This window comes from Pteropus medius, unplaced genomic scaffold (genome assembly GCF_902729225.1).
Source record: "Pteropus medius unplaced genomic scaffold, Ma_sr-lr_union100, whole genome shotgun sequence".
In the NCBI taxonomy this organism is placed as follows: Eukaryota; Metazoa; Chordata; class Mammalia; order Chiroptera; family Pteropodidae; genus Pteropus; species Pteropus medius.
The window spans coordinates 10,087,505-10,159,593 of record NW_024340701.1 but is presented as its reverse complement, the minus strand read 5'-3'; the positions used below and the strand labels follow the sequence as shown (position 1 = coordinate 10,159,593).

The window sequence follows — 72,089 nt, the reverse complement described above, 5'->3', positions numbered from 1 at the left end:
AAAAATAAATATGTAAAAATATTTTCTGTATTGCTGTAAGTAATCATTTAGAACACATAATAGAAAAATAAATTCCATTAATAATAGCAACAAAAATAAAATACCCAAGAATAAATACTGAAGATGTAAAATCTAGATTTAAAAAATATAAAATCTGTCAAAGGGCATAACATAACTGAACAAATTGAGGGAAGAAGGCTCAACATTATAAAAATGTCTGTTCTCCCTAATTAATTTATAACAATGCAATTCCATTTATAATCTCAATTCTCCATCTAAACCACATATTCATATTCAATCATGTTCTAAAGCATGCCTGAAAGAGAAAAACATGAATATAGTCAAGGAAAAAAATGTCATAAAAGTAAACTTGTACTATCAGATCTCAACACATAAAACCGAAGCAATTTAAAATAATTGGTACAGGACAGAAAAATAAAAAGAATGATCAGTGAACATAAGCTACAGAAATAAGCTCCCAAAATGTATAATTAGTTAATATATAATTTTAAGTATTCAGATCAGTGGGGTAAAGACTATTTAATAAATAGAACTGTGATAATAAAGACTATGATGAAAAGATTCCTACTTCACATCATATAGTTAATTAAACTCCACACAAATTAAATGTCAAATGTATCATATGTAGACATGAGAGTATATAGGAAAAAATAATGAATATCTATTTAGTTGTAGAAAAGGCCCTCAACTATAACACCAAATGTAGAAAATATATATATTTATAAAAATATGGATAAACTTAACTTCATGAATATCTAGGTAAAATGCCATAAACAACATTAGAAAGCCATGGAAAATTAGAAAGATGTTTGCAGCTTATGTTATAAGCAAAGCTTTGGCATCTTGAATATAAAAATATCTCCTAAAAACTTATAGAAGTTTATAGAAAAATTGATAAAGAATATGAACAAATAATTCTCAAAGGAGAAATACAAAGGGCCCATAAATAATAACTAGAGCTAGAAAACAACTAAATATTTCAGTAGAGAGCACCTTAACTAAATTACAGTCCTACACGGCATTTTTTTTTTAAATGAAATGAATCTAAATAAGCTTATATGAAACATATAAGAGAGCGGGTTGGGTAAGTTTCCATTTCTATTAATAATATAAATACACACACACATATGCTTATGTATCCTTAGAAAAATTCTATTATAGTATTCAGGAAACTGCTCATTCATTTGATAAATATCTATTGAGTGCCTGCTGTGTGCCAGGCATTGTTCTATATGCCGGGGAAGCAAAGTCTTCACCCTCATGGAGCAATGTTAGGCACACGCTAACCTAGAGTGAATAACCCCTATCCGAAGGGGACGAAAATGAACATCTTATCTAAATTAATTGTACTTTTTGAAATTTTGTTACTATATACTTTCTGTTTCCACTATTGTTAAATGGCCAAAAAATATTTGATTAAATGCACAAATTTTTATAATCAAAGAAATTCAAATTAAGGTAATTTTTGCCTGTCAGATTAGCAATGATTAAAAAGGTGTTTGTTTATTCCTATGAAAGTGAGGATATGAGAAATTAGGCACCCTCAAACACTTTGAGTGTTTGATTTAAAGACATTTTTAATTCAAAAATCTTTTAAAAGTTACATAATCTTTAACATGGTAATTCCATGTCTAAAACTGAAATTTAAAAGATGGAAATAAACAAAATAGGTTTTAAGATATTCTTCACTTATTATGAATAATAGAGAAATATCAAATGTATGATATGTAGACATGAAAGTATATGGGAAATCTAAATTTCTAATACTTATGAGACTGTCTAAATGTTATATCTGTAGAATGAGTTGGTATGCCTACATAATCAATGATAACCTTGAAGACAAGAGGCCACGTCTCTCACATTTATCTTCAGCATCAATAAGTATGTTTATGAATGTAGACTATGCAGTCATTAAAATAATGTCATAGAACCTCTATTTTATTTCAGGGTTTCCCATCCTACTTTTTTATTAGTAAAGTTATACATACATTATGATCCTAATTTGGTTGTATAAATATATGCATTCACATACATTCATAGAAAAAAAACGCAAAAATCTAGGTAGTAGGATTACATATGACTTCCATTTTATTCTTTGTGGTGAATTGTTTTGTTTTTCAGTTTCTCTATAATGAATATCTGTTACCTTTTTAAGCAGAAAAAGATATTTTAAGAAAGAAAGAACCATGAGACAAAATTGTAAAATGCTATACAGTCTTCATAATAGGTAACATTTACTAAGTTTTTAATGTGTGCTAGATACCATGTAAAATGCTTTACCTAGATCATCTCGGTTCGTCATCATCACCATAGCTCTGTGAGGTTTAAACGATTACTGTACCCATTTTACAAATAACGGCACTGAAGTCGAGAAAGAAAGTACCCAGGTCACAGAAGTAGCTGTTGAAGGGCTAAGATCCATACCCAGTCTAACATCAGAACTTGGGTTCTTAATTATACCAGGTTGACTCTTCAATTAGCATCAGGATGAAAAGTACCCATTGAATTGTTGTTAGAGGTGATTCGGTGATCTTGAGCAATACACATTGAAGAAAAAGAAGAGGATTTGGAATCCACAAAACTGACTCAAACACGTAAGCAATTTCATACTCCTTAAGCTTCAAACCACCCTAATGAAGTAGTTGGTGGAGATCTATGCATCCCCTTCTCAAAGAAAGTTGATCTTTGGACAAGATTTAAATGATTCACTTTCATCCTCTAAACAGGTTCAAAGAGACCATAAGAAAGACCAAGCATCCTGTACTGCATGATGCTTCGAAAGAGGTGAGAACAGTTTAGGTGGCTGGACCATTGTGTCCATTGCAGGCATGAAATTCCAATCTGAAAATCAAAGACATTTCAGAGATGGTGGTAATCAGTGAGGTGGACGAGAACGTGGGCCCAGAAATTCCCATCGCCAAGCACCTACAGTTTGCCTTTCCTCTCATCACTGTCAGAGCATCTTCATCACCAGCCTCCCCTCACCTATGAAAGTCACACCATGATCAGAGGCTAAAGGTCTAAGTTGATCTATGAACCACATTGTTATTTACAACTTACAACAACAATGTTCTCTTTATTTAGCATGCACCCTTTGTTTATTTTAGTAAATATAAAAATGTAGTAAATGTAAGATATATAAATATAAAGCTTTCATAAGTTTGTTCCTAATCCTGCTCTCTCTGCCAACCCTTTTTTCCATTAGTTTGTTTAAATGTATTTTTAATTTCATAGAAGTCATAAGTATATTCTTAATATAACAATAATTTAATATTACAGAGAAAACTAAGTCTTGACCATGCTCTTTCATCCTAGTTCCTTTCTCAGAGAAAACCAATTATCCAGTCAACTCTTCTAGATTCTTCTAGGTATTTACATTCACAGATGTTTACTTCAAAAATAGTTTTATTTTGTAGATGTTTGCTTTTTTAACATATAAATAATATACTATGTGTACAATTTGCTTTTTACTGAACCATGGATTCATGAATATCACCTTTCGTGTACACGTAGATCAATATAGATGAATGTATGTGTACATGAAACTAGGTCCAGTCTTCCTACAGATCCTCAGTGTACAATTCAAATTCCAGCTGCCCAGCTCTGTCACTTAGTAGCTCCAAGACATTGGGTGAGTTAACCTCTCTGAGCTACCACGTCCTCATCTATAAAATACAGATGAGAATATCATTATAATGAAGAATAAATGAGCTGGCATTTGTAAAGTACGTAGCACATAAAGTGTAAACTTTACATTTGTGTCTATAAAATAGTAATAAAGTGTCTGAGGTCCACAGCTGGGGAGGAGCAGAAGTAGATTTCCTCTGGCCAGCCCGTATGTCTGGAAGTGTTCCTTGCACTCCATTATACTCCCCTCTTTGAAGCAGGGGTGATCACTGACCCCACCCTTCCTATGGAGAAGCAGAAGGTCAGTAGATAAGAGGCTTGAAATTCAGCTGCAGAATGTGCTGCTGAGACCCTCTCCTTCCAACTCACATGGCTGGATTCTAGCTTCCCCTTTTTTACAATCCCAAACTCTCTGGGCTTCTTCACTTCAAGGGAGAGTGGAGTAGATGAAGTCTCCCAGCCTTTCTCCTGTGGAAACAGGGTGCCGTCAGGGGACGAGGGAAGAAGTATTGCTCGATCCACCATCCAAACCTCCTTCTCCAGCCTTCATTGGAGAATTCTGGCAGTTTTCCTTTCTTCACACATGTCTGTCTATCCTCTCTTCTCTATCCCATTATTATGGCAGGACGAGCCTCCTAAGTGGTCACCTTGTCTTTCCTCTGAAACATTATCTAATAAATATTCTGAGACACAGCTTAGCCCACATATTCTGTTCTTTCAAGACCTTCCATGGCTCTATGTTATCTGTAGAATTAAGTCTGGGTCTAATATTTCCACCTAGGTTTTCAAACAGACAAGAAGAATTAAAATTACAATGAGTGGCAAGGTTTCTAAAATTCTCCATAAAGTTATAACCTTAGAAGTTGCTGACTCTCCTTAAATGTTCCAGAAGCTTCCATGAGCTATATTCTTGTCCAAATGAGGAATTAGAAGGAGATTTGGGGATACTTGTAGGCTTCTTTTTTATCTCCGGCCTTGTGTCTAGCCACCATCAGCACCTCTCTACTCAGTGCTGAGCTAGCTCTGACCATGGAGGTAGTTTATTAGCAGTCCCATCCTCACCAGCAGGTAGAGTTTGGAGCTGGCTTTGATGTCCAAATCAGAATAAGTCTCGTGGAGCCAAATCCTTGCTTTTGGATTCTGGCCATGAGCACCCAGTCCAGTAGTCAGGTCTCAGTTCTAGTATTCAAAGTCTGCTCCGGTGCTGCAAGAAGACAAGTGTCCTGTCCTGAGTGCCAGCAGGTCTGCCTGGGGTTCTGACACACTTTCTTGAGCCAAGTTCATCCTTTTCCCTGAGAGACTGGATTATTTCTCTGGGAACAAGACTTCCTGTCTTGTCAGGTGGGAATGCTACTTCAAGTCAGCCCTCAGTCTCCCAGAAATCCCACTCTGACTTATTGCTGAGCTGGGCCAGACCTAGTTGTCTGCTCCCCTTAGACACAGTTATTTGGCCTGCGACCACCAGCCTCTTCTACCTCCTCACCCAATGGCTAGATCAGGAGTCTTCCCCTTAGCCAGCTCATTAGTTATCTTTTCCACTCAAAATTGCTCCTTTGTACTAGGCTCCTTCCGTCCCACTTCCTCCTTACTATCAGGTCCTCTTTATAGAGAATGGTATTTGGGATGAGAGTTAATATACCTACACTCTTGTTTTTCATCTCACACTGGCCCTATGAGGTGGGTATTCTCACTTGCCTTTTATAAAGGAAGAAACTGACATTCAGGGGCAGGAAACAGCCTCTCCAGGTAAATGGTAAATTTAGCCAGAAGCGGGACCCTGATTGACAGATTTCAAATCTCTTGCTTTTTCACTATTCCATGTTTCCTGGGGAAAGTGAGAGTGAGGTGACTGTCCTCCTGCTTCTACTTGGTATCAAGCTAGTATTCATGAAGTTCCTGGGCCATGGCCTGTTATGATACCTTTCCCCAGCTCTTTCCATACTCACATGAACAGAAGGATGGAAAGAGCTGAGCTAATATCTGTTAGGTTAATGCATGAGGTGCACCACTAATAATGTCATGTTATCTGAGTGGAAACATCTGGTTTATGAATCATGAGAAAGAGGTTTTATCAAACTCCACATGAGCTCATTCAAAAAATAATAATCTGCAAAGCCATCTGTGCTTTGTGCTGATAGCATTTTAGGGAGAACAAGGATTGTATCTTGCAAACACGTTATAATTTGCAAACCTAGTGCTGCACTGGAAACCATTTTCTCAAGAAAGATGTGCTTTAACAGATTTGTTCTCTACTAGAAGAAAACTGACATGCCAGGATCACAAAGAAAGTCGGCCAATGGAAGTATCTCTGTAACTGTACCAGAAGTAAGTTGATTTCATTCGGTTGGAGGGACTAGGCCGAGGGATAGTGAGCAGGGCGGCAGTGGCATTTTGTGGGGGGTGGACACTAGAGCAGGGAATCTTTTTCAAGAAAGCAAGAGACACATTGAGAAGAACCTCAAGGTCACGAAAGAGAGCCTGGGCCCAAAATGCCAAGAGGAAGAATCAGACAAACTTTAAAATGGGTGAGCGGGGAAGAGAATGTGGACAGAAGCCACTGTCAAAATCAGAGTACCTGGTGAGGGTTCAGAATCTGTGCTCAAGTGAGCACAGAACAGTGTTCCTGAAGGAGCATTAGCTGCCATCTGTCAGGAGGTGGTCAGTACATTAGTGGGTCAGTGGGGCTTAAATCTTCCTGCGTGCTTTTAGATGATGTGGGTAAACACCTTTGCTTCCCTAGTAGACTGTAAACCCCTTGATAACAGGAACACGTCACATTAATTCCATTTCCATATACATAGCTCAGTGCCCTGCACATAGTAGGTGAGTGGCAAAGGTTTACTAAACCACAGAACTTGAGAGGAAGGCACAGGCTGAATTAGGGGACCTAGAGTCAACTTGCAATTCTGCTTCTGCATAGCTGAGTAGCTTTCAGTAATTTACTTTACCTCTCTGAACTCCAATGTCTAAGTTGAATGATGAGGTTGGATGATAAATGCAATGCCCTTTTTGATATTATAAAATATTCTGAATCTGTGGATAAATGAATCAGAGAATAACAAAAGCTCTTTTGACAGGGTTCTTAGCATTCTTACCAGCAAAGCAATACCATAAAAGAGAGATAACCCTACCAGTGCTCAGGATACCAAATGAAGGAGTGCATAGGTGGAGGAAGATGGAGGAACAGGTGGTTAAGGAATTACAATGAAGTGTCACAAATACCATCCTAGAGATAGTGCAATGGGGTCTTAAGAGAAAGTGGGTCCTTTTCTTGGGATAGTCAGGGAAGGCTTTGTAAAAGAGATGACAGTTGAGATAGATCTTGAAAAAAGGAACATGAGTTCACCAGATGGCGAATGGGGGTCCAAATGAAAAATCCATCCAGACAGAGGGAATGACATGTGCCAAGTAGCACAAGTCAGGAGATTTAGGATTTATCAATGGAGACCCAGAATTTGACCCAGAAGATAATGCATTTTCTCATAGAAAGGGAGGAAAGAGAAGAAGGGAGGGGAGCGGAGAGGAGAGAAAATGTCACTTGATGCTAGGGATATGTTTATTTTTATCTTACCTACATTGTTGAGTAATATTCAAAGCTAATAGAGAAAGCAGTAAAACAGACAGCAAGTCAATGGATTTCAATTCTGCTGTGCTAAAGCCATAGAATGTGAGTTCCAGAAGAAACTTTGACGTCATCCAAGCTCAAATTTCTTAATATGAATATTTCTTCTTCCTTTTACGCATCCCTCTCCTGCTGCCTCTTTCCTGACCCTCATGAAATGGGGGAGTAGAACTTAAACAGCTTTTTGGTTTCCAGGTAAATTTGGTCTGGGAAACCCAAATTACAGGTGAACTCTCTCACTTTAAAGAGGGCCTCAGAGCTAGTGAATGGTAGGTCTGGGAATAAAGCCCAGTCCATCTGCTTCCTTGGTTCAAGTCCACGATCCTTGTAACTTCTCCAAGCTATGGCAAGAACATCTGCACGCTCCATCAACTTTTCTTGAAGCAGGGCACAGATGTGGGTCAGAGGCCTCCAGGGTCCAGAAATGCACCCTCTGCACCAAGAGGTTCCAGACCACTGGCTGATATCGTGCTCCAGAGAGAAAGACTCAAAGGCATTGCTACCTATCAGATGATTCTTATTCCTCACCCCCTGCACCAATAGAAACTTCCAGGTGTTAAACCGAAGATCCTTTGGTTTATTGTCTTTTACGGTGGAGTTTTAAAAGTTAAGGAAAGAAGAGTAAGAGAGAGAAAGAGAGAGAAAGCAGGGTCTAATTTCTCTCCAGCAAAGGAGAACAGAGGTTTGACATAAATCCTTTGGCTCAAACCCTACCTTTAATTATTATTATTATTATTATTTTAATTATAATAGCTAACAGTTTTTGATCCTCTCTTTGGTGCCAAGTACTGTGCAGACGGTTTACCCACAGCATCCTTACTCCTTACAAAGCCCAGCAAAAAGCATTATCCTCATTTTATTGGTAAAGAAATGAACCATGGAAAATTTAAACCCTTTGTCCAAGGTTATACAATGACAACATGGCAGCCTCAGGATTTGAGTGCAAATCACCCTGACTCCAAATCTTATTTTTAAGAACTGCATGACCTTGAGCAATGCAGGTTCTTCATCTGTGACACAACAGATAATAATAAAAATCACGTTGTGGAAAGACTCACAGAATGAATAAATCGAAATTTTTTAAAAATCTCTTACCTATCAGGATTACCTTCAGTATTAAATGAGTTGATATAGGAAAGTGCTTTATAAACTGCCATACACCACACAAATTTTATCATTATTATTATTTCAAAAAATATGTCTTCTCCCATAAAATAAAACCATCTGTGGCATATATTTATGACAACATGCCTCAGAAACAATTTCCATTCTGATGGGTTGCCTCCCTATCATGTTATTAAAAGGTTAAGGAAAATGAACAATGGAGGGTTAAGATTAGATCTTTTACACATTGAAACCACAAAATCAATAGAGCCCTCATAATCCATCCAGTGATAGAAGAAATATTTTAAGGCACTTGAAACGATTATTCAGAGAAGTCAACAGGTATTGACAAGAAACCTGGCAAAGCAGCTGTGGCCCAGGCTTGGCCCCTGCCTCTCACTCCAGCACCCTCCTGGCAAACAGATTTCCATTCTCAGAATGCAGAGGGATGAGGGTGCCGAGAAGAGGGGACTTTCCTTCTCCCACGGTTCTACAGAACTTATGGTTTTGCAAACGGATCAGAGACACTAGGAAAAATGGTAGCCCAAGCAGCACCATGGGGAACAAGGGATTACACCTATTTGTAGTCAATATAAAGCCCGTTTTTAAAAAACCTGCGATGATTATCCTTATGCTATGATGGTCATTATTATTGTTGTTTTTATTCAGTATTTAGAGGATGCCACCTCTCTTCTGGAACACCTGTGAGATTGGGGGCCAAAGCTGAAAACTCAAAGCAGTGAGTTATCCTAGAAGGTTTGTCTTTCCTGCCGAGCTAGAAAGGAAAGCCTAGAGATCTGAGTTCTGGTGAATGTTCTGCTCGGGCTTTTCAGTTAAAAATCTGAGATTTGGCTAAATGTAGGATTTAAGTCTGGCCCTAGGATTCCCTAAGATAGAGTAAGTTTTTGCTAATCATCATAGTTGCATGATTCTACATCTCTGTGAGCTCTTTTCCCAGTCCTGGACATGGCCAGGACATTGTGGATAATAATACAATAATAGTTACAATAGGAGTAGCAGCTGCCATATTGACCACCTACCATGTGTCAAGCACTGCGGAGGCAACTTACATATATTGCCTCTAATCCTTATAACCCTCATACAAGCACTGTTCTATGTTATAGTGAAAAAACTGGGGATCAGAAAGGCAAAGAAACTTGCCCAAAGTCTCATAGATAATAAGTTACACATTGAGATTCAAACTCAGCCCATTGTTCCACATTCTTGGGCACTTCCTCTCAAAAGTGCAACTTCCCAAACCAGAAGCATGTCCTGTGACGGGCAGGGAACATAGGACAGAACTGTCCTCCCACCAAAGGGGCAGCCAGATAGATAAACTCAAGGGTGGTGAAAATAACAGGAGAAAGTACCAAAAAGAAGCGGAGTATCGGAGCAGACTGGAGAGGCCTGGGCTAATTCTAGACGGTTTGGAAAGAAGCCCCGCCAGCAAGGCCTCATGGGAACAATAGGGAAGATTTGGAGGCCATTTAGTGCCCCTCGGAACCTACTCATAGGCTGTCCTTCTCCCAGCCTCTGAGGACACAGGTTACAGATTTTGGGGGTATAAGAGGCACCAGGAACTCATTCTGCAAGTGTCTGAACACAGAGCAGCTGGCAGCCAGCCAGTTTCAGTATTCATGACTATTTTTAGTTCCCAGATTCCAGTTGTCATCTACTTTCTTGCCTTTTAGGGAACCCAGGTAGGTGACTGTGGCTTGACACTAGGCTGACCCTGCCTCAGCGAGTCAGCCTGGATCCGAAATGCCGGGTGCCCATCCACAAGGAGTGTCATAATTATGATGCACCTGAGAACCTGAGACTCGGAATGGAGAGGTGACTTTTCCAAGGACACACACAGGTGGTATACAAGTAGCAGGAATGGGTCCTAAATCCCATTCTTTAGTATGAACCCCAGGACTTTTCTTCTCACTCCATTCTGCCAAAGAACAATCTAAAAGCTGGGGCCAGGCTTTAGGCATCAGGTAGAACTGTACATCTGGAAAAGGCTACCTTTCTATCCCTTTTCACACTTGTTCAAGGAAGTGCATGGAGTTCAGAGTCAGAGTCCAGACAAAGGAGGCCTGAGAACTCGGATAAACTCCCATACTTGTAGAAGCTGAGTAATAATAATAACTAATGCTTACTAAGTATGCTTATCACGTGCCATGAATATTTTATGTGTTAACTCATTTAACCCTCACAAGAGCCCTATGAGGTGGGTATAGAATTAGCCACATTTTCCAGACAGGAAAACTGAAGTTAAGAAACATAATATTAAGTGTAGAAGTCTGCTGCGATAGTCTGAGTGCTTGTGTTCCCCTCAAATTCATATATTGAAACCTAATCACCATTGTGATGGTATTTGGAGGTGAGGGCTTTAGGAGGTAATTAGGTCATGAGAGCAGAGCCTTCATGAATGGTATTAGTGTCCCTATGTAAAAGGCCCAGAGAGCTCCCTGCCCGCTTCTACCATGTGAGGACACAGCTAGAATATGGCTCTCTATGAACCAGGAAACAGGCCCTCACCAGACACTGAATCTGCTGGCACCTTGTCCTTGGACTGCCAGCCTCCAGAACTGTGATCAGTACAGTTCTGGTGTTTATTAGGCACCCAGGCTGTGATATTTTGTCATAGTAGCCCGAGTAGACTAAGACACCCACTCTAGCACCAGGCAGCAGGGCTGCAGAGTCTGCGCATACCCACTGCCCTATGTCAGCCCTCTCAGGAAACAGAGATTTCCCCCATACTTGGCTCATATATGGAAACTCTGGTGTCAATTTCCAGGGTAAAGAGAACCTCTGAGGAAGAGCAATTGCACACCTTGACAAATGCAGTTATCAAAACGTGGGTCCAGATCAAGTTGACTAATGTATTCAGGATAAATAGAAATTTGCAAAGTTTTGAATATATTTTGAATAAAAATCAAAACGATGTTTATATTCACTTAAGGCTCCTCAAACAATCAAAAAAAAATTTCTTGGGTTGGTCAGTGAGTATAATTTAGGTGTCCAGATGATTCCGCCTCGACCTCAAACGCTGCTATTTATCAAACCTTTCCAGAAAGCCAAGTTCATAAGGCCAGGGTTCTCCTGTCTAGCATATGCTTCAAGACAGATACTAATATTCCTTTCTGAAAACAGGGCTATTATTCTGGTTTTGCCCACTCTGGGTACCAAAATTTTCACATCAATGGACAGATATAGGAGCTCATCCAAGTCAGATATCTAGCTGGAAGGAATGTGTAAGTTGGAAATTATGAAATTAATAACAAGAATGATATCAATAATGATACTAATAGTTAACATTTATTGAGATCCTGCTCTGTGTGGCACTGTGCTAAGCCCTTTCTCAATCCTGAATGGAAAAATTGTGTAACTCTACACAAGGCTACACACACAGCGAGTGAAAAAGGCAGGCTTTACAACCAGACATTCTAACTGTAGAGCTGTTCTTTTAACACGTGTGCAAGGCGAGCCTAGTGTCATATGTTTGATTTACTACACGGTTAAGCAGAAATACATAGAACAAACTCTAGGAATGCGAGACAAGGTTTCTGATGTCAAAGTTGACATCTTCCCCAGCCGAGCGTATAGCCTCAGTCCAGGTGGAACCAGGTCTCCTGCTTTGTTTTGCTTGTAAGATCAGCTGTTCCTCTTCTGTATGTCCCTGCTCTTCTCTCTCATGCTGTCTCTGGATGGCATCGTTTCACATTCAGGGGTCTCGAAACCCTTTGTAGGAGATCTTGGTCTTTATACCTGCCAAGTCTCAAAGTCTGTTATAGGTTGTGAGTCCTGATCAGAGAATTGCTGCTTCACTTGAGTGTCTGGAGATGACATTTCCCTGTGGGTTGCGGTACCCTGGCGCACCGCTACTCAAAAAGCTCCGCCTACCTCTGTGAGCCATATTCTATAGCAGCAGTTAAAGAAGGGTACGTTCAGGCTTTGGGGGCGGATAAAGAGGCTGTTTCTGTTTTAGACTTGTGTTAAAAAAAAAAAAGTAACCTCATTAAACAATGCCACTTCCTAAATGTAATAGCCGGTCTCTAAAGATGATTCCCAATGGAGCACACCTCCTGGTATTCGCACTTTGTGTAGCTCCCAACTCTATCCCACACGGAGTCTGGGCTGGCCGTGTGACTCACTGTAACTAGCAGAATGTATTGGAAGCAACGTCGTACCAGTTCCAGGCTAGAGCCTTAAGTAGGTCTGGCAGCTTCTGCTTTTATGTTCTTTTATGTTCTGTGGGAGTCCTGAGACACCGTGTAAGAAGTCCAGCTACTCTACTCTAGATATATAGGTGGAGCGGCCACCTGGAGAGGACCAAGGCCCCATTCAAGATGTCCCGTCCAGCTCTGAGCTGTCCGGCTTCCCAGCTGAGTCAACAAACATCTGTGTGGAGAAGCCATCTGAGATGTTCCAGCCCCGGCAGACATCACAGGAAACAGAGATGACCACTCCTGCTGTGCCCTGTTTGAATTCTTAACCTGTAGAACTGTGAGTAATAGTAAAATAATTGATGTTTTAAGCCACTAAGTTTTACGGTAGTTCTTTATGGCAACACCAGATAACAGACGCTGCATGACACTATGTGACATTAGTAATAGCATCAGTAATTCGAAAGTTGGACGATTCAACTTTCCTCTTTGGTTTCAGGCATCTAAGCATAGGGAATGTTTCCAGAGTTCCTTTCCTACCCTCAACCTCCCCTCAGTGATGTCAGCACAGTTTATGGTTTTACTACTTCCAGTTACTCAAGTCATCATTATAGATATGTGCAATTATTCCAGTTTATTTCCTCCATGAAAAAGGAAGCTCTGTGTGAGCAGGGAGCCAAGGGGAATATTCATTGCCGCCTCCTCCAATTTAGCACAGTTAACTGCAGAGTAGATATTAAATATATATACACACACACATATATATATATGTATACATATATAATATTTGAATTAATAAACTGGTCCAAAGTTCAGATTGGTATAAAGTTCAGAGTAGCTGAGGCATACAGATTGAGAAACCATTTATTTGCCAGGCTAAGGAGTTAGAACTTGATCCATTAGTGAGTGAAGGAACAGATGAACACAGTGGCTTAAATTTCGCTATTTGCCACAGTTAATCCACAAAATCAATGCAACTATATAATCCACCGAGTTGTTTCAAGTCCCCCAGGTAATTAGTTTCCTGGCTCATTGCCAGACAGAATCCCATTTTCCCTCCTTATACATATCTAGAATTCCTGGAAATATCTTAAATAGAAAATGAGCACTCGGTATTTTATTTTTTAAAAAATTACCCATACTTTAATATAAAGTCATTTACAAAAATGCGTTGCTCTGAGTTGACCTTGAAATTTTTCATTGCCTATGCCAGTGATGTTGATAAAAATCATGAGGTCAGTAAAATACCCTAAGACTTTGGGAACCAAAAAAGTGTTTAACAGGAAATATAATGTACCATGCTCCAGTATTAAGCATGTAATTATGTGTAGACACTGAGAACCACTGGATGACCTATGATTCATCAGCTTTTCCCACATGTGGGTCCTGGATATACCACTCTTTCATGATCAATGTCTAAAAGTTTTCCCCAGCTCGGGGACTTAATTAAAAGCATAATTCTCATTACCGTCATGGCCCACCCGTCTGCTAGTTTTAATTCTTTACTCATTCTCCTCACATATATTGTTAGGTCCTCTTCCATCGGCACTTAAGTCACTGACCAGGAGCCAAGCCCACTCTAAGCCCTAAATCTCTAGCACCAAATCAAATTGCACCTAAGGGTTCTTTTCTCAGGCTTCTCCATTGTGCTTGGCAAATATGTCCAAAGGATGAGGCAAAGCCTGCAAAGTCACCTCTCCTGTCAGCACTCTGTCCAACCCTCACCTTGGAGCATGACACTGGCCTCTTCTGTCTACCTGGTCTTTATAGTGTGGATCATCATCATCAGTGCTGATCAACTGTTCTTGGTACACTTCTGATGTTTCCCTGACCTGGATGGCTTATACTCAGTGTCCTATGTCTATCCCTCCCCATTTGCAGCCAGAGAGAAATGCATATCAATACTTTACAAACCATACATAATAGGAGAAACATAGCACTTGTGTGTGTCCATAGACACAAAGGGGAAACAGCACCTGGACTAGATAGTGAAGGCTCTGCTAAATAGACACTGCGTTTCTGCCACCACCAGAACTGTGTCATAGACTGTGGCTACTCAGATGGCCGTTTTGAACCCATGACCCTTTTCAGTGAACACTTGCCAATTCTATGAGGTAGGCAGTGGGAATCATGGAAAGGAGGTATATTAGTTTAAGGAATGGTAGCTACCATAACAGAAAAACACCGAAATTTCAGCAGCTCAACACAATAGACGTTTATTTCCTACTCACGCATAGTCTAATCAGCAGGAAGTGGGGAGGACTCTGCTCCATGAAGTCATGTAGGAACCCAGGCTTCCAGAGGTTCTGCCCTCTTCAGCAGTGGCCCCCGAGGTCACCCTGGGTATCCACATTCAGCTGGCAAGTGGTGGAGTCACAAGGCCAAGTAGAATTACAAGGGGCACCAGGAAATATAGTATAACTGGGGGCCTCAGAGGAAAAAGATGGAGATCCGTGATCATCTATTCTCCTTGTACAGAAAGATGAGACTCTTATTTTACTGGCTGGCTCTCTCTCTTCACCCCATCCCTCTTATTTTTTCTATTTGGGAATAGAGCCATTTCCTTTTCTTTATTGGGTTATTTCCTCCCAATTAGTCCTCCAAAGACATTCCTGCCCCACTCAGCCCACCCATACTTCTTTCTGGTTCAATTTTGAATCACATGGAGATAATACCCCTGCCATGGATAAGAAGTCCCAACATGCAGAACCTCTTCTGGTGATGCGGTTTATCACAGTGGTCTGCTAGGGGTTCTTCTGAGTCAGGTTCCCTAGGCCTCAATGAAGACCCGCAGTGAAACCGTTGGAGATCAGGGGACCCCAGACACTGATTAGGACTCTGGGTTAGTAAAGGCTTCCCTATAGGATCCAGGGAAGGTGAGCCTGGAAAACAAGGAACTCACCTTGAAGTGGAGCAGCCTGTGCACTTTAATCCCCAGGACTGTGGGTAAGAAGGAAGGAAGTGTGCGCTGTATGGAGCAGTGCTGCTCTGAACAGCTGCCAAGCTCAGCCCTAGGGACTTAATACACCTTCCTTACCAGGGAACCATAATCTCAGTCATAATAATCCCACCTTTGTGCAGAGCTGGATAGTTTACAAAGCCTTATACAAATAGCACATTATTTACTTCTCTCAGCAACAGCAGACAGATATTATGTTTATGCCCTCCTCTTCATCCCCGCTACCACTGCCCTAAGTTAGGCCTCCATTGTCTCTCAGTGGACTGTTATAACAGCCTCTAACTGGTCTCTCTGCTCCAGTTTTCCTCCCTCTAATCCATTCTTTACAAGGCAGCAAGAGTAATCTCCCTCACAAAGAAAGCTGCCCCCTCCCCTCACCTCTTAACATGCTCCAAGAGCTCCCCATTTCATTTAGAATGAAAGCCATATCATTAGCACTGCCCATGAGGTCCTACATGATATGGCTCTTGCTTGCCTCTCCAGTTTCATTTCTTTCTACTACTCTTATTGAACTCATGCTCCAGCAACACGGAATGGCTCACAGTTCCCTATAAATACTGTACTATTTCTCACCTTCGTGTCTTGATTTTGCTGGCTCCTCTCTTATAATGCCACATGCCCTCCCTTTGGTTCTTTGGTTTGCTAAATCCCCCTCACTTCTTAAGGGCCAGTTCAAACATTTCCGAGAAATCTTTTCCAATGACTACACACATGTACACATACATGCACACACACCTTCATGCACACGCACACACTGATGCATACACACATGCATGCACACACATTTGACTATACCTAAGCCATACTCTGCAGATCTCTATCACTGCACCCGTCATACCATGCTGCCCCGATATATCATTACTGTGTCTATCTCTCTCACCAGGTTATCAACTCTTATAGAGAAGGTCTATTACACATTCATCTTTATACTCAGGCACCTAGCATTGTGCCTGGCATCTAGTTGGCTCTCAATAAATAATTATTGGAGCATTATTTCGACAAGCCTGCTTTTTAAACTAGGGAAATCACTGCTCTAAGGGCTTAAGGAATTTGTCCAGGAAATAAACTAACTTGTCAAGGATATAAATAAGAGAAATGAAATGCCAATCTAGGTCTATCTGATGTCCCAAAAACTTCAGACTACTCCATACTACCTTCAAAGGGACCACAGATAATTTTCTGAGCTAAAAAAGTTATATCTCTTAAGGGAATTTTTTCTTTTTGCTTTATTATGTTTTTATTTCTTTTGAATTTCAGATTTTTGAGAATCTAAGGGAAGCTATGGACTTTTCCCCAGAAAAAAAAGTACATACACACCAAATTTTGTATGTAACACAAGAGTATATTAGGATAGAGTAGTTGTTGCTGCAGGAACATATAAACCACAAAATCTCAATGACATAGCATAACAAAAATTTAATTCTCACTCATTAAGTTCTTTGTGGGTCAGCAAGGCCTCTCCTACAGCTAGGGAGTCAGAAGTGTAGGCTCCCTCCACCATAAGACACTGTTATCTCAACACACGCTTCTTAATTACCAGGACATGAAAAGAAAGAAACGAAGAAAGCACGCTGGCTTTGAACTGCTTCAGCATGAAAGTGGCACATGTCTGTGGTAAACTGCAAAATGTCTGCAAATTCTTTCCAATTTTCTATGCACACCCCTTGCAAAATGACTCTACTTTTCCTCCTATCAGCAGGTATGATCTACATTTCTTGAATGTAAGTTCATTGCTTTGGCCAATGAGAAATATAATGGAAGCAGAGGCTTAAAAAGCATATGTTCATCGAGGCTTGTTCTTTCTTGCTGCTCTTTGGAACACCATGAAGAAATCTGAGTTAGTCTATTTGGAGACATGTGGCCCAATTACCCCATCACTTTTGCCAACAGCCGTCGCCTACTGACAGACAGCAAGAATTATCAAGCAGGGAAGGCCATCTTGCATCAACCAGCTCTCTGACCCACCAGCTGGCTGAGGTTGCATCAGTGAACCCAGGCAAGACCAGCACAACCACTCAGCTTAGCCCAGACCTACTTGATGACCCAATGGATTGTAAGCTAAAAAAAACGACTATTGTTTTAAACTACTAAATTTGGGGATTATTTGTTATGCATCAAAAGCTAACTAATACAAAAATAGGTATCAAGAGTGGAATGCTGCCATAACGAAAACCTAAAACAAGTGGTATTGATTTTGTGATTATGGAACTAGGTGAAGATTAGAAAATTAGTTATCAAAAGCTGTATAAACAACAAACCATTAGGCAATCCATAGAGCTAGAGCTACTAATTCCTACATACAACTTAAAGACCTAGAGATACATGATCATTTTTAAAAGCCCTTTTACAGTCAGAGAAGAAAGCTACAGCCTTCAGTGAGAACAACTAGGCCAGAGGATGGTGATGTTGTTCTAGGCCTAAATCAGTCCTAGAACTTCCTAACAGGAGCATAAAGTCTTGGAATTACAAAAAGAAGAGATTGCGAATCAAAAAAAAAAAAGAAAAGAAAAAACTTGTATCTGATTAAAGATTTGCTACTTAGCAGCTGTGGAACCAGTTGTGGAACCCCATCTCAGAGGCATGGTAGATTATGCTCAGTTTGTTGGGTTATGTCAAGATCAAACAAGATCTGTCCTTGAAAAATATGTGTATTATCAATGCAGCATAAGGCTGCCATCTTCCTGGAATGACCTCGGGTGAGTGGCAGCTGAAACCACCAGGGGGCGCTAGGAGGCTGGAATTCCAGGAGACCTATTGGACATCTGGAACCAAAGAATCCCAGGAGAGTCAGTTGGCAAGGCTTTCTTGAGAAATGTAAATAATGAATCATAGTTAGCCAAGTGGCACATATTCTGGGCAGGGGGAACAACATGCACAAAAAATCTGGAGGTAAGAGAGCACATGATTCATTCATATAACACTGTTATTTGTATAACCTCTAAAATTTGCAGGTTTTCCCATGAGTCCATCAGACTGAGGATGTGGAAGGGGAGCCCTAACTTATAAGGACATGACTTCTCTGAAATGTAAGCAGACATGAGAGAGGACGTGAATCTGTCTTGAAACACAATTTTCTGCTTGTTTACAAATGATTAACTACCACAATCAATTGTGTCATAGTTCAGGTCACTGCATGCTTTGGGACAGCAGTGAGATGGGACCTTATGCTGGAGCTGGCTAATGATAACTGGAATGCACACAGGATGGCCTGACAGCAGACCTTGTGTTCCAGATTCCAGCACAATTAATGTGAAGGGTCTACTGCCCTCTGTGGCTTTCCCTCCACCCCCTTGCTACTCTTCCTTATTTGTATTCCCAGCCCCAGCCCAATACTCTGGCAGACATGGCAAGATGGGAGGGCAGGCCAGCACTCAAGGTTACGCCATTCTGTGTCAGGTAATAGGGTAACAGCTTAATATTTTATATATTCAAACCTCAAAACAACCTTATAAAGTGCGTATTAATGAGTTATTATCCTCATTTTACAGATGAGAAAATAGAGTCTTCAAGAAATTAGATAGCCTGTTTAAGGACATCACATCTATCGTATGTTCTTTCTTCTAGCCCACCCACAAGTTGCCTGCTGCTTTCTCGTCAGAAGCCTCCCATCCATGCCTACAATATCAGCACCAACAAGATGGCCAGCCATCATGTTCTTTCGGTCCCTTATAGTCTGCAAACTGGTTTCATAAATGCCAGGTTAATGCAGTTTGGACTTTAATTTGTTGATTCTGAGAAGTCAGTAATGGTTTTCAGGGCGGTACATTTGAGAGCCTCAGCCATTAAGCATGTTGTCTTGAGTTTGCACCATGCTTGTTTCACACGAGACTCCTGTGCTTCTCGCACAGGCAGGATAGGTACCATCTCCACGTTGTGAGTCAGGGCTGACATCCTGTGTCCCTACTAGAACTAGAAGTGTGAAGACACCCATCCCACATCTGGTCACAGGTGATCTGGGAGTCATTTCTAGAAGTATTGAGGTGAACATTTGCTTGGAGTATGCCATTTCAAGAGAGCCCTAGTGTGATGTTTTCTTTTAATCCAGTTTAACAGTGAGGCCACACAGAATGACAAGATAATCAGTGAACTCTTCAGAATAGTGAAAAGATGAAGCACTCTTCTAGGCTCAAATAAAAGAAATTCAATTCACCACACATGAGCAGCACCTGCTGAATGAAGCCTTTGCTGTGTTCAGCCTGAGAGGACAGCGGGTTTCTCTGACCTTTAATGTGGAAGAGGTGACAGGTTAAGGGCAAAGGCGTTTATTGAACTCCTTTCAGGTGCCACTACACTTGTGGTTCTTAGGGTGACTGGCAAATAATGGAGACAAATGTTAATTCCATCTCATGCCAATTGTCTACTACACTTCACTTCCCAACAAGATCAGGGAAGCTATCTATTTCTCCCTATGTACAATGAAGTTCTACATAAATTATATAACAACCACAGATATTTGGTTAATTATTCTCTTATAGTTCTCATTTTTATAATGCCTATTGTGAAGCATTTCCACACTTACTATCTCATCTGACCCTTCCAACTCTGATGGGTAGGCATAGCTCTCACAATTTTATTATGAGGAAACAAAATCAGAGACAGTCACTTATAGAGAGAGCACAGAGTACATGTCAGGCACCGTTCAAAGTGCTTTAAATATTTAGATTTATCTAATCTTCACAACAACACCATGAGATGAGTACTATTGTTAGTCTTGTTTTATAGATGAAGAAATTTGGGGCCAGAAAAATGAATAATTTGCACCAGGTCACACAGTTAGTGAAACATACAGAGAGAATTTGAATTCATGTAGATGGGCTCTAGAGCTCGACAGCCTCTTGCTGACTTGCTAAAAATTACATAGCTGAGAAAAGGCAAAACGAGAATTCAAAACGTGGCCTGACTCTAAACCCTACTTTCCACCTAGTAATAGCTCACATGTCTGAGTGCTCAACACTGGCCTGTTCTAAGCACTTTACTTACGTTCACTTACTTACTCCTCATTTTCCAAGTGAGGAAACTGAGGCATAAAGGGAAAGTAACTTGCTCAAGGTTGTAAAACTAGTAAGTGACAAAGAAAGAATTTGAACCCAGGCAGCCTGGATTTAGAGCCCACAATTCTTATTGCTCCACTAACAGCCTGTCCTCTCAGCTGCTTACCTAAAAATCCTAAACATATGAATAAAAACGAAGCAGCTGCAGAGTTTTCTCTCATTTTCATTGCTTTCCAGAGTCACAGGTAAACTTTCTGTCTGTGCAAAGTCTAAGGAATTTCCAATCACTAGTTCTGTTTACTTTGCTGAAATGTTTGCACTATGGGGACCGAAAGTAACAGTAGCACTCCCTTGCAGGCTTTTCATGGATCTAGGTGCCTCAACTGGATCTCTTCTCACCTAGAGAAAATGAAGACATCTAGGATGTGGGTTTGGAGAATACAAGCAGAGCTCTTTCTTCTCTGTACTGCCCTGTGTTGTCTCAGTTTGCCTGGCTCCAGGTAAGTGACAGTTACAAATGATTCCCTGATCATTAATATAAAGCCATATGATGCTGACCATCTCTTTGTTGCTTGCCTATTGAATAAGGAACATCTCTTGAAGCAATTTGCATGCATCTGATAAAAGAGTATCAACAACTCTCTCCAAATTATTGTGGAACCAAGCAGCTGACTTAAACAAAAGTTCTCAGAAGAAACTGACATGTTTAACTGTATTTTGTCATGCTAAAAAGAATAGGATCCTTGTTATGTATTCGGAACAAAGCCTCAGTGTGATTCTTTATGCAAAAGATTTATTCTATGCAGGGCGGGGCGGGGGAGAGCCAATTCATATCAATGATTTTACTGTATGAGAGTGACCTACGCTTTACCTGCTCATCAACCCAATTTGGGGTGGGGGGGTTTCGGTCTCTTTCTCACACACACACTCCAGATGTTCCAAGCAGTTAAATGCTAGATGATTTATTTCATTTTTTTGTGTGTATGTGTTCCTTAGTAAGATGCAAATAGGCTAAGGAAAATTTCTGAGTCAAAGCTCAAACTTAATCTGAGTGAAAGCTCAAACTTGGGCTCCCGTGAAAGAAGTGCCAGTGACTTAGCAATTCAGGGATCCTCCTGGTACATAAGAAACCCCACCATGAGGTGCCGAAGCTCTCAGGCACCCCAGGCCTCCTTGTGAGTATTCCTGGTTAAAAGGACTGTTAATGCCATTTATTCATTTCATAAAGCTATCTGAGCGCAACCTCTCACTTAATGTGAGGAACACCTAGTACCCACTGGATACATCCTTGGTCTCAGCTCTGTTAAGCACTTAGGCCCCATCGGGTACCACCCGGAGACTAGCATGGTGAGTATTCATTACCCATAGGGCTCTCAATAAATAATAGCTATTACAATTATCAAGAATTTCAACTTAGCTCTCGAAAGAATCGAACTGCCAAGGCCTTCCTAGTGTGTACTATGTGTACACAGAGAAGCATTCAGGATCCAAAGAAATGTGTCTGGAATGGAGGGTTTCAAGGGATCATAGCAACCCTACCCAAGTACTGACTCCTGTGCAAGACCTCTTATCAGGCTCTGAGGATGCAGAGAAGTATAGGACACAAAGAGCTTCATATTTCTTGTGAAGAAAGCCAACACATGAGCGTATGCTCTGTGTACTGTTGCAAGAGATAGTATGTGGGCAGGTGGCAAACAAGAGAGGGAGCGATCAGCTCTACTGAGCATGGGGTCTGGAAAGACTGCTGGAAGACATGATGCTGGAGCTGAGTCTTTACATATGAACACGTGTTTGCTAAATGGCCAAGGGGGCTGAAGGGTGTTCCAGGCCAAGAAAGACTCCTAGACAAAGGTATGGAAGCAAGAGATGGCCTGGCTTGTTCCTAAAGCTGCAAGTCTACTTCAATAGCCCTGAGCACACGCCAGGTGAGGAGCTACCAAAAATGAGATGGTGTAGGAGTCAGATCATGGATAGAGTTGAGGAAGCACTAGAGTGCCAGTTAAAGAGCTTGCACCTTACCCTCTAGGCAGTGGGGAACCACTGAAGGGTTTTAAGCCAAGGAGCTACAGGGTCGTATTTATATTTTAGGATGTTTACTCTGAGGTAGAAAGTGGAAATGGGAGTGGGTCGATAGAGTGTAGATTGGGAAGCCTTGTTTAATCCTCTAGCGATTCATGAGTTGGGTATCATCGCTTACTCGCACTGTGTAGGACAGCAAACTGATCCTGGGAGAGAGGAGAAGAGATTCACTCATGTTTCATGAGTCTCAAACCCTTACCTGAATCCAGGTTTAGTGCTCCAACCTCTTCCCTTGATCCTCACGGGACAGTACCGAACACGAAATGTATTTGATTTCCATAGACGAAATGGAAGAATAACCTTCAGCTCTGGAACAGAAAATGCTGAGACCTCCTTCATATTAGCTAAGAAAGGTTTTCATTTCTATTTACTCATGTAATCAAGTCAGATGAAATAATCATCACGTTTACCTAAGATCTATTGTTTATTTATTGCCATTCTGTGCCAGGCACTAGATACGTTAGCTCTAATCCTCAAAGATGTTTGAGGTAAGTGCTATTGTTTACAGTTTACAGAGAGGGAGAGTGAAATTTGGAGAGAGAATGTGCCAGTCACAGGGTTCTTCACTTAATATGTAACAGAATTTAGAATCAAATCCAGTTTTTTTTTCTGGTTCCAGACCTCATGTGTATCCCTACATCTTTCTGCTTCTCACTCATGCATTATCCCCTCTCCACCTGCACTGCATATCTGACTTGCTGGGCTCCCACGCCATTTCTCTGGGCTGCACATTTGTTACCTTGAGATGCTGCTTTAAATTTCATGTCTACAACAGCAAACGACAGAGAGAAGAGAAATTGAAAATCTGCCACCCAGAAGCTGCCCCTTCTAGCAAAGAGGAAGGATGCTATTTGCAAAGGGGATGCAGCTGCCTAACAAATTGCACGTGACAAGAAAGTTGTTGTGTCAGGGCATTTCTAAAGAAATCCAAAACATATTGACGCACCCCATCTATACAAGCTGATGGCTCACAATTTACTGCTGACCTAATCCTGCTGTATGTGATGGATCCACCTTTATTTTTGATCAGAGACTCCTGTTAGAAAGAGAGTAGGAGACAGGGACCGAGTGAAATATGTCCTAATGCTGGCAACAGCGTTCCATGCACCTCAAAGAAAGGCACATCCTTGCTAGTCCTTATGTAGTCGGGGATATGTTCCAAGGACTTGAAGAAGGGTGTTTACTGTAGCATTATTTGCAGTTGCAAAACATTGGGAAAATGTAAATGTCCTTCAAAAAGAAAAAGAATAAATTGAATGCAATATATGTCCTATGATGGAACAGCTAAACAAAACAAAGGAGCTGGATCTCTCTATAAATCAACGTGGATAGGTCTCAGAAAATGCAATGTTGACTGACAAAAGCAAGTTGCCGAATAATGTGTACAGTATGAGTGAAGCACACAAAAGCAATACTATGTATTATGTATATATGTAAAATTATTTAAAAAGACTGGAAAGATACACACCAAATTCATGACAATAGTTCTGTCTGAAGAGGAAAAGAGGAAAATGGAACTGGGGCTGATATAAAACTCAGATGTCAAATTTATAAGGTTATTTTTTTTTTTATTAAAAAAAGAGAAAGGCTGAAGAAAGCATACCAAAATGTTAACAATTGCCAGACCTGGGTTGTGAGTACGTGAGTGTTTATTATTTTGTTTTCTGTACTTTGGGTATGTTTAATTTTTCAGCATTAAAAAGATACAGAGGATGGATTCTGAATGATAGGAGTCAAGCTCATTGGTCTAAATTTCCATCTGGTTTGTTTCTGTAGAAATGCATAGGCATGAACAGCACATGTTGTAACCAAACACGGAGGCCCTGACTGGCCCTGCCCTTTATTGGCTCCATGATATTTCCAGGAATTAAAGATGCAATTTAATACTAGCCTTTCTTTCAGATTTGTATTTTGTAGTACTCATAAACCACACACATCTTATCCAATGTAATTTGCAAACATACTACTTATTCAGTTGATTACTTCTTATACTGCCACCTCCATAATGAAAATTGGGTGCAAAAATGAGAGATCTGCTGGTTATAACTACTTTTTACCAAGTTCCTTCCATAAGTGATCATTTGCTTATTAACAGGCTTTCAAATCTCAGAGAAAGAAATAATTGTGCCTCTTAATAGTGTGTGTGCACATTACTAATCCACTCAGTCTCAACTATGTCCCGGAATTGGGTTGATGGTTGCTAAAAACACAATATAACTGTTTCTTAGTTGAAACAGGAAGATACCCTGCAGTGCTGTAAAATACATACTTAGGAGAAGCCAAATCACAGACAATATTGTTTTGTCAAACCTGGGCAAATTAGTAGAAAGAGCACATCCTGAAGCGACCCCCCTTCCCGCTCTGTGTGCAGCATTCTGCCTCAAGTAACCATTTTAAAGTATCCACCTGTGGTTTCTAGTAGAGTCTTTGACCTTTTGTTAAAGATCCAACTTTACTAGGCAATTGATTTTTGCTTGTCTCTGGGGTGGTCATGGAGATAGATTTTGCTGTAGTTAATATTATCTTCTTTTTAGGACTTTTGCCAAGTGAGAATGTATTGTTAATGACCTTGTCTGGAGTGATATACTATGTATTTGAGATGGTAGAAACTATGTGATTCTGTCCATAATGACTCAGTCTTGGACACGGAGGAAAAGAACCTCGCATGGATACCGAGGAGACTGGAGGAGTGGATGCTGGCCTGGTTCCCTTCCAGGCAGTAAGGGACAATGGACATAGCACAGACTCTAGAGTCAAACAGACCTCAGCTCATTCCCCAAGACCACTGCATATCAGCTGCAGGACTGCAGGACTCTAGGCCATTTCCTTCATCTGTCCAGGTAGCAGCGCTCCATAGCTGCCTGCTAACATTGCTGTCAGGATCCAATGAGATAACATGGGTAAAATACCTCATACAGAGCTTGACACGTCCTGGGTGCTCAGCAAATCTTAGGGCTCTTTCTCTTATCATCACCATTTTTCGTCTGGGAAAGGAACATAAATTACAAAGAATCTTACAGTGTTATATACTCTTTCAGATGGAAGAAAAATAAAAATCATAATATACAAATCATATCACATGGGGAAATTGAAGGCCTAGACAGATTAAATTCCATGCTCATTCATTCACTCTTTTACTGAATATCTCACTGAATGTCAGAAACTCATCAAAAGTGTGGCCTTATCTTCTAGGCATATTGCAGGCCTCATGTGGCTTGACTGCTCTGTAGATGTGATGTCATCTGCCTCTCCCCCGGCCCTCACTGGCCTCACCCCATCCCTAGGCTGGCAGGGCACAGTCTCTCCTGATCTGCCGGTGGTACTGATGCTCCCCAAGGGCTTATACTTGACCTGCTTCAAGAACAGTTGTATCATCTCCCATAGTTTTTCATGATCAGATCTGTGTCTCTAGCACAAATCTCTCTTCTGAGTTCCAAAACTGTGTAGGAACCATTTATCATATGACTCTAGATAGGTGTTCCATGGGCACCTGGACTCAGCATGCCCCAACCACATCTCCCCCAATAAACTCCTTTGCTTCTGTGTTCCCCACCCACCCACACACTCAGACTAGAAACCAGCATCAACCTACTTCTAACCCACAGTCCATCCAATTACCCATCACTGTGTATCCATTCCACCTGAGAAATGTCTCATTCGTCTGTCCTCCCCATTCTCTCTCCCCTGACACTACCATAGTTCAGGCTCACATCACTCACTGGGACAACTACACAAGCTGTGTACCTGCTTTTTCCTGCCTCCAGGCTCTCCCCACCCCTGTGCGGCCTCCACACTGCAGTCACAGTGATGTCCTAAAGCACAGCTTAGGCCATAGAGCCTGTATGCTTAAAGACCTTGCCTATTGGATAAATTCCAGAGGAGCTAAGACCTGAGACATGTTTCTCTTTTCCTATTCTAAGAAAAACTCTGAGTTCCAGAGGGCAGAACCTGTGTGTTATATTTCTCTGTATCTCCAGAAGCACAGTACCCTGAAAATGTTTTTTTCTCAGCAAATGTTTCATAGGCTCTTAATGTGAGAGGCACCTTCAAGACCATCTAGTCCAAACCACTCGTTGTCCAGGGGATAAAACAGAGGCTTAGAGATGGGGAGAATCATTTAAGATCATACATCCAGCTGTAGTGATATTCCTTGCATACCTATAGTACTTCAGAGTTTATAAGTGTTCTCACATACATTTTCTTATTTAATCCCAGAAGTAGCTTTGTGAGGTGAAGCTCACGCAGGTTGCAAAACCAGACCAAGATGACCAGCTGCTGATGGACTGTCTTCTGATCCGAGTTCAATACTCTTTGACCATAGCTAGTCATAATGTCAGCCATTTAACTGACTGTTCAATAATATTTGTTGGATGAATTAACCTATATTTGAATGATAAACTAATAGCTTTGTGAATATGTATTCATGGAATACATGGATAGGTGATTGTATGTATACTTAATTCTCTTCTGATATCTGACTCTCTTCTTTCATGATAACCTTTTAGAGGTGAAAGGCCACCCTCTCTTGAGTCAAATGCAATCAACGAGAGCCTTGCCAAGAGTAGGCAGACACGGAATGTGGCTGTCACGTTGATGCCTATTGATTGTGAACTGTCCAGCTGGTCCTCCTGGACCATGTGTGATCCCTGTCAGAAGAAAAGGGTAAGTACACAGGCCTTGGGAGAGCTCTAGGCTTCCGGGAACCCTAATTCTCAGCAAGTCTGGCTAAGCACCACTGACAGTGCCTGGCACATAGTAGGACCTCGGTGAATGTTGGCCGATTAAATTAATGAATTCTATTTCTCTGTTCTTCCAAATAGCAATTAGATTCTTTCTTTGATTCTTCAGTTGTTCCACTCCCCCACCCCCTACCCCCCACCCGCAAAACACATCTGTCCTTACTCATATTCACAACTTTCTAATTAGGCTTCCTGCCTCCAAAGTTGCCCTTTTAATGTCTTTCCTGGTGCAACCTGAGGGATGAATCAAAATGCAAGCCTGGCATGTCTTTCCCCAGCTTCAAAGTCTACCATGGCCTTTAGGATTAAGTCCAAATTCATGATATTCAAGGCTCCCCATAACCTAGACCTGGCCTACATCCCCTTAAAATGTCCCTCACTCCAGCACACTGACCATTTGTATTTGTCTGACCAGTTCACACTTCCTCCATGCCTTTATTCATGCTGCTTTCTCAGGCAGGAATGACCTTTCCCATTTCTTCCTTGGCTAACACCTACTCAGAAGTTGAAACTCTCCTCAAAGGCCACCTCCTTTGAGAAGGCTTCCCTGATTATTCAGTCCCACTTACAGTTAGATGGACATCCTTTTATGAGTTATAATAGCTCCCTATTCCTCCTGTATTCTATCATTTATCATTTACTTTTCATTTATTATTTAACTTTCCATTAAACTGTGAGCTCTTAAAGGCTTATTCAATTCTATATCTTCAATGTATAGGTCAATTTCTGGCATATAATAGGTGCTTCATAAATATGTGTTTTTTGATCTTATTATATTTTCTGATATTTCTGTAAGGAATGAAGAATAGTTATTACATTTTCTCTCAGGCAGATAGGTAAACAGAGACTCAGAGCAGGTAAGTGAGTTCTTGGGTTCACCTAACAGCAAATATAGGCCTTGAACTCAGGCCATTCACTTCTTGTCTTGTGTTCTACCAGTCAAAACACGTAGTCTCTGCAGTACTTGTCCTTCAGGTTCCATTGTCATAGGAGGGCTGACCCAGGATTCCAGCTCTGGTAATAGCAGATGTGGCAGAGAATGGTCATTGTTTCCTCAGCTCCTTGGAAAACCAAACCAGCCATGCATGGGCTAGGACCTTAAAGAGGCTGTGGAAGTAGGCCCAGGACAATTACACACTTAATTGGATCAATGTGGAGAGCCAAGCAGTATCATTCAGTTCCCAAAGTAGGCTTTATTGCTGAAGTTATCAACATCGATCCAATTATCTGGATAACTGCTTCATCTGCACCATAAACCACAAAGACTCAGCATGAGTCACCCATTCACCCAGCCATCCAGAGCTCTTCACTCAGAGTTTGCTACACAGTTCCCTTAGCCGGGCATCACCGCTGTCTGCAGGGTCATGGGCTCGGGGTTCATCAAAACATTTCTACTGGAATTAGGAGATGTCTTTCCTCCATCATTTCCACACTCCTCGAATCCATTTTCTCTTTGGTGCCTAGGGCTAGTCTTCTACTAATCTTTGCAGACCTTATCCCTGTCCTGCCAGCCACTGCTTTCCAGGAAGAAAGACCCTCCAGGAATGCAAAGCAGCAGGAGGGAACAGTTGTCTATATTTCTTTTTTGGATATCCAGATCCCATGTGCATAATAACTATAACTGGTTAATACAGCATTCTTCAAAGTGGCTGCTGTCCTGCTTTGCCCCCTTTTGTTGCACCAAAATCTTGACTACAACTAGCATTTGGAAGTCACCCAAATCTGACCATTCCCTTCCCTTGTAGTATTTTCCCATTGCTCCATAGTAAAATATTAAATCCAACCTTACTGAGGCCTGGAAGGCTTTGCATTACCTGCTCCTGCCTATGTCTTCCTTCATCTCTTGACACTCTTGCTCTTGAGCTCTTCAGTCCAGCCGTGATGAATTTCTTTTTGTTTCCAGGAATAAGGCACATTCTCCCTAGTCTCTCGGCTTTGGCGCAGCAATTTTCTCCGCCTGGATTGCTCTTCTCTCCCCAACTCATGCCAGCTCTCCATGTTTGCGTGACTTTTCTACTCATCCTTTGGGCTTAGATGTCACTTCCCCATCTCCCAAGTTTGCACTGGGGACTCCCTATGAGTTTACAGAGCACTCTGTGCTTCCTCTGCTGTGGCAACCATTGCACTGTGTTGTCATTGTGTGGTGCCTACCATCGTCACCGCCACCATCAGCACCGCCACCATCGGCACCGCCACCATCTGTGACATACCTGAGGGCAGGCCAGAGGACATGATTATGATTAAAAACCAACAAAATAATGCATAAATAACATCTACCTTTTTTTTTTTTACCACTAGGTGGCTCAATTAATACTTGGGAAATTCAATCAATATTCCTGGAATAAACAAATTAGAAGGTAGAGGTACAGAAAGATTGACTGCTAAAATTTATTAATAATGAAAAAGAAAAATAAGTACAAGAAATTGTCTACTATGTACCAGACAAGATGAGATTTCATATATATAACTGAAACTTCATAATTATACATTTAGGTAATATTATCTCCATTTTAAAGATCAATGAATTGAGATCATAGAGGTTAAGTAACTTGCCCAGCATCACATAACTAGAAATTATCAGAGTCAGTTGTGGCTCCCAAGTGCATGCTTTTGCATTTATAAGATACTGAGTAAATTAGAATACTTGAGTCAGCCCATTGGAGTAATCAAGCTGAGAGATTGTGGTTTTGTGTTATTGAACTGGCCACATCAATCTACTTACTACTGTTTGACTCCAAGGCTCATGCTTTTCTCACATTCAGGAAATCTTTACTGATCACCGTGGATGCAGAGATCAGACAAGACCCCTGCCCTCGGAAAGCTTAAGGTCTAATTGAAATAGTCAGGCAAACGGCCAATCGCAACATAGATCCTTAAGTATATCCCTCAGCTCCCAAGGGTCCTGAGGCTCTGCCCTTGGCTCACCTCGTTCCTCTCTTCTCCAGTACAGACATGCCACCTTGCTCCGGCCCTCTCAGTTCCATGGGGACCCATGCAACTTCTCTGACAAGGAAGTCGAAGACTGTGAGACCAAAGCACCATGCAGAAGTCAAGTGCGATGTGAAGGCTTTGTGTGTGCACAGACAGGTATAAAGGGGCCCAGAAGTGGGACTGAAAAGCTAGCGAATTAGGTGATGGCACGTGATGGTGGTGGCTCCAGCCATTGCCTAGTGCTCAGGATAAGGCTCATGTGTCAGGTCAGGAAACTTCCTTGTTTTCAAATCTCTGACCTCCTTTTACACGTATTACTTCATAAAAACAATCCTTTAAAATTGATGTTATTCTTGTCTCCATTTTATAAACTAAGAATTTGAGACTTGTAGAAGTTACTTGTCCGAGGTCATATAGCAGGTAAGTGAAAGAGCTGCAATTAGAAATTTAAGAATTCAAATCACATTTGCTGACATTAAAAACATAGGAGAATTCACTTAACATTTCTGCATGTTTGTTCTCTCAATATAAAATCAAAATGCCTTGCAAATTTGTTATAAGCATCAGGTGACACAACGGATGTGAAAACTCTTTGCAGACTGTGAGCTCTGCTGGCTCGCTCAGAAGCTCGGGGCTAAAGAAAATGTGGCGAAGGCTGAAATAGTTAAATAAGGGTGGTTAGTGTCATTTATCTCTGAAAAATCTTAGGAGAGGTAGTCCCTATCTTTTGCATTTCTGCATCACCAAGTCCAGCATGAGATAGTCAGAAAATTTTTGACTAAAGGAAAGAAAGTAAAAAAGAACATATGGATGGATGGACAGAGGAAGGAAGGGGCACACAAATGGATAACTATCAGCTGCAGAATTAAGTAAACAGTTGCCTTTTCTACTCATTCATCTGGCTAACTCAGGCAAACACATGCCTCTCTATTTCCCCAAGTGTCTGGCAAAAATAAGAGTATTTTGACCTAAATTATGCAGGTGGGAGTTGTAATGCTCTACATTTACCATATCCATGTGGACTGTGTTTTGGAATCTTTCAAGAAAAGATTCTTTGAACAATTTCTAGGGCTTATTGTAAATGCAAAATTCACTCAATAAATCTGAAGGGCTTTTTTACAGTGTGTCCATGGACTCATTATGGCCAGTGTTCCGTGATTCTGACCAAAGTCAGAATGGTTATTCAGGCAGGCTTTAATTTAAGTGCCTTGTAAGAACGTTCGAAGACCAGACTGTTATTTTTCTGCCTTTAACACCCCAAGAACATTAGTTAAATGTGACCAGACACATCTAAGGAAACAGGGCCACCTGTACTATGGGCTTTATCCCTGAAGAATATACAAATAAGAAGGGAAAAAGTGGGGGAAAAAGTTTAGAAGAAGCAAAAGTGTTGCAAATGATTTAAAACTGTTAGTCCAATAATTTTTATAGTCCAAATGGGTATGGTGTTGAAGGCAGTGTGGTTTTGTGGGGGAAAAAATGTGATTAGACAGTTATGGGTGCTAATTCTGCTGCAGATATTTACTGGCAATGTGCACTTGGCCCACAAAAAACACTAATTATAGTAATAACATTTATCGGGCATGTATTATGAGTCAGTAGTGTTCTATTTACTCATTTAAATTCCCCTCAACCCTAGGGGGTAGGTATTATGACTTTCCTATTTTACAGATGGGTAAATTGAGGCAGGGAGTTAGGTAATATATAGAAGGTCACACAGCTAGTATTACCTGCAGGACCCACCAAACCCGCCTCTCTCCCGAGCCTGAGAGAGAGAACCCCAGACTTCCTTCCTATCTGGCCACTCAACCCCTGCCTATCAGGTGCTTTCCTTTTAATTATTTAATTCCCTACCTTTAATAATCTCCCCTCAAAGTGCTTTCAGAAATATAGCACTGGCCTCTTTGGGGAAGTAAACTGTAAATGCCATTTCCAACCCACTCTGATACTTAAGGACTATTCAAAACCGAGCATTAAAGGCCCAGAAAGTGTCTGATGTATCGCCTGTTGCTCATACCATGTTAGTTCCCCTCTTGATAGCCACGTGGCCATGCATAACATCCTTTTTCCATCTCAGGGAGGTGTGTAAACCGCAGACTTCTTTGCAATGGGGACAACGACTGTGGAGACCAGTCAGATGAGGGAAACTGTAAAAAGATTTATAAAAAGTGTCAGCAAGAAATGGACCGATACTGGGCAATTGACAGACTAGCCAGTGGGTAAGTTACTGTGTTTCTATTGTGTGGATGAGAAGGCACACGATTAAATGTAATTCCTCATCTGAGAAGAGAAAGGAAGGGAGCTGATGTGAACAGAGTTGCTCCTTTTTTCCTTTCTGACAAAAGACTGTAGTGTAAGTGGATGCTCATGGCTCTTCTCTGAGGACAGTTCTGGGGAACTCCAGGAGCATGTCTCATGGACAGACACGGGCCACAAGGTGGGCTGAGTTAGGGACAGAGCTGTGATTGGAAACCTCAAAGGCATCATGTGAGAGCTGGGGATAAATGTTTAACTCCTGCTATGTGACTGTGTTAGGAGCTTTGTAAGCCTTCCCTTTGAATCCTATTGACAAGTTGTGGAAAAGGTTTTATCTGTTTCTGTAACCCAAGAGAGTCTTCTAAGTAGTCAGTGAAGAAATGGATTTCCAGGATGGCTCTGCAATCAATCTGTGTTTCAAGCTTCTGGGGATCTCTGAGTTAATCCAATCCTCTGGCAAGGTCAGAGGAGCAAGGTCAGAAGGAACCAAACCAGCCTGGTGTTTGCCCTACTTGCCTGCTATATTCTACAGCTTCTCAGCCTCCAAGAGGAAGACTAAGACCCTCTCCTCACACGAATTAAAAACCACTGTATGTGATGCAATGTAGGGAGGACGACATTGACCCTGAATGGAATTCACCGCCTTCCTAAACAAAAAACAAATCTCGATCCTCAAAGTTTGTCTTCAGAGAGAGAGACTCCTCACGTGGAGAGAGCTCCTCTTGGGACCCCCTTATAAGATAGTTATTATAATTAAGTCCCACTTCCTCAGTAAGGAAACGAAGGCCTGGAAAAGTTTAGACAGCTCACAGGGGTCATACGGCTGCCCCAGGAGACAGAGTGGACATTCAGAGCTGTAGGAGGTGGTAGTGGGTCAGCTCACCGACCACAGGACCTCAGATGAGGCCCTTACTGTGTGGGGCTCTGGTTTTGTTATCTATAGAGAAAAGTGAATAATACCCTTCTCTCAAGTTCTGTGAGGATTGAATAAGCTAATGTGATTGGAATAAGCTGAGAGGCCGTTTGTGTGGTGGGAAGAGTGTGGACTCTGTTCTTGAACTAGACCCTCAGATTCCGAATCCTGCCCCGCCCTCCGGCCCCTCCCCACAGTGGCTGCTGGCAGTGAGACCTTGGGCAGATCAGTTTCCCTCTCTGTGCCTCCCTTCCTCATCTGTAAAATGGGTATAACAATAATAGCTATCTCATAAGGATATAGCCTCGTAAGGATTAAATGGGTCAATATGTGTAAATCGATTATTACAATGCCTCCACAAAGGAAGCACCAGCATTATATTTGTTAAATAAAAGCAATAAATATACATACTATGGTATATGAACTCTGTCATGGGAAAGATAGCCTAAGTAATTCTGTTAGGAACAGAACAGAGGCCAATGGGCAGAAGCTGAGAAAAGACAGAATTCTTTTCAACAACAACAAAAAAGAACTTTTGGGACTAGTCAGAACTGGTTCACATGGAGGCCTGCCTTAGGAGACAGTGAGCAATAATGTCTGATTAGAGATAGGATTTTCATTCTTTCTTGCCAGAGCTTCGGGGACACTAAATAAGGTGTTACATTGAGTCACCCCCTACTATGTCTGTTTCCAGTTAGACCCTCGGTAAATGGTAATTATTTTTGTGCCTTGTGATATGGGTTATACAGAAATTCAGAAGAAAACCGCCATCTTCAAGGAGCACGCAATCTAGTACAGGCAACAGACACATAAATAATAACAAGCAGTGTTCTAAGCAACTAACAAGTATGACACATGTACTCCTCATGACCCCACGAAGTAGGTATTCTTGTTCCCATTTTACAGGTAAAGAGACTGACACACAGAGAGGTTAACTGATGTGCCCAAGGTCATGTAACTCATAAATGGCAGAACAGGGATTTGAAACCCAGACAGCTGGCTCCAGAGTCCATGTCTTACCTATTATGCTAGACCATCCTTTAAGGCAACCATAATAGCACAGAACAATAAATGCATGAATGGGGCAAGCACAGGGTCTTACGAGGGTCTCTTACCCAGCTTTGTACAGCAAGTGTCAGTGAAGGCTTCCCACAACAGACAATGGCAGAGTTCAATCTTGAAAAACAAGTAAGAGAGAAAACATTGAATGGCTGGTAGGGCATTCTAAGCATAGGGAACAGCCTTTACACATAAGAGAAGGAGCAAAGCAGATTGGAGGAAGAGCAGGCCTATCCAAGTGGCTGGGGACTAGGGTATATGGTAATGGTTGGGAGTGACCAGAGATGAAGCTGGAAAGCTGGTTTCAACCAGATATCAAGGGCCTTGAGTGTTGTTATGCCAAGGAATTCTGTAGGCCCCACTACCATTCAGTTAGGTCTACTAGTTGAAATTACACAACCCGCTGCTTACCCATACCTCTGCTTCCTCCCCATGCCTTCTCTGTAGGATTAATTTGTTCACAAACAGTTTGGAAGGCCCGGTTCTCGATCACAGGTATTACGGCGGTGGATGCTCTCCCCATTTCATACTGAACACGAGGTTTAGGAAGCCATACAATGTGGAGAGCTACACCCCACAGGTAGGTGACAGCCAGGGAGCCGCTTCAGGGCAATGGAAGAAGTACTCACTGAGGAGCCAGCTGGCAGGGATTTGAGGCCTGGCCTGCAGCCGTTAGCTGGGCGAGCTTGGGGGCATCACTTTTCTCTTTGAGCTTCAAATTTTCATGTGTAAAATGGGTGATTCCTTCCTCAAGACATAATGATGAGGCTGACATGGTATATGTAGCAACAGCAGTAGTTGTAGTAGCAGAAATTATACTAACAATAATATTAAAAGCTACCAGAAGTGTAGCTTAGAATTTGGAGGCTCACAGACACGGTGGCTCTTGTAACTTACCATCTGTGTAATCCTAAATGCTCTGAGCATCCATTTTCCTGTCATTAAATTGGGAGTTATAAAGGTTCTAGCCTTCAGGGAGAGAACTAGTGAGATAATGTGTATAAATGTTTACTACACCCAGTACCTGGTTGAATGGTGTGTCCTGGGGAAGGGTTAACCCTCGTTGTTAACAAGTCCTTGCCTATAAGAATTGGGCATTGTTCTAAGCATTTGAAGTTCTAAAATGGTCTACCAATGTAAGCCCGTTATGGTTAATGTACAACTTTAAAAGAGATCTCACAGAGAGCAGGATTCAGAATAAATCATGTTACTGCAGGACACACACATTTAAGATCTGAGGGAAGACGCTGGAGATTCATGGCCTGGCTCTACCACAGGTCCCAGTTTTACTTTAGGCTAAGCTCCTTTTCCATGCTGGGCCTTGGTTTCTTGTCTATAAAATGAGGGGGCCAGACTAGATAACCTTGATGGTAGTTTCCACTTCTAAAATTGTGCAATCTGAGAGGTTAGGCTACTACCCCCTCCTCCTTCCTTCTTACTTCCCTCTTCCCACACGTACTCATTGCATCCCTGCTCCCCTCCCCCGCTAAAAAAAAGAAAGAAAAGAAAAAAGAAAATGAGCCTAAGGAAAAACATACTCTCCCCCACAGTGTCAGGGCCATCCCCACAGCCTCTACTTACAAGGGAGGATCTTAGAACAGCCATTTATCATCAAGGTTAAAAATAGCTCCTAACCCAGGCAGGATATAGCTCTTAATGGGTCTTCTCTTCATAGCCAGCATTTTATTGTGTGTTGGGCCAGGCACTGTACAGTGTTTTACCTGTATAAACTCAACCCTCGGAACAAGCCCAATGGAAGTAACAATTATCATCTCCATTTTACACATGAAGAAACTGAGGCATAGAGAGGTTAAGTGAAACGTCCAAGGTTACCCAACTAGAAAATGGCAGTGATGCATCCCCGTCAGGCGGCCTTCCTCCAGGCCATACTCGGGGCACATCTGCTTTCCTTTCCTGGCAGCTAAGGTGTTATGGGAACTATAAGCCTCCAGAAGCTGATGGGATGGGGATGGAGACAGTTCGAGACTGGTCACTCCAGGGCCACCAAGGCAGGACCCTTGGCAGTTCCACTGTGCACAGGACGATAAACACTGATTTTCAAGTAAATAGCTCTTCTGAGTCTTCTCAAAGACACTTTCCTGCCCCTGTCACTTCATCCCCGCCATACTGCCTTTGGACCAGATCCTTATCACCTGTCACCTGCACTTCTCTTATAGCCTTTTCATTAGCCTGTTTCTCTGACCCCAAATTCGTCTCCACCAATCCAACCACTACGTTGCCCTGTAATGAGCTTCTTGAAGTTCAGCTATTTTTTCTGTTGACTCATCTTTGGATTAAGTCTAATTTCAGAACAAGTAGTTGATTCCTGCACATTCTCTCACAACACCTCTCTCTTCCCCTCACTCTTGCATCTTCTGATACAACCACACTAGAACCTCTTGCAGTTTCTGAGTCTATCCTGTGCTTTCCCACCTCCATGTCTTTGCCTAAGCCAAGTCCACCGCCCAAAATGTTCTTCTACCTTTCTGCCAGTTGAAATCCAAATCAAGCACTCACTTCTGAATATCACCCCACAGTACTGAACACATCTGTCTTTCCTACTAGATCAAGAGTTCTGGGAATGGGGACACAGTTGGCTGCGAGTTTTCTGTATCCAGAGCAACTAGTCCAGTGCCTGACACATAGTAAGAGTACTATGGATATTTGTTGATATTTATATTGAGCTGTACTGAACTAAGAAACATTTTCTTTTTTCTTCCTTTAGACCCAAAGCAAATATGAATTTGCACTGACAGAATATGAATCATACTCAGATTTTGAATATAATGTCACAAAGGCAGAAAGGAGCAAGTTTAGTTTCAGCTTTGGTTTTAAAATACCTGGAATATTTGAAGTTGGCATTAACACGGCAAGTGATAATGGCAAACGTTTTGTTAGCAGAACCAAACGATTCTCTCATACTGTAAGTACCCTTTTGTTTCTCTTCAATTTCTATGTATTTATTTGAATTTTTATGTTCACTGATGTGTCTGTATTTCACATAACTACTAGCCCTAGAAACCAATTATATTTCTATTATCTTGAAAATCTTTTCACACTCATACAAAATAGCATGGTCTTACTTTTAAGAAAGGCCAAGCAGTGGTGGCCTTCTCTAATTATTTACTCTCATTTTCTAATTAGCTTTTTCCATTAGTTTTCATTAATTTAAGAATATATCTTTGCTAAACCAAATCATCCCTGGAGATTTAGTATACCTAGCAAGTTGACTACCATCTTAAACATTCAGCTGACATTCTCCTCTGGAATGTCATCCAAGACCTCGTCTCTGACTTCTTGAGGGCATTTGGTGGAACGGACCTCACCATCACACACTTTTTCCCGCTTTCTTCTTGCTTCTTACAGTTAGTTCTACTTCTTGGGTTCTGATATCTAGACCTGTTCTTTATTTGTTCATGGCATCTTCTCTTCTTACTCTACAGGCAGCCTGGGTGATCTCTTCTACTCCCTTCTCTCCTCTAAGAGAACAAGCCATGAGCCTTCATCACTGCTTCTAACTTTCCTGTTAAGCTCTGATCCACACCACCCAGTCTTCTGGGCATCATGACCTGGTTGCCTTGCTGTCATTCCAAAGCAAGTTCTTCCTCCTAAATTTTCTGTGTGAAATAGCATTCTTTTTCTTCTACTTTTTCAGGCTAAGAATTTCAGAATCACATTTGGCTCTTTTCACTTCCACATTTGTTGGCCACCAAGTCCTCTTCAGTATTTTTAAATCTAACTTTGATTATACCCTAACTAGCCCAGGCCCTTTCATCTCTTACTCTGCCCTCCTAAGGAGTCTCCTGTCTTCCAAAGTGTCCCTTCAAATTGATATACTGCCAGGAAACTGTTTCTCTGATGCTAATCTAATTATATCATCTGCTCCCTATTGCCCACAAGGTGAAGGTCCAACCTGTAACTTATTGGAAGTGGAGTAGTTAGAGTGGGGAGTAACGGGATGTGATGTTGGAGAACAGGTAACAGGCACATTTGAGGAACCTTGAATTCCAGAGTGAGGAAGGTGCCTTTTCTTCTCTGAGAGTTTTCTACATGAGCGTGACATGATAGAAAATTAATCTAAGAAGTACATGGAGGAGTCCAAGACTAAAAGTTGACAGAGATTTATATGAGAAAAAAAGAAATGGTAAGCAGCTCAGAAAGGTCTGTGCCGCTAAAATACCAACCAGCGGAAAATGAGTAGTAAACATTAATTAGGCTGTAATAGCCTTTGCTTATTTTTCTTCTTCTAGGCTGTGAGATCTTCAGTGGTAGAAACTTTTTTTTTGTTTTTGTTTTTGATTTTTTAGGTTCAGAATGGCACTTTGCATGCACTCAAGACCAAAATACCATGATGAATGGTTAGGACTGATTAACAGGAACTTACCTTGTTAGGAGAGAAAACGAAGATACCATCCATTTACTCCTTCCCTTTCTTCTTCTATTTCTCTCCTTCTCTCTTTCTCTCCCTTCCTCCCTCCCTCCCCACTTCTCTGATTCAAATAGCCACTTGTCGAGTGCTTATTTTGTGCTAGGCACTAGAGACTTGGGACCTAAAGACAAATATAACATAATTCTTGCCTTTAATTCTTAGCAGGAGAGGTAAACATGGATGCAGATAACTTATTATTAATTTTTTAATATCAGTTATGATATGGCATGATATATGCTATAAAGGAAACATAAGCAATATGCAATGCAATCCTGGAAGATAGAGTATGTGTCTAGGAAATTCAGAGGTGGTATCAAATAGGTGGCAACAGCTAAATAGGACTTAAATATAAGTAGGTGTGTGTCTGGCAAAAAGGGAGGGAAGGGCATTTCAGGCAGAAGGAACATGTACAAATTGTACTATGAAAGAGAATGGAGGATTTGGAGAACAGCGAGAAGTTGGATGATGCCTGATGTATGGTGTAGGTGGTGGAAAATAGTAAGGTATGGGGAGAAATACTTGCAGGTTGTATAAGTTGAAGCCAGACAGGCTATTGGGGGACAGATTGTGAAGCTCTTATACTCAAAGCAAGGGAGTTGATTTTATTCAGGAGGCAATAAAGAGCCAATATAGGGTTTTGTTTTAAGTCCAGAGGGGCATTATACTAATACTATCAGAATTTAAGGATGTCAGTTTTGATTGGAGCATGGAAGACAGGCTAGAACAAGAGAGATCAGTGGGGAATATAATAACCCAAGCAAGAGATGAAGCCTAAAATATTTAGAAAAATCATGAACAGAGCACCTAGTGACTGCTTAGGTTGTAAGGGTCAGAAAGAAGGAAGAAAGTCATGAGTCACTGCGGCAAGACTAAGATGGGGTGAGACAAAGGCGGGGCCCAGCAAGGGAGTCTGGGTGGTTGGCGCTACCGGAGGCGGCATGACTGACGACCTCATAGGTCAAACTGGCTGAAAGTTTTAGGATTGGGACAGACTATATCTCATGGATATTTTCAACCTTTTCACCTTTTCTTCTGCCTCCACAGCAGTATAGGAACCTCTCACCTCACCTTACATTACTTCCTGGATGTTTATACATCATCTGTCATCATCTTTCAGTCGATCCCATACACCAGGAGACAAACTTTTTCTGTAACAAGCCAGATAGTAAATATTTTAGACTTTGTGGGGCCAAATGGGCCCTGTTGCTACTACTCAACTCTGCCATTGTAGTGTGACAGCTGTTATGGACATAAACAAATGGGCCTGTGTTCCAATAAAACATTATAAAACCAGGCCCCGATTTGGTGTGCAGGCTGTAGTGTATAGTCTCTCACCATATACTACAATGTCTAGCCTTCCTAAAGCTCTGCTTTTACTCTTTCTTGAGTGGCTTTTCTTCAAAAAACATAAAATTGCCTTTGCAGGTCATCGAACCCTGATTCCCATCAGAGTGGCCTCACGTGCCCATGCTGCTCCGTGCCATGTCTATTTTCTGGTTACTTCCGCTTCTTACTCCTTATTTGCTATGGTAAGGAAGTGAGCAAAGAACTAGTTCTTCCAAACTGAAAAGGACATCAGAATATTTATGAGAATTGAGAGCTTGTCAGAGAGGCCCTCTTCCCTCAAGTATCCTAAAGGAATCCTAAGAGTGATGACCCCAGGCCAAGAATATAGGATGGTATTTGTAAAGTTCATCTTCCCGTTCCAGATTCCTAACTTTAAAGGTCTGGTTTTCCCATGTTGGTATTTCATGTAGAGAAGCAAATTTCTGCACGCGCGCTCTGACCTTGAAGTAGCACATTACAAGCTGAAACCGCGAAGCCTCATGCTCCATTACGAATTCCTGCAGCGAGTCAAGCAACTGCCCCTGGAGTATGGCTACGGGGAGTACAGAGATCTCTTCCGTGATTTCGGGACCCACTACATCACAGAGGCCGTGCTTGGGGGCATTTATGAATACACACTCATTATAAACCAAGAGGCCATGGAGAAAGGAGGTACACGGCCCAAGGGGCCATGGCTTTCCTGACTGGGCGCGGCTTGAGCTATGTGTGTTGATGGGGAGAGGCTTCCATTAGTTGCTGGGAGAAGACTTATAAGATGTGCTCCTAGTTTTCCTTTTCCCTCCCTGACTGTACTCTCACAGTTTCATTTGCAGATTCCTCCTCCCTTTTATTTTTTTTTAAACTTGTTAATGTTGGTCCTCCACCCAGCCCTCTGTCTGCTCAGTCCTCTTTTCTACAACCACTCTCTCTAGACAAAAGCATCTAATCTCATGGCTTTAAATAAGGGGTCCCCAACCCCTGGGCCGTGGACCTGTACTGGTCTGTGGCCTGTTAGGAACCGGGCTGCACAGCAGGAGGTGAACAGTGGGCAAGCAAGTGAAACGTCATCTGTATTTGCAGCACTCCCCAGCACTAGCATCACCACCTCAACTCCACCTCTGATCATCAGGCATTAGATTTTCATAGGAGCACCAATCCCTGGTTCCAAAAAGGTTGGGGACCACTGCTTTAAATGCCTTCAATATTCAGATAACTCCCTATTTATAAATCCATCCCGGATCTTTTCTCTGCAGCCAAGAGCTTATGTCAAAATGCCTCCTTGATGTCTCCATTTGAATGTCTAATGCAACCCTAACATGCCCACAAAGAGAACTTTTGCTTTTCTTTCCCTAATGAGTTTCTTTCATAGTCATCCACATCTCAGAGTGGTTCCATCATCTGACCGGTGGCTCGAGCTAAAAACCTAGGAGTCGACCTTGATTATTTTACTTTCCTTTCAACCTGTTAACAAGTCTCATCATCTCTACCCCGAAATTATATTTTCTCTCTGTCTTTACTATTACCATCTTACCCTTGCCCCGAGACCAATACTTCTTAAAATGTGAATGTGAATTATCTGAGAATCTTACAAGAGACGGATTCTGATTCAATAAGTTTCAGGTGAGACTCAAGTTTCTGCAGCTCTAGCAAGCTTTGATGCTGCTGATCTATAGACCATACTTTAAGTATCAAGGCTGTAGATTATTTCCATAGCCTCCAAACTAACATTAAATTCTCATTCCTCCTCTACAATTTGTTCCTCATACAGATATTACAGATCTTTCCAGTTATAGCCAACTATAAATCTAAGGTGTGCTTCCCGCTTCCCAGTCCAGTATTCTTTCAAACAACATGGCACTTGTCAGGTTAAGTGAGCTGCCCTAGGTCACACAGTTTACAGTGGCAGAGCAAGGGCTTGACTACAAGTCCAGTGTTCTTGCTAGAAGACACATGGTACATAATGTAAATTTATGTTATGGTGGCCTCGGTCTTGCCAAGATCGAAGAGGATACTTTTCCCCATACCAGTGGTTTCAGAAGTGCTCTTCATACTCCCTCAAATGGGCTCTGTGATAAGTTGGGGAAACATAAGAGACCCCATTTTTAGAGTTTCACAAGCATAGTGCCATAAAATGACCTCTCCACCTCTTCTGATACAACTTTGATCATATTTACCACAGAAGCGCTTTTTCTTATAAAACTTGTTAGCACAGGAATTAGAAGAGATTTTATCATAGGATTTACGTTTCAAGGAATGTGCCTTGGAGAAAACTGTTCTACACTAACGTTACTAACTCAACAGCCACAGTAGTCAAAATCACGTTCCTGTCCTCACACTGGCTTCAAAGTGCTACAGAAAGGTACTTGGAAGCCACACCTGAGATTTCAGCAAGCCCAGGGGAGGAGGATGCCTTTGGGAGAATTAGGGAGGGACAAGTGAGAAATGATCCAAAAATAAAGAAGAAATAAAGGGGATGGGCCCCTTCTCTTTGCTAGGTACGGTACCAGACACTTTATTGCATTACCTCCATTAATCAACTAACAAGCTCTTTCTACTACATCAAAGATTAGAAAAGGTGTGTCAGGGGAAGGCAGACAGACTGCAGCAGCCTCTACTCGCTGGATCAGTCCCTAGACACTTGATAAGGAACCACATTTTTAGAGAGGGACTGAGCACTTCCCCTCTTTGGTGGGCAGCAAAAGCCCTCAGAGTCTTTGAGGAGGCTAGAAGGGGAAGCTGCTACTGATCTTCTGATGAGGTGTCTTCCCTGGTGCAGTAGCTGCTTCATTCTGTCATCAGGCTGGCCACCCATTTATTTGAATCTGAGTCCCCGTATGGCCCCATGACATCCAGGAAGGGCTAGGCCTCTGGAATTGATCACAAGGAAAGGAACAGGATGAATTACCTTTAGATCATGAGCCTGTTTTCTTGCTTCTTTCAGATTATTCTCTTAAGGATATTCATAGCTGTGCCCAAAATGGTTTTAAAATTGGTGCTGCCGTGAAAGCGGTCTACGTCAAGCTGGGTGTGTCGCTGGAGAAATGCGAGGGTATTCTGAAAGAAATAAAAGGTGAGTGGCAGGGCATGTGACTTCCATGCTTATCATCTTTCCCTTTAGCACTCCTAGGACCTTGTCTTTCTTTAGGCTAAATACTGGATATTCCAAGGCATTCTAAACGAAATAATAATAATTCATTAAAAATTTACCTAGCCCCTACTATGTGCTGGGCATACAAAAAATGAATACAAGGTGTGTTTCTATCCTCATGAAGTCGGCAAACAAAGAACCAATGACAAGACAGTGATAAGCACCCAACCCAGGGCAGGCTTCCTGAGGGAGTGGTCATTTGAATTGCCACTGGAGGAGTAAAGTATCAAAGCTGTGTTTCAGGCAGGAAGAAAAATAATCTAGCAGTGGAAATTTAGTCCGGGGGCTGGGAATTGGCCTGGCTAGAGGTAGATTGCTAGGATCCAGAGCAGGTGGAGGAGGTGGAGGAGGCAGGTGAGGAGGCTAATCCTTACCTGAGAGAATAGGCGATACAAAGACTAGAAGAGCAGGCAAAGCCACAGATTATGTAGCAGAGCTCACATGGCCGAGAGACCAGATCAGAGGTACGTATTGAAGCCAGGTGTCTTAGGAGCAGGGAACTTGAAGGCCATACAAAGGAGTCGGGAATCAATACGGCAAATGGAATAGGAAAGGGGCTGATCAGCAGGCCTCCAATCCCCAATCCTTCCTGCACCTCAAGTAGCTCTCCTTCATCTGCTCTACTCACTAAGTTTATACAAAGAAAGAGTTTCACAGTGAAACAAAACAACAACAAAAATTAACTGCTGGTCTAGAACAAACTCTTGTATTTGTGGCTGATGTGTAGTTGTTATTGTTTATTTGTTCATTTTTGTGGGGCTGGGTTGGAAGATGCATTCTACATAGGGAGGCATGCATACAACATAGGTTCTCTTTATAGATGACTTGTAAAGTAACCACCCCCCATCCAAGTTACTAGATAGAAACATTCTCGGCATCCCAAAAAGCCCTTGTCAATCACAACTCCTCTCTTCTGTATTAAACATGTTCTTCCTTTCTTTATTGTTCTACCACCCATATGTGTCATTAACCAAGATGGCTTAGTCTTGCTTGTTTTTGAACTTTATATGCATGGAATGTAATCTTTTCAGTTTTGTTCTTTTTTTTTCACTTAACATCATATTTTAATGTATAACTATAGTTAGTTCATTTCCATTACTGTATAGTATTTTATTATATGAATACAACGCTTTGTGTTTGTCCATTCTACTGTTGAATTCGGGTTGTTTTCTATTTCAAGCAATTATAATCAATACTACTATGAACATTCTTACACAGTCATCTGGTTGCGTGTGCAAGTGTGTCTTCAGGGACTACACTTAGGAGTGGAATTATTGCATTGTAGAGTATGTACTTTTTCTAGACTAGATAATAACAAGCTGTTTTCTAAAATAGTTGTACTAATTTACACACCTACCAGCAGTATACAAGACCTTCTTTTTATGATGCTCAGGTTTTTATTGCAGGCTCGGAGCTGAGTAGTCACTTTACACCAGGTCTTTTGGCACTGAGCACATGGACAAATTAGAGTAGGAATGACTCACTGATATAACTGAGGGCTTTCTGGGAAACTCCATGAGAAGTCGAAATAATAACCACTTTATTGTAGACACTCCTTAGAGGGTATCTCTCACATGCAGAGTCCAGCCTTTACCAATTTCCCCACTTTTGTCATCCTACTCAAAGAAGTGATATAGCTTAGAGCTTGGGCAAGTCTAGCTGGCTAAATTCCTTAACACTTAGTGCCTAAGATTTCTTATCTGCAAATTATATAGTTCCTATTTCATAGTGAAGATTGAGTTAATACTTGTACAACACTTAGATTAGAAACTGACACATAGGTGATTGATTATCTATCTACCAATCTACCCATTTATATATATATATATATATATATATATATATATATATATACATACACACATATACATATGTGTGTGTGTGTGTGTGTGTGTGTGTGTACACAGGTAGATTGATACATATATATGTATATGTATATATATATGTGTATGTAGGTATTTATCAATGATCTATTTACCTATTTACTTATCTATCAATCTATCTACATCTATCTATCTATTTATCTATTCATCATCTATCATCTATCTATCATCAGTTAGGCTCACTTAGTGACTGACATTTATAGATGCTCAAAATAAATGTCCCTTCCTTGTCTAGCCCCCAACTTGCGTCATATATGATTGGGTGAGCTGTCTTTTATCCCTTGCACTGTGACTCCTTTGCTGACAGGGATGTGTCTTGTCCACCCACATCTGCAAAATGAGCTCAGTGAATATCATGATTGTTGGTTGGGTTTCTGTAAATTCCAAGGTGCAAAAGTGGATTCCTTGACATGTCACATCTCTGTCCAAATCAGACAGAAAGAAGAGAAATACCATGGTAGAGGACTTGGTAGTCCTTGTGCGAGGAGGAGCAAGTGAGTATATCACTGCCCTGGCGTACAAGGACCTGCCGACAGCAGACCTGATGCAGGAGTGGGGAGACGCAGTGCAGTACAACCCGGACATCATCAAAATTAAGGTACAGCTGGGCAGCTGCTCTACCCATTCTTCTCTCTATTCTGAAAACAGCTATGAAGAAGTACTGTGAGCCACAGTATGGGATGCAGAGCTCAATAAGACCCGAGCCCTAATCTTGAGGCACATATATTATAGTGGAACACGTATTTGGAGTGAACTGATTATAATACACTGCTTAGCACCAGCTAGAGAGCCCGATCCCTTTCACTTGGGCCCCCAGGTTGCTAAAGAAACTTAACCATCAGCCTCTAATTCCAGCCTTCTTAAATTAATATTGTTTCCATTTCATGAGGGAATTACTCATTCAGTTATTTGTTCATTTAAACATTCAGGCAACCAACAAATAGTTGCTACGTTCCTGTGATAAAAGCTGAGACACTAGAGGAAAACAGAGGAAAGTACAAAGATGAAAAATACAGTCTATGCTGAATAGTAAGATACATACAAGCATATCCGTCTTATAGGACAGAATAACACATCATGCTAATCACTAACATCTTTTGGGCACCTGCTACATTCATGACAGTCTGCCAGAGGCTTTAACAGTGTTATTTCATTTAACTTTACTAGTCTGCAAATTAAGTATGCTTATCTCCATTTCGTGGCTGATAAAAATCAAGTTCACAGAGGTTGCACCCATCTGTGGCTGCTCAAGAGTCTCTATTAAGTCCAGATATGAGACTTGCACCTCTTCCCTCCCCTCCAGACTTTCCTGTGGGTTTGATGAATAATAAAAAAAAATAATGATCCCAACCACCTGTCACCCAAACAAGAGCAGCTTTGCGAACTTAAACTAAGAAGACGTTTGCTAGAACAGGACTGTCACACACATCAGCAGTGGTAGGTCCTTGCCTATGGGGCCTTCAGCATGGTGTCCATGTCATATCCTACACCTTCCCTTTCTTGCTGTCATCTGTACAGTCATTGATGGTCTAGTGTCCACCCCCTGGAGATTTGCTCTTGCAGACAAAGAGGGGAGTTGAGGGGCTGGAGCTCTTATGGGGGCTCTGCAGTTCTCAGCCTTGACAATTTCTCTCATGGTCGTTATTGTATGTCAAATGCATAATTTCTGCAGAGCAAGAAGGCTGCCATTCAAATCCTCTCCTCTGCCACTTATTCAGTAATGATATTTAGATGAGCATCGGGAAGGTTAAGTCAGAAACAGGTTCATGAAGCTCCAGAGAAATCTGGGATTGGCTGATGGCAAGATGATTTTGATTGGTATCACAAATGGACATGGGGGAAAACAGAGTTCAGGAGAAAATAGATCCCTGGTATTTAGTTTTTACTTATCTCTTACCTGAATAATGGATTGCCCTGACTACCTGTCTAAATAGGTTGGATGTGCCAGCCTGGGCTTTGGGAGTATTAAGTGCCAAGCATATGATGTGATATGTGGATGCCAGGCGGGGGGGGCGGTGCCTAAGCATCTAAAACAGGCCTGCAAACAATCACGGACTTGTAGCACTTTACCAAAGGCACAGACACTTCCCAGTACATATGGGGAGAATGGAAAGTCATACCCACTATCGGCATAGTGCCATGAAGAGCTGTGTGGGCCAAAAGCGGGGAAGAGATTAGAGAATCAGAGATGTTTTCAGGAGTTGTGGGGGCAAGATTGTTGAAGGTTTTTACACACTTCCTCTGTGCATTCCTAACCCGAGTTGGAAATATACATTCTGGGTGTCCCACTCCTTCATGCAGTTTCTGGTAAGAGAACGTTGCAGATGGCTTCACATTATCTCAGACTAATTCTTCTCTGCAGAGTCAGCTTGCCAGGTAGCTGGAGTAGCAATGGCTTTGCAGGACAGCAGGGCCCACTCGATTAGCAATTCCTAGACACAAGTGTTGGCCAAGCCTCGCATATATAAGCCAGTGTTAAAGATCAAGATCTGAAACCTGTTTCCTGTAGGAGGCAGTTGGGCAGGGAAGAAAACCACAGAAGAGCCCATTCACAGTATTTACTGGTAAACTTTAGACACCAAGCAATGGCTCTTTGTTCAAAGGAGAGTTAAGAGACAGCAATAGGCATAAAAAGAGAATTCTGAACCCAGAGATTGACATGACATTCAAGATGCAGAAGACAAGAATACATCTAAAATATAGAAAAATAGAAGTAAATTTTAGGATGCATTTGTTTTGTGATTATAATAAAATTTAAGAAAGTGAGGAATTTATGAAATAAAAAATAGAAGCTGAGATGTTTGGACACTAATCAGATGAAAAGGGAAGTGGCTGAATATAGGAATCCAAAAACACAATAGCAGAATTAAAACCCACATTGGAAACTATAAAGAACAGAATTGACACTGCAGAAAATTGAGTCAGTGATGTGGAAGGTGCTATAAGAATGTTCTTACAATGTAGAAGCAAAAGACAACGAGATTAAAACAATGACATAAAAGAAACATGATGGACAGAGAGTACGGAAATAGAAATCTAAAACTCGGGGATTTCTTCCTGAGAAACAGACAACATTAAATGTGAAGATGCATTAATCAAACACATAATGAGAGAAACTTCCCTGAGCTGATGGTGCAAAATGAGCAGCTCATTGAAAAGTAGGCAAAAGTACTGAAAACATGACTATACTGAAACACATGCTTTATATTTTTTGTTTTAAGGACAAATATGTCCTATAAAAATAAAAGTCATACTGGTCTTAGAATTCTTTGCAACACTAAATGCCTGTAGATAATGGAATGACAACCATGAAGAGAGGTCTGGAAGGAAAAAGCTTGTGGCCCAGGGAAAAGGTCCTTAATGGATGAAATATCCCAAAGACATTTTGAGATATTAAAGGAATCATATAAAGGGTGACCAGATTTCACAAATGCAAATAGAGGACATCAGTTAAATTTGAAGTTCAGACAAAGGCGGAATAATTTTTTAGTATAAGCATTTCCCCAATATTTCATGGGGCACACTTATACTACAAATTGTATGTTTTTAAATCTAGAATCCAATTTTAAATGAACATTCTGTATTCAACTGGCAATCCTAGACACAAAGCCTGTCATCCACATACATTTCTATTTTTGTCAGGGTAGCTAGGTTGTGGTCTGGCATCCAGGCTGTTGGAGAAACCATTGTATGGAGCTTGGGCGTTGCCCAGGCTAGAAGGAAAAAAGATAGTAGTGAGTGGTGCCCACGTAGAGATCCGAAGAGCCTAGGTTATGCTGCAGTGAAGCAGCCCCCAAATCGCAGTGTCTTAGGGCAACAAAAGTTGTTTCCTTAATCACACTCATGTTCAAAGTATATTAGCAAGGGGGCTTTTCTCGACGCCACTCAGGGATCTAGGTGACAGGAGGCTTTATCTTGTCACATGCTCCCAAGATTGCCATAGAAAAGGTAAGGGAATGGGAAAAGTCACCTCGCTCTGCTCCAAAAACATCAGTCTAGAAGGGACACTCCCTCCGCTCACCTTTCACTGCTCAAAACAAGTCAAATTGCAAATCCGTTCTTAAGGATGGCAAGGAATCGCAGCCCTGCCACGTGCCCAGAAAGAAAAGAAGCTGATGTATTTGGTAAACTGTGATAATGACCTTCACATTTTTCTAAAACAACTTAGTCAAAGATTCTCTAAAAACAAATTCATCTGACCACGAGAAGATTTAATACAGATGTTGTAGTGGCCTTGCCTGGTGAGATAATGTTGGACTTGGACTACTGAATTTCACCCCTGAAAATAAATTCTGAATTTCAAATAAGGAAACGATGAATGTAATTAAGTGGCAGGTTACACACCAACAAAATAATTTTGCCACAAATGAAATTTTTAATGTGTATGGAATGATGCAGTTTATAAGGAAAACACATCTTAAAGAAATAGACAACTCTCAGAAAAACTCAGATGATGAATAAATATGCAAAAATTTAAACCTCTCTAGGAATAAAAAATAAAAATTAAAATAACACTGCAATATTATTTTTACCTGTCAAATTGATAATGATTAAAAATCTATAATACTCAATGTCATTGAGAACATTGAGATGGGAATATAAATTTCGGTACAACCCTTTAGGAAAAGAATTTAACCATATACATCTAAAACATTAAAAATCCAGTACCTCAAATATAGAATTGACTAAAGAAATAATTTTAAAAGTAGATAAAGATATATATACACATATATACACACACACATATATATACACACACATACATGCCTTATTTTGTTATTTGTAGTAGCAAAAGAGAAAAGAAAAAAGAGAAACAATCTAAAAATTCACTAATAATAATAGGGGAAGTGTTGAGTACATTGCAGTTGACCCATACGACAGGATGCTATGCAGCCATTAAAAAAAAAAAAAATCAGTTTATCAAGGGATAGTGAATAGCATGGGAAAACGCTCATAGTATGATGTTAAGTGAAAAAAGTGGAATGTAAAACTACAGTCTTATGCCACCAGTTTTTGTAAATATGTGTCCATCTGCCTATCCAAAAAAAAAATGTACTGAAGGAAAATAGACCACAATGATAACAGTTCAGATCTTTTTCTGCTACTTACCGACTGTGACTCTGGTCAGTGTTAACTTTTCTGTGCCTCAGCCTTTTCATCTGTAAAGTGGGAATGCAGAAGACTACCTGACTCATAAGATTGTCGTGAAGATTAAGATAGAAAATGTATGTATTTAGTTCAGCACCTAATAAATGCTAGTTTTGGCAATAATTATTTGTTATTATTAATAATGGTGGTCACCGGGGTCCATCATAGAGAACTGCATGGAGCACCTGTCATCTCTTTGTAGCAAATTATGATAAATATAAAATTCCCATAAGGGCAGGTGAGCTAAGGACCCAGTGATCAGTCAGGACTGTGTATTTGAGGGAGAGATGAGAAGAAAGATGGAAGGAGGAAAGGAGAAAAAGGAAGAGAGGGAAGAAAAGAGGAGAAAAGAGAAAGAGACAGAATAAGAGGACCCCCAAACCAAAGAATGGACAGATTCGCCATAATAACTTAATTTTAAAAAGGGAGCTAAGAAGTTCAGAGGAGCTGCTGCTCAGAACTCCACCAAACTACAAAATTTGGAGAACCTTGGGATAGAGGTTGGAAATGGAAATAGTCAAGCCATTTTTGTTAATGATCATCTAGAACTAGTAGGAAAAACAAAGGCTTTGGGTTAGAATCCTAACAATGCTATTTTATGAGTTCTTTGACTTTATTCAAGTTATTTAACCTCACCTGAAAACTGGATGAATAATTGCTACCTTGTGATGATGAAGTGAGATCATGTTTATAAACCTCCATCACAGCTCCTGGAACACAGTATATGTGGAAGGTTTATTCCAGTTCTGCCTCTGTCTTACTCTCTTTCCTGGAGCAAATTTTAGTGCTGGAAGGAAAATCTCTGGGTGGTTAAAGGCAGCTTTTCAAGGTGCTCTGTAGGGAAAGCAGACTGTTGGAGTTGTTCATCATTGGTATACAGCAAACTTGCCCCACTTCCCTCCCAACCCTCCCCCACGTGCAGCCAGCAGGCTGGAGGGTTGTGCAAACAGCCTCTGGATCAATTCATTGACCACAAAACAGTGAGACAATGGGACCACCAAGGGGCCTTGCTTTGCCCACTGGGGCGAAGGTCAGCATCAGATGCATTAAGAAATGGAAGCAATTTTCTTCCCACTGGAGGCTTCTATTAGGCATGATTGCCTGCATTTAGACAGACCCTAAACTCTCCAGGGCTGGATTAGGACAGGATCACAAACAAAATCTGGAGAGGAACCTGGCCCTGGAGCTGAAACTAGAGCCAAGGGGGCCACTGAACATTTTTTACTACATTTTTTTGGACTCTTTGCCTCTGGTTTTTCCTAGCCCACATCCATCTGTGGCTTCCTCTTAAACACTGCTATGCCCACTGAGCTACCAGCTACATTCTGACTCTATGGTTCAGCTATCCACACCCTCTCTTCCACGCCTGCTGCTGCTTTTGCGCTGATGAGGTCTTCCATTCCCCTTTAATTCATTCTTCGACTTTTATCAGCATTTCTCACTAAGCTCAGGGCTGTACCCTAGAGAGACAGAGCTGAGTATATGTAGCCCTGATTGCCAGGAGCTTACAATCTAATTAGAGGAGGGAAAAAAAGAGATTTCAACACATTAAAAAGGTATGATCACAAAGGAGCAAAAAGAATTTGTATCAGATGAGTAGTATAGACTGTGTTTTGAGTGTTTCATGGTGGGAGGATGTTCCGGTAAGCTTTGGAGCTCAGGAAAGTTTTCCTGGTAGTGGCTCTCGCATGATGTGAAAGCTTTTGATAGGTTCGGAGAGGGAGCGATGTTAGGGCAAGGCTCCTTTAATACTTTTAAAGAGCTCCTTGAAAATCACCTCCTCCCCACCACCAAAGATGGATTAATCACCTGCTCTCTCTATTCATTACAAATTTCCTCAGTTACCTGTGGACACTGTGCTGTATCTGTTAGTATATTTCTCTCTCTCTAGAATCTCACTTTCTTATGAGTGGGGATTTTATCTTATTCCTTATGTTGAATTCCCGGCACTTAGGAGGTATTCAGTAAGTATTGGCTGATCTGAACTCGAATGAGCTTTTTTATGAATATAAGGTGGGGTGGGGCAGAGAGCTGATAGTGCATCCATCTATATGCTGTGACATTTATCCAGTTCCATATGAATCCATTTTGGTCTCCATGTACTGACTCCTTGCCATTTCCCATGGAGCCTTGCTTTATGCTTTTATTTGATGAATGTTTTCTGTTAAAACAAATGCCTTTCGTCTATGGCCATGCCACCCTGAACAAGCCCGATCCCATCTGATCTTGGAAGCTAAACAGGGTCGGGCCTGGTTAGTACTTGGATGGGAGACCACCTAGGAAGACCAGGTGCTGTAGGTGTAAAAAATAAAAAATAAGGGATTGTAAACTGATAAGGTCCTTGCAGTCTGTGAGGTCAACCAAGGGTTGCCTTGCCAAAAAAATAAAAGAAAAAATAAAAGAAATAAATGCCTCTCCTCCCTTCACAGGCAGAGCCTCTGTATGAACTGGTGACAGCCGCAGACTTTGCCTACTCCAGCAGAGTGAAGCAAAACATGAAACAGGCCCTGGAGGAGTTCCAGAAAGAAGTCAGCTCCTGCCACTGTGCCCCCTGCCAAGGGAATGGAGTCCCTGTCCTGAAAGGTACCATATCCAGCCAGCTGATGTCTCTTGTGAAAGCCATCACCTGGAGGAGCTAGTTCTAGGGGCCAGAACACAGTATCAAAACCACATATCCTCCAGAGTGTCTCACGAAGAATCTCTAGGTCAATCTCAAGTCCTCTGCCTCAGGCCCCAGGGTATGTCATGAAGTGCTTTTCATTTTCTCAAGGGGAAAAAAGAGTGCCCTGGTCATGTGGAGCCTCTTCACCCTGGCTGGGCATTAGAACGACGGGCATACCTTGGAAACATTGCAGGTTAATTTCCAGACCACTGCAACAGAGCCGGTGGTAATCTTTTTGGTGGAAGGTCTTGCCTTCATTTGTAAAAAAAATGCAACACCTGCAAAGGGCAATCAAATGAAGCATAGTAAAATGAGGAATTTCTGTATTTGAGACCTTCAGAACTACTGATGCTCAGGCCCCAACCGGGATCATGATGTGAGAATCTCTGGATAAGGGCCTCTCATCGGGGTGGTGAAATCCTCTCCAGGTAGTTGTAACCTGCAGCCTGGGTGTAACTTACAATTGCTAAAGTCCCCACCTTTCCTAGACTGGACTGAGGAGGAGAGCCCTTCACTCAGTTCATGGCAAAGTGCTCGGTGTTCCTCTAAGGCAGCAGATTCCAGTCCCAGCTGCATGTGAGAATCACCCAGGGAGCTTTTCATGAACACAAAGCCTAGGCCTCAGCCTAAAGTAATTAAAGCAAATCACTAAGACTGGCCTTTCAAAAAGCCTACCAGATGATTCTGTTGTAGAATCAGCCCTGAGAAGCTGTTGTACAGTTGAATTCACTGGCAGACAGGATCCAGCATTTCTCTATGTTTATAAACTAGTGGGAGAGCTAGACTTGACCAAAGAATTACACTGAATTATATCAAGTGTTAGTGTCAGTGTTAGTCTGACTATCTCCAGTGGAGTCAGAATGTAGACAAGTAGGACATGCTATTATGGCTGTAAGGCTACCTAGTTTCCAGCCAGAAGGGACACAGCGAGTGATGGTAGCATTAACCTGACAGGGGCAGGCTGAGGCTGTGTGGTCTGCACCAAAGAGTGGGGATGGACTCGGAACCTCTTCTGGCCACAGAAGTGGCCCTTTGTGCATATCCTGACTGATATGTGGTGAGATGATTGGGGAGCTGGGAGTGGTGGCAAGGATGGGCCACTAGAACTTGAGTCTTAACTTTAAGGATCACATCGGGGTCACTGCAGTGAGCAGGGCAAACTTGGGAAAGGTTGGGGCCTGGGATCTTGTGCTCTTGTTGTGATGGGCTGGCAAAACTCAGAGGCAGCGTCCAGCGTGCTTTCAGAATAGCATGTCTAGAGTAACTGGTTGTAGCAGATCCCAGCCCAAAGAGCCAGTTGGCATATCAAACCACATGGATGGAGCAAGCTCCACAAAAGAGATACAGAAAAGGCATGTTCTCAGGGAGAAAGATCCCAGCTGCTCAGCTGAGATTGATGAGTGTGTGTCTAGCTTGTTGGACAGGATGGATATGAGCAAAGCAGTCATAAGTCAGAGTCTAAGGTTTGGAAGTTCTGCCATCAAGAAAAGGACTTGTAAGGGAGAGACAGTTCAGTAAAAAGATCAACTCATCTGCTCAAAGTTTTGGTCTAGGTTTGCAGAAATCCCCCTTGCCTTGTGTGAAATTTGAACCTAGAAACTGGTACCCACCTGAGGTTCTGTACTGGAGGCAAGGGAGAATATGAAGCCAGGAACTAGGATTACTCACATGGCCTGACTTATGAAGGACAATACTGTGAAGAGATTCTGTGTGATCCAGATGAGAGAAGCTCCAAGGTGACGTTATAGATTAGCATAAGGAATATCTTCTAAAGTGTCAACCGGCCAAGGTCAGATGAGACATCTAAAGGTAGTGAGTTCCCCATCACTACAGAGGGGAGCAGAGGCTATAACTGTGGTGAAAATGAGCATCAATGACCATTGGCCTCTCTGACTACTAATGTGGCTTTAGACTCTGAACACATATGGCTAGGTCAAATTTCTGCTAATGAGAAATATTCTTAAACAACTCCATATAATTCCCCATGATGGTAATCAACACTCTTTTATGAGCAAAGGACCCTCAAGAAAGGAGTAGATACTCTTGGCACCAAACCTTGTTTCAAACCATTCATCTAAATGTTTGCCCTCTTTTAACTTAGTGGAAAAGCAGTGATGTGGAGGGCTGAATTCCAGGAGGTGTTTGCTTCACGTGGTATAATTCACTCTCTGTATTGTCTTTTCAGAATCACGCTGTGAATGCATCTGTCCTAATGGATTCCAAGGTCAAGCCTGTGAGATCACCTTACGGGAAAGTAAGGAGCCTTTGAGAGTTGGTGGGAAAAGGGAAATCTTGGGAAGTCCAGAGAATAATTCGAAAGAGCAAGAGCTAGGTGAGGGTGTCAGGTAGAGAGCTGGACACTATGAAATTTGAGACCCATCCTGGCTATGGATTGTGTATTTCATTATTTTCACATGAGAGTGCTTCATGTTACAGGGCTACTATGCATAACATTTGCAAGTCTTCTCTTTGGATCATTTTGGAATGCTTATTACCATTTTTTAATTTAGTGAACTGCTATTTAGCTCTCTAAATACAGTGCAGATGCCCCTTGCTCTGTAAAAAGTCTTCTAACTGCCCCCCACCCCAAAGAAAGGAGAGCTAGTTAATTCTTCCTTTGGGTTCCTGTAAGACTTTGAACATATATTTATTATAGCTCTTAGCATATTATATTTTGGGTTCTGTGTGTCTGTTTCTCCTGTGTTGGTGAGTAGGGATCATGTTCCATTTATTTGCGTCCCCATGTCCCGGCACAGTTGCTGCTCAGTGACATGTGTTGAAATAACAAATGAAAGAACAAACTATTAAGATCTATTAAGGTCTATTAAAATCTCTTCCAACTCTCAAGTTCTTTGGCCATTTTATTACCTGAGAGTTCTCAACCCCCCACTCCTCTTTCTCTTTATTTCCCTTTCTGTGACTTTTTGGTGCTATCATTAAAAAGGAAATTGGCACATCCAATAGAAACAACTAACATTAGGCACTTTACTGTGTACCTGACACCTTGCTGAGCTAAGCTGGGTTCAGATTCCATCTCTATCATAACTGTGTCCCTGAGCAATTTATTTCACCTCTGTATGCCTCAGTTTTCCCAACTGCTAAATGCAGCTAATGATATTAACTATCTCATAGAGTTGTCTTGTGTTTCTCATGAGATATATAAAGCGCTTAGAATAGTGCCTAACACATTGTAAGAGGAAAACAAATATTGGTTAGTTTGTTTTAGAACTAAATAAACGGTGCTACATATATTAAATCTTTTTGTATTTTACATATATTAATTTTACATCTATTCTGCATATTGTATTTTACATGTTTTACATATATTTCAAATATATTAAATTTGTACTTTGCATGTATTAAATCGGGTAATCCCCACAATAGCCTCGTTAAGTAGATAATATCAGTATCCCCACTTTAAAGGTGAAGAAACTGAGGTTTAATGGGCCACGAACTAACCTGCCCAATGATCAGGTTCTGGTCCAGTGGGTCTGACTCTACGGCCTTTGCTCTTAACTCCTGCCTGCACTATTTCCTTCCCCAGAAAATGCTCAGGTTTATCTTCATTCTCTTCTCCCTCACCTCAACCAGGCCCCACACAGTGACCTGGCAGGAGTGTGCAATCACACAGCCACAGGATTTCTCCTGGTTGGAGGAGACCTTGGAAATAACCTACTCTAGCCTCTCACTTTATAAATGTGAAAGCCCAGAGATATTAAGTAGTGTACCCAGAGTTACACCGTGAGTTAGCAGCTCTGCCAGACACGTGGTATATCATGGTGGATATAAGTGATTTGGCAATCTCATCAATGACCAAAAATTCCCCAAGGGAAAGGCAAATGTCAGAGAAGAACACCTCATTTAAAATACACAACACTCACAGTTGATAACTCCATTTTATACGTTGAGAAGTAAACTGTTCAGCATCCTGTAGCTAAGAAGTGTCTAAGCTGGAAACCATTCATTCACCAAATATTGCTAAGGGCCTCATATGTGTCAGCTGAGGTTCTGGGGTTCAGTGGTGAGCAAATCAGATATGGTTTCTGTCATCATGGAGATTGCTCTTTAGAAAGAAAGATAAATATCATTTGAATTGTCCCAGAAATATATTTAAAGTTTCAATTGTAACTGCTACAAAATGCTCTGAGAGCTTCAAATATGAAGAATGATAGGGAGTTAGGGGTCAGGGAAGGTTTCTCTGTGAAAATAACCCTTAAACTGAGATCTGAAGGGTAAATAGTACTGATCAGATGAACAGAGGAAGGAAGAATGTTCTGGACAGCGGGAACAGCATGTGCAAAGGCCCTGTGGTAGAGGGGAGTGTGGTGAGCACAATGGCCTGAAAGAAGGACAGTTGACTAGAGGGTGCAGATCAGAGATTCAGACTCCTAAAACCTTCTGGATAATACACTCGACCCCACCTGTAGGCACCACAGTGTAATAGGGCTAATCAATGTTCGTTGACATTTTTTCTTTTAGATGTCCCCATTGATGGGAAGTGGAATTGCTGGTCAAACTGGTCTTCGTGTTCTGGAGGACAGAAAACAAGACAAAGGCAGTGCAACAATCCACTTCCTCGAAATGGGGGCAGCGCCTGCTTGGGCCCTGCTTCGGAAACGCTTAATTGTTAATTGGAAGGGAGAGCTTCTAGCAGATGGCACTACTGTGGACTGCACACATTGAGAGCCCTAAGCCTTTTAGTTGCTCAGGCTAGCTCTCCCCGACACTAGATACTCACCCTGCTCACCCAACACCAGCCACAACCTGGAGCCAGCCCAAGGGTGGAGGGCAGTTCCATTCAGGATGTTTAAAATAAAGATGTTATTTGTAAAACGCACACTGATTGGAGCAAATAGCGAGTTTAAACGATAATTATAGGTTCTTCAGGGGCTTAAGCATCGTGGTAATCCTCACTTTGCTCATCTCTGTAGTTTTATTTCACTCACATTTACTACCAGCCAGGAACTATGTGGAAGTTATTCACATTGAAGTCCTACTATCTAGCAGTGACTGGCACATGGTAGTTGTGCAATAATGGATCAATGAATAGATATTAAACTTCTCTTCCCTTGAAGAGTCTTGTTGAATGATTCCTGTGTGCCAACCACAGTGCTCTCTGTGTTAATTCATTCCACCCTCATGGCAACCGTATAAGGTGCATGCTCTATATTATCCCTATTAAACAGCTGGGAGATTGAGCCTTAGAACGGTTAAATGACTTGTCCAGGGTTACACAGTTAGGAAGTGGCAGAGCTGGGCTGCAAACCTGGGTGCTCGAGATCCAGGGTTTCAAACTCTTAATTATGATGCTCCCTTCCTGTCAAAAAATGGGTGTTTGATTAACAAAGAATTTTTCATGAAATAAAATATAGGAGAAAGTGCTGTGTGTGTGCATGTGCGTGTGCGTGTGTGTGTGTGTGTGTATAAAAGAGAGAGATTGACAAATCTTCACCCATGCAACCTGAGGGGTGGATCCTGATTCCTCAGCTCCCTTTGACGTCATGCACAGGAAGGGAGTGGTTGTGTATGTCACAAGCAGGCCTTCTGGGGCAGAGCTGACTTGTGACATGAGTGGGTACCAAGAGAAGTTCCTGAGCTGGAGATAAGAACCAAGGAAACTAATCACTGAATGAGAGACAATTAAATAAGAGAGACAAAAAAGAGGGGAACAGGTTGTGGTGGCTAGAAGAGGAAACATGTCAAGGAAAAGTTAAAGTTAATTACTTTGGGCAATGTGCAATGAAAACCTTTTCCTACCTCTGTACCTTCTACCTTGCTTGTGTGCAAATTCCATTTGGAGGATGGAGGTGCTTGCAGACAGTAAGAAGGCAGTTGATCTTCAGGTTATTAAAAACCAAAATATTCTTATTATTTAGATTGAGTCAAGTGATCCCTTAATCTTTATTGCTCTCCTTCATTCTATCATGTTAAAATATCTCTTAATATATTTTTGCTTTTAGGCACTTCCTGTCTAATTACAGAACTTCATGTGAATTTTGTTGAAATCAAATTGATGGGGGGGAAAATACGATGAAAAGTGAATTGGTTCGTCCTATTTTCACCAGTTTGTTTTTGGCCACATCATTGGCTTTGAGTTTGCTACTGGGCTTAGTGCTGGGGTGTAAGACCTTACTAAATATGTCCATGACACCAAAACATAGGATACCGCCACCCACCGATCTGGCTCAACCAGCTTTCTGGAACTGAGCCAATAGAATAACCACTGGAAAGAGCAGCTCAGGGGTTGTTGCAGCAACGGTGGTGATTCTGTCAGCCTTCCTGCATCCTGGTGTCCCTTGCAATTGAACTGACAGGTCTGGGCCTTTCTTGGCTTAATATTATTTCTTTGCTGTCTGCTGTTATTTCAACAGACTAATCCAATAATGTTTTATCTCTTTCATTATACCAAAGCTATATAATTTTCTTGAGTTATAATCTATCTTCTTTTATGATTCCCCAGAGATAGGGAAAAGCTGTCCCATCTTTTTTTGATGGGAGGCTCCCATGAAGCCGACACCAGGACGTTGAAGCCAGTGCTACCAAATTAAATTCTGAATCTCAATCACAGCCACCGCTTTTAATGGGAAATTCGAGTTGATTATGGAGATGACAGCCCAGGTTTACGTTTATTGCATTTAGCAGAAATTGTTTATCCTATTAAATACAGTCTTGAAGGAGAGACAATTGAATTGCGGAGCACCGGTGAATACCCGGGTGATGCCCAGGCGCTGCTAAACTGTGTAATAATTATATTCTTATTTGTGGGCTGAACTTCCCCTGGTGGCTCTTCTTGCAAACAAATGCATTTAGGAGGAGGTTGAAACATAATGTAAGAATTAAACAAAATAAATGCAAACCATGCTTTTGGAAAAGCTTGGCAACAGTAGTTCGAACCAGTGTACCTGTGTAGGAGCTACAGTATCCGCGGGGTACAGTCTAGGCAGTGGTTTGGCAGTGGTCCTGGAAGCCTGAAAACACTACAAGATACTTGGATATGACAGTTTTGTATCCAAGAACGTGAACCTCTGAAATGCTATGAGCGCCACCGTGCTGTTGATGTGGGAGTGCAGGGGTGGGAGTCCTGTGTCTCAGCTTCCACCCTGTGTGACCTTGGGCTAATAATGTAACTTCTGTGGGAGTAGTAATTATTATAATAATAGCTGCCAATTATGGAGTGCTTCTCAATTTATGAGTCTTTTAGCCTACATTATCTCATTTAATCTTTATCTGAATTCGATGGGGTAGATATTAATACCATCATGAAGTGACACGTAGAGAAAGCTTCAAAGGGAAACCTGATCTTTACAATAAATAAGCTGACTGTGGACATCAAGGTGGAATTTAGAGGGAGGCCAGAAGAAAGAGCACCTGCTGGCAGAGAATCCAGAGGAAAATGCCATCTTTGTTTTAAAGAAGAGGACTCTGGTCGGTTCCCACGTACTTATGGAAAAAAAAAAAAAAAAGCCCTGGGGAGAGAGCGTGCCTGGAGCAGAAAACCCTTGGGACACCAGCCAGGTCTTCCTGGGGACCCTCATGATTAGAATCTTGATAGAGAAATACTTTCTTTTACAGACTGCAGATGTGCTTAATAACAGTATGCCTGTTCACTAATATTTCCAGACACTATTATAATTTACTCATTTATCATCTCCTATTTCTTCTCAAATATAATGTCCATGAAGGCAGGAATAGTATTGTCTGCTGCACTTATATGTCTCCAGTACAGTGCCTGGCACAATCAGACAATGATAAATAATTGTTGCATGAATTAATGAACTAATGAAAAGAGACGTGAGTGGGGCCAAGGCCAGACCCTTCCCAGGCCAGTGAAAAACTTCAGTGAATTGGTGGCACATGATGGTGGTATGAAGTTTGAGGTACAGAAGCCTGTGATAAGAGGAACCACCACAGCAGTGGCCAGGGTAGGCACCTTCAGCCAGCTTCGTGGGCAGCATTGCAACAAAGAATCTAATAAAATTGGCAGAAAAAATAGCTGATGTCAGATAAGGACTAATAGAACTTGATTAGAGGTGTTGGTGACACCCACTGGGGACCACCAGATATCTTCTGGGAAACTTTATAGAAGGGAGCAGACAAGTCTGCAATTGTGTGTCAGGGGTAAACCTGAGAAGCACATTTGCGGACTGATGAAGAAACCAAAGTTCAACAGGGCTAAAAGGCCTGCCCAGTATATGGCAGAGGCAAGAAACGAATAAATAACTTTTAAAAAATCATCATCCGAACATGTTGCCTCCACCTCATTTTCTCATCATAGATTTATTGTAAACTTGAATGCTCACCTAAAACCTAACAGTGACACACTGGAATGGTACACTTTAAGTCTTTGAGATTCCGTTACTGTTGTCAGAGTTTTCATGGCATGTTCCTCTTTGAGTTGTCTTTCTTAAATATATGGCCAGATTCTCATACTGAGGTACACAGGAACTCAGAGATGGGTATACTGAGGTAGCTGGGGGACAGCACAACCTCTAAGAACTGGAAACACAGATGAAGAGGCCAGAGCAGCAAAGTACTTCTAAGGGCATGCTCCGGTGCCAGACTATCTGCATTTGTGACATGGCCTGGCTCTGTGTCTTACTAACTTTGTGGTCTTATGGAGGTTACATACCCATCTGTGCTTTTGTTTCCTCATCTGTAAGATGGTGGTGGTGACAGTAGCAACCTCCTGGGGTTCTGTGAGCATCATGTGAAATATGAAGAGCGCCTGGGACAAAGTTAGCTATACTGTGGACGTCATTGTTTCTCAAACCACCAACAAGAACTACGGTTTGTCTTTTTAAAGTCATTGCAAATTGTTTTAAAGACATTTCACTGTGAAACCTACTACGACACATGAGAACAAGAAAGACATAAAATAGCTTAGCACCTAAATGTCTTAATAAAGGACATGAACTGCTTTCATATCTCAAGCTCTAGGTTATTAAGGGAAAATATAACAGCATAATAAGTAATATTTGCAGAGGGCATTACTAGTTACAAAGAACTTCCACATGCCTAATCCAACTTAATCCTCTCAATGCCTGCAAGAGGAAGGATTTATTATCTGCCTCTGACAGGCGATGAGACAGAGCCTCGGAGAGACTAAGCGATTTGCCCAAGACCACACAGCTTGAAAGTAGAAGAACTGCCTCCGTCCAATGGCTGCCGCTGCACTGCTCCCCAACGTCTCACTGTAACAGAAGCAGATCCAGCTTCAGTGCCTGCCTGCCTGCCAGCCCACTTGCATAGAAGAGACAGAGAAAGGGCCCTGGGATGGCATCTGGTAACAGAGAAGCAGAGACATTTGAAGACCTTTGGGGCAGATGGAGGTATAAGACCCGATGCCACCACTTCCTAGCTGAGCGACCTTGACAAGTCATTTATCCTCTCTGTGCCTCAGTTTCCTCATCAGAAAATGGAGCCAATACTCCTGATGACACAAGTGTAAGGACTCAATGACATGACATGTGCAAAAGGACTGCTATCACTTTAAAGTGCCTGACACATGGTAGATGCTCAACTGCCTTCCCATTCTTGGGTGCTGAACAAACCAACCCAGTTAAATACCTGGCTTTTTTTTTTTTACCCTGCCTAGCCTATCTCTTTTTGAGCAGGTAGATTGCATTTTACAGAAAAGGACAAGAAACAGGGATTGTGTTTGCAGTGGGGAATTCCTGGAGGACTGTCAGAGGGAGTCAAGTGGCTGGTCTGACATTCACCTCTGTGCAGGAGGCTGCTCCAGAGCTTTGGGAGCTTTTGGCTGTGTCCACTAGTTATCTCACGTCTACACCTTGCAACCCCCAGTGTTCCTTCATCCATCACTGACCATTGTCTGGGATCCACTCCTCCCCCCACCACCTCCTGCCAGATGGGCCTCCTTGTTAATAAGCTAGTTTGTTCATATCCTAAAACTATCTGATTCTGGCCCCTTTTATCCCAAACACCATCCATCCATCAACTGTTTGCTCCACATGCTTGGTTAGGAAAATGGGAATGGGGGAGGGAGACAAATAATAGATAAAACTTCTTAGCTGCTATCTCTAAAGAAATAGAATGAATAAATAGATCTGTCAGACATGTATCATGCCATTGGACAGCAAAGTCCATTTGTTAAAAATAGGTTAGGACAGAAGGATTTATCTCACATTTTAAGCTGTTAATATGGAAGGGAAACATATTTCCCTTTATCTCTCCCAGGGGAAGGGAGAACCCCAAGGCCATGAATGCAGAATTTTTAACTCGAATTGATGGACTTTGCTTCACCAAGGTGAAAAATGCAGACTCTCTCTTAAATGCATGTAGCCTGTGGGAATGGTTTGGGCTCTCCTCTAATACACCAGGAAGGTTGCAGGATCCAGGAGTCTTGTGAAAATGTTTTCTATGGGGTTCTCTCTCACAAATTCTTGCACACTGCATGCAAAGCTTGTTCTAGAGCCTCTCCCTCTCACTCAGACAGACCAGAGAGAGAACAGCTTCCAAAAGATTTTTACTGGGAAGCTCCTATATGCCAAGCACTATGCTAGTTGCCGGGACGCTAAAAGTAAATGCCAGTTCCCATCTACCCTGCAAGAAGTCAGTGGGTAGGAAGACAAACAAGCAGCCTACACTGATGGAGTATGTAAAATGCTGGAATACAGAGCCATATATGGGAGTAGCACCTGACGAAGTGTGAAAGAATAGAAGGGGTTGGGGTTGGCTTTCTGGGAAAGTGGACACCTAACTTATACCCTCAAAAGCACTGGTGAAGAGACAGGAGAAGATGGCTGCTAGCAGGCAGGGATGCTTTGGGGTAGTATGTGCAAATTGTAAGTAGTTCATTCATTTGGCAAATACTTACTGAATCTCTATTAAGTTCAAATACAATTCTAAGTACTGGGGATCTAGCCATGAAAAAGCTTGCATATTAATGGTGGAAGTATACCAAAGGGAAGAGGAAGAATAAACAAATCTATAATCTCAGGTAGTGGTAAGTACCATACAAGACAAATAAATGAGGGTAAAGTTTTTGGAGGGGTAATATTTGAGCAGAGACTTGAATGAAACAAAGGAGTGAGTCTTGGATGAGCTCATTTAGAGAATGAACATTTTAGGCAGAGGGGCACACATGCAAAGGTCCTGAGGCATGAGAGAGCTTGGCATGTGTGATGGACAGCACAAAGGCTTGAGTGCCTGGAGCAGCATGACTGAGGGAAGAGTGAATGGAAGCACGTGAAGTCACAGAGCCAAGGACTAGTCATTGGAGGCCTTTGTATATCATGTAAGGGACCACAGATTTTAGTACAATTGGTTCATAAAGTCTGAAATGGGAGGTTAACATGGAATAGTACATTGTGTCAAATCAGAGAGAACCTTATGAATTCAGTTGAAAATGCTTGAACTTCATAGCAATGGCTGTGGGGTGTTGAACCCCCAAAGCACCTGAAGTCATCAGGGGAATGACTGAAAAATGGCCATCTGTGAAAATCTCCCCAGGATCAAGCACCAGCTGCCCTCAGGAGAGGCCCAATGACTGAACCCAAGGTCCAAACTCAGCTGTCCCCAGCCTGAGAATGGCCAGGTCCTGTACCCAGAAGAGAGCAGGTACTGCCCGCCAACCCACCTCATGGTTTCCCACCTCTGTGACTTTGTACATGTTTCCTCTGTAATATCCTGCCTCTCTTTCACTTTTCTTTGCTTGTCTAGCTCCTGCTCATTTTCTCATCTCCACTGACCATCTTCTTCTCCAGCCTGCCTTTCCTGCTCCCACAGCCCCTGGGCTTCCTATTGGTAGATGACCTACTGTCATCATTCACAGGCCACCCCCAGACCAAGCATTCTTCCAAGGCTAGGACCATGTCTGATCCATTTCTGTACCTCCAGCACCCAGCACGGGGCCTGGCACAAAGGCTCGCCAGAGTGCTTCACCCATTTCCCAAGAGAAGGGGTAGTGGCCTCCATTGTTCTTATGGAAACGATGCTAATTGTTTAATGCTAATCTGTATCACAGCTCCCTTCCTCTCATGGCTCCCGGTAGCTTCATTCACTCTGCCATCTCTCGTTTGTGCAATGTGATTTTTGAAGCCTTCCCTTTCTCTCCGTCCATTTTCTTTACCCTAAAGGCATATCATTCAGAAGAGATTCATCGAGTACTGAACTCTTTAGATCTTCCTCCATCTCAAAGAAAAAAAAAAAGAAAAAGCATCACCTTATTGCTTTTCATTCTGTCATTAATTTACTTTTCAAAAGACACCTTGTCAAGCTGAAGATTATATCTTTAAACCATGTTTTTACATCCACTATCTATAAAACCTTAGATTATAGATCTCCTGAAAGGACCTGAGGGAGAATACATTTGATGAGCTTTATGCCTTTTGCTTGCTGAGAGCCAGGCATTCTTGAAGAGGGAAAAAACAGATCCAGTGAAGGGTTGCTGCTTCTGAAACTGCCACTGTTGCTGTATTTTAGCTTCCAAAGCTGTTGAGAATGCAGCTTTCTCAGGGAAAGGGACAGACACTGGCCTTGGTTCTCTGGCTCAGCTGATAGGAAGGTGGCTTTGCTCAGCTGGTGGATTTGGCTCACAGGTGATCCAGGCAATTGTTTAATCCTAACATTCTTAGATCCTACTTAGATTACTACACTTACCTCCTAAGGGGCTTTCTTGATTCTGGTTTCTTCCCAGTCACCTACACCCCACACGCGATTCTATAAGTCCCTCCACTGGTAGACAGCACAGAGCAAAGGTGGGAGAGCATGGCTTGATGGACTGCATTCAAACCCTGGCTGGCCTTTCAGTTCTGTGACCGATGAGGCTCAGCCTCGCCGAGACTCAGTTTCCTTAGCTGTAAAATGGGAGTCATAAAACGAATCCTAAGAGGTCCTTGATAAGACAAGATAAAATAACACAGATCAACCTTACTGTGGCTGCCCTTTTGTTTTGTCTCACACGCCATTCCCCTGAACATGTAACGAGTCTTCAACTCTCAAAGGTTCTCAACCTTGGCTGCATCGGAATTGCCTGGAGAGCTTTTAAAACTACTGATGTCTGGCTCCCACCTCCAAAGATTGAGATTTGATAGGTCTGGGGTGCAGCCTCTGGACAGCAAGGTTTTTAAAACTCCCTCAGCTGATTCTAATGTGCAACCACAATTGAAAATTACCACTTTTAGATCAAGTTTGAATGTCCTCTAAATCGTACACTGGGCCTGGCCAGTCTGGCCTCCCATCACTTTCTAGCATGTAACTACCACTCTCTAGTAAATAATGAATAAAAATTAATTATCAATTTAACTTTAAACATAAAAAAAGTAAATTAATGATAGGAGAGTCTTTTTTTCCTTCTTTTAGAAAGAAGATCTAAAGAGTACAAAAATAGACTTTTAAACTATAATTAATAATAGTAGTAATCATAATAGTAAGGGCAATGCCAATGATTTAATATGTGACATGCATTGTGCTAAGTGTTTCATATAACTAATATACATTCACCATTCCCCACTTCCCATTCCCAGCACAAATACCTATACATACTCCCAATATTCTTTTTTAGCTTCAAACTCTGTGATATACTGAATTTCTGTCTTAAAGATCTCCTCCCTCTTTGCCTACTTTAAAAATCCTTCAAGGACTGTGTCAAGAAATACATACACGTAAAGAAAGATCAATCTCTCCACCATCTGACCACCCTTGGCACTTCTTTTGTATGCTGCATATTTTAGCATTAACTCAGCAGTTTCCTGTGTCCCTAAAACCCCTTCTAATTGTGTCATGTCTATATAAATCTTATTATTACCTTAAAAAGATTGAGGATTCTGGAAGGATAGAGAGCACCTGTATGTATATGTCAGTCAACAGATAATTCTTGTACTGGTTGGGAATGCAAATTCCACTTTTAACCTATTTTCTGTTTAGAAAAAAAGTGCAGCTTGCTGCCAGTGTTAATTTAATTTTACATAAACACGCTCTTTGAGGCTGAAGCAAATCTGACTGGTTTTCGATGTGAAAATAAAATATAAAAACTGTTCTTGGAGTTATTTCTAAATAAAACTTGTCTCTAGTCCTAATGTAACAGAAATGTATACCTAAATCAGATTCATCAAATGAATCTTTGGCTAACAACTGTTGGAGAATGATGTTAACATCATGAGCAGGAATGCTGTTTTCTAGGATTTGACATTTTCGGCAATCGAGAGCTACTATATTTTATAAATGAAAATACCACTACTAAAAAGAGAACGCTATAAATAGAATTATCTCATTTGTTTCCAAAGACTATCGATATACTAGAGAAATGTGAAAATAATAATAAAAGCAAGATATTTTGTGGCAAACTTTGGGGGTAAGGTTAGGCCTATAATCCACAAATTATCTGGAAGTCAACTTTGCAGTTGCAAGCACCGCCGGCGAATATTCTCGGGGCAAATGAGAAGTGGGTTAAGGAGCTCACAATCTATAGGAGAAACTGATAGGTAAAGAGAAAAGTCAGTGCAACGCGACACATTCTCTTTTTGAGGCAAGGCTGGAGTGCTGTGGGCAGGCTAGCATGATTGGCTCTCCCTCTGTTGGGTCAGGGAAAGTATGCTGTTCATCACAGGTTGCCCCTCTCCCCCTGCCCCAATCCATGCTCCACTCTGGGATGCTGACTAATATGGACCCTGTCTTCGAACTGTCTCTTAAGTTCAGTCTCTCACTTCATCCACAGATGCTTATTAGGTCCCTCTCAACTCAAGGCACAGAACCAAACAAAACTGATCCCTGCCTTCAAGTCGGGGAGACAGGTCATAGATAATCACAGGAGATATGGGAGCCAAGATATCACATTAATTGTGAAGCACACAGTGAAGGAAAAGAATAGTGTGCTATGGGAAAATTGAGAGAAATGTGATATTTGTGGTAAGAACTTAAGCAAACAAGAGAGATTTATTGAAAGAAACAAGAAAATGTTGAGTCCAAATGAAGAAAAATTGAAGGAATTCAAGTTCTTTAATTCTTTTCATTATTTCAGTGTGTCTTATCCTACCAACTAATAATCATTCTATAAATGAACAAATATTATTATCAAAGAACTAATTTTCATCATACTTTATTGTATTGGCCATTGATTGTTTCAAGAGCATCTGCCTGTCTTATACCTCTAACCTCTAATATCCCGTAAATACCTCTAAGACATAGATTGAGATCTCTCTCTCTCTCTCTTGTCTCTCTCTCTCTATCTCTCTGTCTCTCTCTGTCTCTGTCTCTGTCTCTCTCTTTCTCTCTCTCTCCCTCTGATGATCCTAAGTGCTCTGAGCAGGGTCAGGACTCTAGTTAAACACTCAGCACCTAGTTGTTGGATGACAGAATTTTTCAGGTAATAGAACAGTTGGTTGTAGATGGCACAGCCTAGTCTTAGGCCTGGGAGCTGTCAGGACAAAGAAAAAAATCCATGTTGATTGGTATTTTCTCTCAGCTGCAAGAAGTCTTTATCCTGTGGTCAGTGCAGGTAGTGACATCCACTGCATCTGTCCCAGCCTGTGCTCAGAGGCTTTCAGCAAGACTGGGTCTGCACGTTTTTTCCTGGACAGGAGGCACCTCCATTCTCAGGTGGAGGATTATTGCACTCTCTTCTCCTCTCCTGAGTGCCAGTGCTGCAAGCAGACCAGGAGCTCCAGCAGCTCCAGTGACCATCCACCTTCATTCCTGCACAGACAATTTTCCAGAGGAGGAGGAGGTTAGCATACAAGAAACAGCTTGGACAGTATGGAGGGAGGACTATCCATTGCCCTAGAGTGGTCTGCAATCCTTCCTTGGGGAAATGCTTTGGTGTAGCCAACCAAAACCTCTGTGCTCACCGCCTTGAACTTAATTTGAAACTCTGGATGGAGTGAGAAGAGACCCCTGGGAGCCCATCTCATGAAATTGAAGTCTGCAGTTCCATGGAAGATGGATAGCGGAGGAAGGCGGGGAGGCGTGCTCCTCTGGAAGAATGACACAGAGCCACTGGAGGATGTGAGGAGCAGGGAGCACAGACAATGGCCAGCCAGACACCCCCGCGAGCTTGCAAATCAAACCCCCTGAAGATTCTGACAATGGGGCGAGAGTGGGTAACAAATTCTCTGCACAGAGCATCAGAGCATGTGCACTGAACATGTGTCTCCAGAAATCCAGCTCATACAATCCCTCTAACCTGGGGCTACTGCCTCCTACTGGCTCTGCGTCTTTGGGCAAACTCATCTGCTCTCAGTCTCAGTTTTCACCTCTGTGAAATGAGAAGGATGGACTAATCCTGTGGAGTTTTTTCATCATTATTTTTTTCATTACTGCTTTTGTTTTTTTTCTTAAATGAAATCTTACATGGGCCCCAACATAGAAGTCAGATGAAAGTGGAGCTGTTCTATTTGAAGCTGGGGTGTCTATGAGGTTCACCCTGCTCCCCTGGGGCAGCCCCTAAGACCCCGAGTTTCCTCAGATCCCAACCTAACCAACAGACCTAAGGTTTGGACTTTCAGAAGTGTGAGACAAAAAATTTCTGTTGCTGTAATCCACCTAGCTTGTAGTAGTTTCTTATTGGCAGGCCTAGGAAATTAATATATCCCTCCAAAATTGAATCCTTTTGTCTATATACACCATGGTTGAAAAAAAAAAAAAAATCAACCCTGAGAGAGGAACTTAATGGCAGGGAGAAAGCAAAAAACCATGAAGTATAGGGGTCAGCTATAAAGCTCAAAGTGTAGGTTTGGGGCAGGAGGGCACGGAAGGAGAGACTAGGAACCCCAAAGGCTCTTTCTGTGCTGGCCTCTCTGAGCTAGGCCAGGCTTGAACATGAGTGAGGATGCATGAGCCTTACCCTTTTGTTCCATTTTCTCACAGGCAAGGCCCTGACGATCATAGAGGCACTGACATTTGCAGCTGGTGCCCTCAAGGATAGGCAGCCCTTTGTTGAAGCAGGGCCCACAGCGGCAGGCATTGAATTCCATCAGGTACTGATCCAAGGCCCGGCGTAGGTTCTGGCGTTTGGCCTCCATGGGCCCCAGGTTCATGTGCCGAAGCACCTCATGGATAGGCTGTAGCTGTAGGCACAAAAAGAACAAAGAGCCCCTCGATAGACTCTATCCAGTTTCCCAGAGCCCAAGAACTGGTCATCAAGCTTCCGGAAGGCTGCAACATGCCAGCCATAGAGCCGGACATTCAACCTTATCCCACACTGTATTGAACCCTCACAGCCACTCTGTGAAGCAGGTACTTAAGTCCCTAGCCCACAGATGAAGAGGTGGAGGCTCAGGAGTGCTGGAGTGATCACCTCAGGATCATGCAATTGAGTACAAGAATCACTCTGAACATGGACCTACTGAAACCTGCGGTCCCTGATCTCAGAGGAAGAGGGGAGCTCAGAAGGCATTTGTGCTAACTCATCTTCCCTCTCCAGCACTTTTAGGAATCAGGAAAAGTGTAAAGTGTAAGTGTACGTGTATGCGTTGATTGTCAACCTTCGACATAGGAATTAATGCAGTCCTTGATAGGTAGTTATGTTGTCACTGATGGGCAGTGGTTCCATGGATGGGGGAGGGTGAGCAACATTTGCATTCGAGACAACCCATTCTAGGCATGACTGCAACCAAGGTTTCTCACCTTTGGCACTATTGACTTTCCAGCTGGATAATTCTTTGTTGCAATTCCTGTGCATTGTAGGATGTTTAGCAGCATCTCTGGCCTTTACCCACTAGATGCCAGTAGCACATTATTATTTTGAAAACCAAAAATGTCTCACGGGGGACAAAATCGACCCCTGGTTGGGAAGAGTAGTAGTAGATGTAACAGAGAGCATAGAAGCTGGAGCCAGGAAATCTGGCTTCAAATTCCAGCTCTATTGCTTCCATCTGTGTGATCTTGAGCACATAACACATGAAGCCTTGCTTCCTCATCTGTAAATGAGAACAATAGTCCTACCCTCCGGGTTTATTGTGAGGATGATATTCAATGGATAGGAAAAGTCTGTCACATAGTAAAAGCTAAATAAATTCTACTTGGCTTCTAGTTTTGTGGCCTAGACCTCTTCTCTAAACCTGAGCCTCATTATCTATAAAATGGGAATAATAAACTATTTTCTAGAATTCTTATGAGGATCTAAAGAAGCAACGAATGAGAGATACAATTGCAAAAGGGAAGAACAATATAAAATAAAGCATCATTTTTATTAGTGAGATGTGACGATAGTAAAAGCCTACATTTTTCAAATTTTATATACATATGTTTACTTTCAGCATGCTTATAATGCTATAAATTTTTACACACAATCATAAAATGAAAGCTCTTTTCCAGATCTCTCGTTGGACAGTACACTAACCTGAGGCCCTGAGAGGGGAGTCATTTGCCAAGATCAGTGAGCAATTCAGAGAGAAAACTGAGCCACACTAAAACAATCTCACTTCCCTAGAATCAGAGTCAATAAAGGGCATTGCAATAGCCTTGAATGGGTTCCTGGAAATGTGTACAGAAAGACCTACGGCAAACAGACCTTGGCCTGTGGTCAGGAGCTTGGCTAAGACCATCAGGCTGGTCATGTCAGGACTGGCTGGACCTGCAGCCAAGAGAAGACGACAACTTACTGGAAATTCAGGGAATTTGGCACCATTGTTAGGAAGTCAGTGAAGAATGGGCTGTCCTGTGGCCCTGGTTAAAGAGGACTTTTCATTCCAGGGAAAGCCCAGGACCATTGGGCAATTTCCCTTTGACCTTCCAGTGAAGTTCAGCACTCAGTCCTACATCTCTCACTTCTTTCTCCCAGAACCCTCAGTAAGAGGAAAGAGAGCACCCCTTAGGAAGGGCTCGTGGAGACTTAAAGGAAGAAAGAGGAGTGGAGAAAAAGAATCTTAGAATGTTAGAGCTTGAAAAGATATTGACAATGGTCTTATTCCCACTTTACATACATAGATTCAGAGAAGGCAAGTGGTGTGATATAGCAATACAATATAACCTAATACATAACACAATATAAAACATAACACAGCATTAAAACATCACATCACATGATTCCTGTATTCAGTCGATCTAGGTACCTGCCATCAATAAGTACTGCTAAGCTCT

General features: G+C 41.8%; 2 protein-coding genes and 1 non-coding gene across 3 annotated transcripts in view; 2 read left to right on the top strand and 1 right to left on the bottom strand.

Moving 5' to 3' along the window:
- Positions 1–20,784: 20,784 nt before the first annotated feature.
- C8B (complement C8 beta chain) lies at positions 20,785–58,398 on the top strand. The gene is made up of 12 exons (XM_039887394.1): positions 20,785–20,978; positions 27,063–27,219; positions 30,242–30,383; positions 32,305–32,446; positions 34,903–35,035; positions 37,181–37,378; positions 40,642–40,882; positions 43,152–43,280; positions 45,676–45,839; positions 52,819–52,972; positions 55,237–55,305; positions 57,531–58,398. Exons 1-12 carry the CDS (start codon positions 20,800–20,802, stop codon positions 57,680–57,682), a joined length of 1,860 nt encoding a protein of 619 aa, XP_039743328.1. The 5' UTR covers positions 20,785–20,799; the 3' UTR covers positions 57,683–58,398.
- On the top strand, positions 52,572–52,690 carry LOC120623008 (5S ribosomal RNA). Its single transcript, XR_005658622.1, has one exon. It is a non-coding gene; the product is annotated as a 5S ribosomal RNA (ribosomal RNA).
- Positions 58,399–68,036: 9,638 nt separating the features above from the next.
- The window catches only part of C8A (complement C8 alpha chain), a 52,293-nt gene continuing 48,240 nt past the window's right edge, over positions 68,037–72,089 (bottom strand). The window contains exons 10-11 of the mRNA XM_039887384.1: positions 69,853–70,075; positions 68,037–68,705 (exon numbers count right to left, since the gene is read on the bottom strand). Coding sequence (XP_039743318.1) covers positions 68,554–68,705; positions 69,853–70,075 — 375 coding nt within the window. The 3' untranslated portion in view covers positions 68,037–68,553. The remainder of the gene's footprint in view (positions 68,706–69,852; positions 70,076–72,089) is intronic.

What these genes read in the sequence shown, in the direction of transcription:
- C8B (XM_039887394.1), top strand. Translation starts at nt 20,800, where the DNA reads ATGGGGACCGAAAGTAACAGTAGCACTCCCTTGCAGGCTTTTCATGGA. An exon ending in ATCCCTGTCAGAAGAAAAGG is followed by an intron (nt 27,220 to 30,241) that starts GTAAGTACACAG and finishes TCTCTTCTCCAG; the next exon opens with TACAGACATGCCACCTTGCT. An exon ending in TGAGATCACCTTACGGGAAA is followed by an intron (nt 55,306 to 57,530) that starts GTAAGGAGCCTT and finishes TTTTTCTTTTAG; the next exon opens with ATGTCCCCATTGATGGGAAG.